The sequence below is a fragment of the Triticum aestivum genome, chromosome 2D, assembly GCF_018294505.1.
Source record: "Triticum aestivum cultivar Chinese Spring chromosome 2D, IWGSC CS RefSeq v2.1, whole genome shotgun sequence".
In the NCBI taxonomy this organism is placed as follows: domain Eukaryota; kingdom Viridiplantae; phylum Streptophyta; class Magnoliopsida; order Poales; family Poaceae; genus Triticum; species Triticum aestivum.
In genome coordinates, this window is record NC_057799.1 from 492,249,690 (window position 1) to 492,321,778 (window position 72,089).

General features: G+C 43.1%; 2 protein-coding genes and 1 pseudogene across 9 annotated transcripts; 2 read left to right on the forward strand and 1 right to left on the reverse strand.

The window, feature by feature from the left end:
• Nucleotides 1–45,032: 45,032 nt before the first annotated feature.
• On the forward strand, nucleotides 45,033–47,742 carry LOC123049691 (homeobox-leucine zipper protein HOX14). 2 transcript variants are annotated; one of them, XM_044472581.1, is made up of 3 exons: nucleotides 45,033–45,473; nucleotides 45,637–45,992; nucleotides 46,071–47,741. In XM_044472581.1, the coding sequence occupies exons 1-3, from the start codon at nucleotides 45,413–45,415 to the stop codon at nucleotides 46,317–46,319; spliced, it is 666 nt and encodes a 221-aa protein (XP_044328516.1). In that variant the 5' UTR covers nucleotides 45,033–45,412; the 3' UTR covers nucleotides 46,320–47,741. The 2 variants fall into 2 exon arrangements, with proteins under 2 accessions (XP_044328516.1, XP_044328515.1); XM_044472580.1 differs by having other exon boundaries at nucleotides 45,637–47,742.
• Nucleotides 47,743–49,294: 1,552 nt separating this feature from the next.
• On the forward strand, nucleotides 49,295–51,789 carry LOC123055868 (NAD(P)H-quinone oxidoreductase subunit M, chloroplastic-like; annotated as a pseudogene).
• A 437-nt stretch (nucleotides 51,790–52,226) lies between these two features.
• LOC123054044 (ABC transporter F family member 4) lies at nucleotides 52,227–59,854 on the reverse strand. Of its 7 annotated transcripts, none has more exons than XR_006426035.1 (8): nucleotides 58,982–59,854; nucleotides 58,748–58,891; nucleotides 58,504–58,650; nucleotides 58,250–58,411; nucleotides 54,855–55,086; nucleotides 53,397–53,543; nucleotides 53,192–53,274; nucleotides 52,227–52,582 (listed from the first exon to the last, which is right to left on the reverse strand). XR_006426035.1 is itself a non-coding variant. In XM_044477693.1 (8 exons), exons 1-8 carry the CDS (start codon nucleotides 59,768–59,770, stop codon nucleotides 52,505–52,507), a joined length of 1,419 nt encoding a protein of 472 aa, XP_044333628.1. In that variant the 5' UTR covers nucleotides 59,771–59,848; the 3' UTR covers nucleotides 52,227–52,504. The 7 variants fall into 7 exon arrangements, 4 of the variants coding, with proteins under 4 accessions (XP_044333628.1, XP_044333626.1, XP_044333625.1 ...); XR_006426038.1 differs by having other exon boundaries at nucleotides 52,227–52,556; nucleotides 53,371–53,543; XR_006426037.1 differs by having other exon boundaries at nucleotides 53,371–53,543.
• Nucleotides 59,855–72,089: the final 12,235 nt, after the last annotated feature.

Consider the following 72,089-nt stretch of genomic DNA (forward strand, 5'->3'; position numbering starts at 1 on the left):
CTTTTCGTACAGAAATGAGCTCCACCGTGTACCCGTGCGGGTGTGGTTGGGAAAGAAACGGGAGTATGAGCGTCGTGCGTGCACCTCTTCTCTTCGTGCATGTTCCCCACCTACGTGGGTGTGTGTGAGAGAGATACAAATCTAAACAGATGGCGTGTGCATTCGTGAGAGTTTTTTATTTGGGGGGAGGGTGTGATTTCTTGAATGTATCTGTGGGAATATGTGTCGATGACATCTCAAACTAAATTTTGACACATGCAATGTGTGTGAAATAGATGCCTATCCATATCATATATAGAGGGGGCGATCCACGAGAAGAGAGGGAGGGGTCATAGATATCGATATAGTCGAAGAGAGGATCAAGTGGGTGGGTGCGAGATCGATGAAGAGAGCCATCAAAAGTGTGTCTGTGAAGTCAAAGATATAGGGCGACTGACCTACCGAATGTCAGAGGGCACATGGCAAGTTTGTGTGTGTCAGGGAGACATGACTAGAGCGCTCGATGTATCGGTGTGTGTGTGGGGGGGGGTGGGGGGGAGGCAGAGGCCTAACTAGATAGGTAGAATGACTCGTATATGTGTTGAGAAGGAGAGACCCGGCTATGTCAGGGAGATCAGTCGACATCCATACGTAACTGAAGGACGGGAAATAGGTTGGGACAGAGAGAGAGAGAGAGAGAGAGAGAGAGAGAGAGAGAGAGGAGAGAGAGAGGGAGGGAGAGGGGTAGGGTGCTGGATGGGTGATGGAGTTGCTTCTCGAAGATGGTGGCAGAGGCCTACTAGAGAAACTGAGGGTAGAACTGCAATATTATCAATAAGAGTGGGGATGTGTTTCTGTGTGTGCCTGTGCGTGATAGATCTGTCGGGACACATGCATGGATGATGAAGGGGAACCATGTGTTTGGTAAGCAAACCTAACTAGATCGGTAGATCAATTGTTGTTTGTCGGAGGAAGGGAGAGACATAACTAATAAGGTAGAACGATCGACGCGTGGGGAAAAACGAGTTATAAGGACCTAGCTAGCTATATGTATAGCAGGAGATCGGTCGGTGTACATCCATTTGTTAGAGGCAAATAAAGCCCAGCGAGACGGATAGACAGAGAGAATGGAGCTAGGAGGTGGTGTGAGAGGCCAGCTACTAGCTAGATATGGGGAGGAGTGTGCGGTTGTGAGATCGATGATAAGAGGGGCGAGAGTTTACACGTGTGTGGGACCCTATGAGAGACACGAGGCATGGACATAGAAAGGAGGAGATGGAAGGTGCATGTGTATGTTGTAGGCATACATCGTTGGAGAGGTTTATCGATCGGTGTTGAAAGTGCAACTATCCCTGGGTGGTTTTTTTAATTCCTAACAACATATAGCTCATTGAACTAATACTACTTCAAGATGATTATTTCAGAAAGTTCAATGATTGGCATGGCATGGACTAGGAATGTGGACCCCTCAAAATGCTAAGGACACATATTGGCTCAAGCTCAAGACTCTACATTTTCATTTTAGTGATCCAAGATCACATTGAGTCCATAGGAAAAGCCAATACTATTAAAAGGGGATGAGGTGTTGCTTAATGGCTTGCTTGCTCAAAATGCTTAGTGATATGCTCCAAAATCCCTCCACTTTCTCATATCCACATATGTCCCAAACCAAAAGTCAAACTTGGCCCCACCGATTTGATCCATCTGGCGCCACCGAGTTCATTTGACATAGCCACTGCCAGAAACCCTAGTCACTTCGGTCTCACCAATAGGGATCTCGGTCTCACCAAGATGGGATTGCAATTTCTCTGTTTCCCTTCGTAACATTTCCGTCATACCGAGATGAGTGATTGGTCCCACTGAGTTCGCAATGCAAATTCTCTGTTTCCCCTTCGTAATGTTTCGGTCTCACCGAAATGAGCGATTCGGTCCCACCGAGTTTGCCTGACCAACTCTCTGGTTAGCTAATTAGCAAAATCGGTCCCACCGAGTTTTTGTAATCGGTCTCACTGAGATTACGTTATGCCCTAACCCTAATGAAATTGGCCCCACCGAGTTGACATGTCGGTCCCACTGAAAAGCCTAACGTTCACATTTTGAACTAAATCGGCATGACCGAGTTTTATGATTCGGTTCCACTGAGTTTGGTAAATTGTGTGTAACGGTTAGATTTTGTGTGGAGGCTATGAATACCCCTCCACCCACTCTTCATTCATGGAGAGAGCCATCAGAACGTACCTACAATTCCAGCATACATTTTCTGAGAGAGAACCACCTACGCCTGTGTTGAGACCAAGATATTCCATTTCAACCACATGAATCTTGATATCTAGCCTTCTCCAAGTTGCTTTCCACTCAAATCATCTTTCCACCAAATCCAAATCTATGAGAGAGAGTTGAGTGTTGGGGAGACTATCATTTGAAGCATAAGAGCAAGGAGTTCATCATCAACACACCATCTATTACCTTTTGGAGAGTGGTGTCTCCTAGATTGGTTAGGTGTCACTTGGGAGCCTCCGTAAAGATTGTGGAGTTGGACCAAGGAGTTTGTACGGGCAAGGAGATCGCCTACTTCGTGAAGATCTACCCTAGTGAGGCAAGTCCTTCGTGGGTGATGTCCATGGTGGGATAGACAAGGTTGCTTCTTCATGGACCCCTCGTGGGTGGAGCCCTCCGTGGACTCGCGCAACCGTTACCCTTCGTGGGTTGAAGTCTCCATCAACGTGGATGTACGATAGCACCACCTATCGGAACCACGCCAAAAATCTCCGTGTCTACATTGCGTTTGCTCCTTCCAAACTCCTCCCTTTACCTTCATATGCAAATGTTTTACATTCCGCTGCTATACTCTTAGACTTGCATGTGTAGGTTGATTGCTTGACTTGTGCTAAGTTGCTAAAATCTGCCAAGACTTCAAATTGGGAAAAGGATAGATTTTTATTAAGTCAAGTAATCTAATCCCCCCCTCTAGACATACTTTCGATCCTACAAGTGGTATGAGAGCTTTGGTCTCCATTTGCCTTGATTTCCATAGCTTTTGGTGATCATAGCCTTGCTTTCACAACCTAGGAGAGTATGGCGTCTAGCGAGGGAAATTACCATCGTAGAGGTCCTTACTTTGATGGTACTAATTTTGCTAGTTGGAAGCATAAGATGAAAATGCATATTCTTGGACATAACCCCGCCGTTTGGGTTATTGTGTGTATTGGTTTGCAAGGTGCATTCTTTGATGGGAGAGAACCGAGCCGTGAACCTACCGTGGAAGAGTTGAAGATGCTGCAATACAATGCTCAAGCTTGCGATATCCTCTTCAACGGATTGTGCCCTGAATAATTCAACAAAATCAGCCGTCTTGAGAATGCAAAGGAAATTTTGGGTACTCTGATTGATATGCACGAGGGTACCGACTCCGTCAAGGAATCCAAATTGGATGTGCTTCAAATTCAACTTGACAAGTTCAAACTGAAGGATGGTGAAGGTGTCGTTGAAATGTACTCTAGGCTTGCTCTCATCACAAATGAGATTGCCGGCTTAGGAAGTGAAGAGTTGACCGATGGATTCGTCAACAAGAAGATCCTAAGAGCCTTGGATGGAAAATATGATACCGTGTGCATATTGATCCAAATAATGCCCGATTACAAAGATCTCAAGCCAACGGAAGTCATTGGAAGAATTGTTGCTCATGATATGTCACTCAAGGATAAGGAAGAGCTTCACAACAAGTTAAGTGGTGCTTACAAAGCCTCATGTGAGAATCCTACATCATCAAGTGAGAAACAAACCTTCAATGAGGAATTGAGCCTAATGGTGAAGAACTTCAATAAGTTCTACAAGAGTAGAAGCAAGGAAAGAAGTTCCAAGTCAAGGTCCTACAATGACAAAAGATCTTCAAGCCGTGAACGTAATTGCTACAATTGTGGAAGACCCGGACACTACTCCAATTAGTGTATGCCCCCTACAAAAGAAGAGAAGATTCACCCAAAAGGAGAAGTAGAATAGAAGAATCACCATCAAGAGAGAGGAGGAGTAGAGATGATCGTTATGAATGAAGAACCTCTCGGATAAGCAAGGATTTGGAAAGGAAGGAAAAATCATCAAAGAGCTAAACAAAACGAAGACATCAAGCTCACATTGGTGAATGGGTATCTGGCTCCGACTCCGACCATCACTCCGAGAGAAGTTATCACTCCGACTCCGAATATACTCAAGATGAAGGTGTTGCCGGTCTAGCACTTGTGTCAACCAACTCCAACGACATATTTGACTCACCAAATGAAGGAATTGTAAGATGCCTCATGGCTAAAGGCCCAAAGGTATCACACCCCGAGTATGTTGATTTCAATAGTGATGAAGATGATTTGCTAGGTGATGATGATTAACTTGTTGACACATCTAGTGGTGAAAACTATGATGAACTTGCTATTAATCATGTTAATCAAGATAAAACGAATGACGATGATAAGAAGGAGATTGAGCATCTAACTAACGAACTAAACACTCTTAAGTTAGCTCATGAAACTACCTTAGAAGATCATCGAGAACTTTTAAAGACTCATGAGAAGTTACGCTTTGAAAAGCTCAACCTTGAGCAAGAGCATGGGTTCTGAAAAGCAATCAATGATGATCTTCATAAGAAAAGTTCTTCTTACATTGCCAAGCATTTACTCTTGTCTACTTACATTCCACAAGTAAAATCTAGCAACAAGAGTAAGAAAGATTCTTCTTCTAGTGGCAACAATAATCCTACCAAATCCAATGTTGTTGCTTCTAGTAATTCTCTTGATTCCACTAATGATTCTCTTAGCCAAGTTACACTTGAGCAAGAAAATAGCTTATTGAAGGAAATTATAGAGAAAGGTGTTTACAAGAGCCTTGCTAGAAGTAGGCAATTTGAGGAAATTGTACGCAAGCAAGGAAGGCACCGGAAGAATCAAGGAATTGGTTTTGAACGAAAGTTCAATGCCAATGGAGTTGAGTGGGAAGAAGATCAATACCCCAAGACAAAGTTTGTTCCTCAAAAAGAGAAGTATGATCCTACTTTCTTCCAAGGGACACAAGCTGAAGATGATCTTCCACCACAACACCACAGGAAAAAGGGCTAGGACATGCTTCAAGAGGAGATTGATGCATTTGAAGAAGCTCCTAAGGCCTTGGTCAAGTAGGTTCCCAGGACTACATCAAGTTCTACTTCATCAAGTACGACTACAACTCCAAGGATTCCCATCAAGATGATGTGGATCCCGAAGAAGAAGAACTAGATAGTTCTTGAGGGTGACTACGGCAACGTACTTCACTCATATCTTCTTGGCGAGGACAAGTGCAAACAACTTGCACTAGTTCAAGGAGTCACAAACCCTCTTGTTGGTAAGACAAGGGCCAAGGTAACCTAATGCTTTCATGGACATAATCTTGTGTGAACATCACTCTATGTCTATGGATATCCTTGTGTGTTCCTTGTGGGACTAAGCCGTGTAGGTATTGAAAGTGCAACTCACTCCAATGGATTGCTCCAAATGATCTACATCAACATTGAGCATCCACATCTTCAACATCTACATGAAGTCATCATCGACAAAACCCAAGGTTAGTTCATCCCTCTTAGGGGGGATATCACATCTAGGGGGAGCTTTACTCTAATCAATTGAGCTAAAGCAACTCTAATGGAGTGAACACAACAATGCTTTATGTAAAAGTGGTAACCCCACTTGTGCTTAAACGATGAGTATGACCTATGATCAGATGTTCTCATTTGACTCCTAAGTCAATATACTCATATATAGATGACCTAGTCATCGCCAATTGCTTGATAGATGCTAGAGTGTTTGTGCATGCTTTGTCACATATTTCATTTACTATTTTATTGTGTGAGCATGTTGATTGCATATTTTACTCATTCGAGGACATCCATTTGTTGCTTTGATTGTTTGGCTTTTTCTCTCTTGCCAAATGGATGGACAAGAATGCCTAAGAACTTCCTCTAGCTATCTATGCTTTTCTCGTCTCAAACTCTATTCATGCTACATCACAAAGTTTGATCAAGTCAGATTCGAACCACTCTGTGTGAGGAGCACTCAGAGTCCCCGATTCGTCATAGACTTAAACTTCCAAAACCTCTCTGTGCATTTCGGTCTGACCGATTCATCCATTTCGGTCACACCGAATTCGAGTGGATCTAGGTTTTTAATCTCGGTGCAACCGATTTGAACTTTTCGGTCACACCGAGTTGCAGTAACCGCTTGCGATTCTGCATCTCGGTGCCACCGAGTTGTTCCACTCAGTCACACCGATAGGGTCAGGATATATATACAGACGGGTGAGATTTTGGAAATTTCTTCAAAACCCTCCACCCCGCGCGTGTCCTGCTCTGCCGCCTCGGGTCTCTGGATCGTCTTCTCGTCGCCAGTGACCTCCCGCCGCTGGTCTCCTTCGCCGTGAACGGATTTCTTCCCTGTTGTTGCCGTCGTAGCGAACTCACCACCGAATTAGGGTATGAGTTCGATCTTTTGTGCTAATTCCTTACTCCGATTCTTAGCACAATGTAATGCCATGTTCTTTACCACGTATGAGATCAATCTATCCAGAGAAAACATCCCTTAGATTAGGTTTGATTCAAAAATTTAGGGTTAGGTTTCCGCCGAACTCATCTCGGATCGACCGAGTTGTGGAAATCGGTCTCACCGATTTGGCTTAGGCCATTGCACTTGCACTTTTCGGTCTGACTGAAAGATGCAAATCGATGCGACCGAGTTCAACTCTCAGTGAAACCCTAGAACCTTGGAGCCACCGACCTTTGACTCGGTCTGACCGAGTTCACTAGTTTAGACTCCAAAAGTTGCTTCGGTGTCATCGAGTTTAACAAATCGGTAGCTCCGAAATGCTTTCTGTGGAGAACTAAAACTAAGTTTTTGACTCATCTGTTTTGCAAAAATTCTGCACTTTGTGGTGCTCATCCACTCTATCTCATCTATATCTATTCACAGGGTCTGTTGTCAGTTTGCTTTGCCAGAATATCTGACCAAAGTTATAGCCAGAACAAATCAGAAGAGCAAGTGCACATGAGTGAGGGCACTAGTCCCTCTAGCAGCTATGATGATGGCAGCAGGAGCACTCCAAGCAATTTGCCCAAGGCAGCCACTAGAACAAGGAAGAAGAGAACCTTAGACTCTGAGGATGAGGACTATGTGGCTACTGAGGAGGAAGTGAGCTCCAAGAAGAAAGTCCTGAAGAAGGAATATGGTACTGCTGCTGCAACAAAGCCTGGTTTGCACAAGAAGGCACCTGCCAAGAGAGTCCCAATGTCTAAGGCCAGAGCCTCTACTTAGGAACCTTCCAAACCAACTGGAGGAGAGGCTACTGGTGAGGGAAAGAAGAAGGAAAGAAAGAGAGGAAGATGGTGCAAGAAGGTGGATCCCATGGCAGAATTTGAAAAGCACTCATCTGAAGAAGAAGAGGAAGAGGAAGAGGATGTTCCACCAGCACCCAAGTCCCAAAAGCTAATGGGGGATGCTATTAAGTCTGGGGCTGCCCCTTCAAAGCCCAAGACTGCCCCCAAAGCTGCTGCTCAAGCTCAAAAGTCTTCAAAGCCCAAGAGGAGCACTAGGAACATTCCAGCTGCAGAGAAGAACAAGGCCCCAGTGCCTGAGATGGAGGAAGAAGATGCTGAAGCCCAAGTGCTAAGGAAACTAAAACCAAAGATTCCAGATCATGATGACAGCCATCCAGTGGCAGAGGATATGAGCATCAGGAAGGATGCGGGTCTGAGACTTTGGAGACAGAGTGACCCCTATGCTGTGAGGAGGAAGACTGCAGTGGACTACAGGTTCCACACCAAAGAACAGCAAGATTACTATGAAACTATTCTGCTTGACAAGAAGCCCATAGTTTGTGACATGAAGTGGGCTGACTCAAAGTACATTGATGAGAATAATGATCACTTTCTAGGTGTACATGAGAGCTTCAGAGCTTGTGGAGTTGAAAAGTTTGTGGGTCAGAAGTTGACAAAATGGAATGATGAACTCATCATGCAATTCTATTCCACTGCTCATTTTTATCCAGATCGTAGAATTGTATGGATGTCTGAAGGTACAAGGTACCAGTCAACTGTTGATGAGTGGGCTAAGTTGATAAATGCTCCTGAAGAGCATGAAGATGACTCGGATGTCTATGCCAAGAAAAAGAAAGACCACAACTCTATGGCAAATATGTACAAAGAGATCCCAGACAAAGCTTTCGATGCACATAGATTTGGATCAGTTCATTTCCTGTTGTCTGGTCTTGCTACAATCAACACTATACCGAGGCATACTTTGTTGCCCAAGTCTGGAGACCAGAAGATGATCAGAGGCCATTCAATCAACTTGCTGCAGATATTTGATGTGCCTCAGAAATTCAAGGTCATGAGTCTGATTGTTGAAACAATCAAGAGGACAGCTGCAGATCAGAAGAGATCTTGTGGGTATGCTCCACATATTCAGGTGCTCACCAATTCCAAGATGGGCACATGCACTTATTTGTTGGACAAGGAGCATTTACATTTGAGACCAGAATTTGAGGATAACACTGTTGTGATGAATGAAGAGGATCCCACATCTGTGCAAGCACAAGAGAAGAGTGAAAAGGCAAAGGTAGAGAAAGCTGCAAAGATGCCAAGTGTTGAAGAGGCATCTCAGGTATTTCTGAATAGCAAACAAGATCAGCTTGCATATCTAATTCAATCAACTTTGAGGATTGAGAAGGGCTTGGCCACCCTGACTCAAAATCAGGAGAGCTTGGAGAGGATCATTGAGACCAAATTCTATGATCTAGATCTTAAAGTGACTGAGATGCAGACAGCCGTTGAGCAGCTCCAGGAGGAAGCAGAGGAGAAGAAAGGGAAGGCTACCACAGATGCCTTTCAGAGAGTGCCTAGAGGTCAGAGGTCAGCTGCAGTGCCCATGGCTGACACTAGAGCAAATAATTCAGCACCGGCAGCAACAGCTTCAGTGCCACCTCTAGTGGCCACTCCACCAGCTCCAACAACATCTACAGATGCCTTCGTCCTTGTAGTCCTCTCAAGACGACCTCCCAAAGACCAAGCCTAGAGAGACGCATAGCACTATGCATTTTCAAAAAAATTGGTAACTTGTTGCCAAAGGGGGAGAAATGTATAGATCATAGGCATCGAGAGAGAGTGTTTTGCTTCTTTGTCTCTCTTGCTATTTGCTTGATACTTTTGTGTGTGCTCGTTTAATAATCTTTATGTCTGTGTGTGAGGTACTTGTATGTATGATCATGTGTTTGATCATATCCCACTTTAATGCTTGCTTGGTTGATATTATCTTTTATATGCCATATATGATCATTCACTTTGCTTGGTGATGAGTGCATATTTTTTTAATTTCTACATTTTGAGCGCTCCACCAAGATGTATGTGACATGGAAGAGTAACCCATGATCCTAATTGATTGTGCATTTGCATTCAAAAGCAACTTTTAAATAATGCACAAATTTAGGGGGAGCTCTTGCTTATCACATACTTCTCAAAGCGACGATGTTTTTAAATCTTATTATCATATGTCAAAGCTTTGATCTATATGTTGTCACCAATTACCAAAAAGGGGGAGATTGAAAGTGCAACTATCCCTGGGTGGTTTTGGTAATTCCTAACAACATATAGCTCATTGAACTAATACTACTTCAAGATGATTATTTCAGAAAGTTCAATGATTGGCCTGGCATGGACTAGGAATGTGGACCCCTCAAAACGCTAAGGACACATATTGGCTCAAGCTCAGGAGACTACATTTTCATTTTAGTGATCCAAGATCACATTGAGTCCATAGGAAAAGCCAATACTATTAAAAGGGGATGAGGTGTTTCTTAATGGCTTGCTTGCTCAAAATGCTTAGTGATATGCTCCAAAAGCCCTCAACCACTTTCTCATATCCACATATGTCCCAAACAAAAAGTCAAACTCGGCCCCACCGATTTGATCCATCCGGCGCCACCGAGTTCATTTGACATAGCCACTGCCAGAAATCCTAGTCACTTCGGTCTCACCGAGTTGGGATTGCAAACTCTCTGTTTCCCTTCGTAACATTTCGGTCATATCGAGATGAATGATCGGTGTCACCGAGTTCGCAATGCAAACTCTATGTTTCCCTTTCGTAACGTTTCGGTCTCACCGAAATGAGCGATTCGGTCCCACCGAGTTTGCCTGCCCAACTCTCTGGTTAGCTTATTACCAAAATCGGTCCCACCGAGTTTGTGTAATCGGTCTCACCGATATTACGTTATGCCCTAACCCAAATGAAATCGGTCCCACCGAGTTGACATGTCTATCCCACGGAAAAGCCTAACGTTCACATTTTGAACTAAATTGGTCTGACCGAGTTTTGTAAATTGTGTGTAACGGTTAGATTTTGTGTGGAGGCTATAAATACCCCTCCACCCACTCTTCATTCATGGAGAGATCCATCACAAATTACCTACACTTCCAGCATACATTTTCTGAGAGAGAACCACCTACACATGTGTTGAGACCAAGATATTCCATTCCGACCACATGAATATTGATCTCTAGCCTTCTCCAAGTTGCTTTCCACTCAAATCATCTTTTCACCAAATCCAAATCTGTGAGAGAGAGTAGAGTGTTGGGGAGACTATCATTTGAAGCACAAGAGCAAGGAGTTCATCATCAACACACCATCTATTACCTTTTGGAGAGTGGTGTCTCCTAGATTGGTTAGGTGTTACTTGGAAGCCTCCGTAAAGATTGTGGAGTTGAACCAAGGAGTTTGTACGGGCAAGGAGATCGCCTACTTCGTGAAGATCTACCCTAGTGAGGCAAGTCCTTCGTGGGCGATGGCCCTGGTGGGATAGACAAGGTTGCTTCTTCGTGGACCCTTCGTGGGTGGAGCCCGTCGTGGACTCGCGCAACCATTACCCGTCGTGGGTTGAAGTCTCCATCAACGTGGATGTACAATAGCACCACCTATCGGAACCACGCCAAAAATCTCCGTGTCTACATGGCGTTTGCTCCTTCCAAACTCTTCCCTTTACCTTCATATGCAAATGTTTTACATTCCGCTGCTATACTCTTAGACTTGCATGTGTAGGTTGATTGCTTGACTTGTGCTAAGTTGCTAAAATCTGCCAAGACTTAAAATTGGGAAAAGGATAGATTTTTATTAAGTCAAGTAGTCTAATCCCCCCCTCCAGACATACTTTCGATCCTATAGGTGTGTGTTGGAAAGGAGTTGTGGAGACCGTGGGAGAACAACCTAAAGAAAAAAATGAATGTGTGCGATGGATAGAATGCTGATGGAGGGGGAGGGCGAGGAGGGCGTGTGCATGCACGAGAGGAAGTTAGTGCTAGCTACAAAGGTTAGAGGATTGTGTGGGTGTAAGAGACTAATAAAGATCATAATTTGATATGAAAGAGGATTCATATATTTGAATAGGAGATCATAGTGTTATAAACATATGCATGCATGAATATAGCGGTGATACGCGTGCTGTGGTTTTGCACATGTTATACCATAATGTGATAATGCTTGGCGTTTGCAACTCACAGCTAAATGTCGAACAATCTAAACCATAATATACATCGAACAATCTCACATTTTATTTGAATTTGTGATAATGTGTGGCATTTGCAGCTTACAACTAAATATCGAACAATCTAAAAAATACTATATATCGAACAATCTCACATTTTATTTGAATTTGTGCTAATGTGTGGTGTTTGCAACTCACATCTAAATACTTGTAGGCGTAGGGGGCGGGGCACCATACATTATGTGATAAACACATTATACATATGAGACATGGTTTAGATTATGAAGATCTAGCTAGAGCTTGAAATGTACTGTGATTTGAAATCAACATAAAGTAGATTCAAAAAATCGAGTTCGAGTTCATATAGTACACATAGTTCCTATCTAACTCGAGAGTAATCATGTGGTGTGATGTGAAGATAATACACAAACGGTGGTTTAACTTGACAATAATGATGATTGTAGATCTTATTAAAATAGAGAAACGAATTCAAATGGTTTGACTTCACAACAATCATTATTGTAGATCTTATTCAAATAGAGAAACACATTCAAATTTAGTTCATTTTGAAGCGGTAGTATATACGTTTGGAATGCACTAAAACGTTCATTTGAGTAGCAGGTTGCATGCATTATACACATAGAGAAATATTTTAATTGAACATAACATGAATTCAAAGTTTTGAATGACATTTGTAGTGCGAATTGATTTGGTACAGTACACGGGACTAGACTCTCTTGTGTGTTGCGAATTGATTTCTTTTTGTTTTTTGATCGGCGGAAGTGCGAATTGATTTGGTACAGTACATGTTAGGCTTGTCCGGAAATTTCAACCCGCGCCTTGTTACCCCGAAATATTTCAGATATATCTTTGTCTCGTTGTGCTCCGACAACTCCCTCCATCTCAACCCGCGCCTTGCTATTCCAAAATTACAACGCACGCGAAAACTCCCACCTCTTGTGAAATCCCGACACGCGAAATGCTCGTGATACCCCTGAACCGAAAGAACTGCCTAGCTCAAATCGGTGGGGGTACTTTCGTAACTTACCCCACATTTCGGACAAGCGCGTCCCTAAGCCATGGTTCCCACTCCCGTCCCATCCGCCCACCCATTCGTACACCAAGGCCGTGAAAACCCGCGAAGCCCCACACCCTCCTCCATCCGCCACCCAGCGGGAGCCTCTTCCCCGACGACGTCATCCACAGGAACACCTCGACGTCCCTCATCCACCATACCAGATGAGGATCCGTCGTCGATCTCGTCGTCCCGCCGGTTCAGCCACCCCCTCCTCCACCTCCAAGGAGCTGCCCGACGTTCCCCTCGCCTTTCGCGCCACCTCCATTCCCACACCACCGTCTTCACCTGCACCACCGGAAGAGCATCATCATCACCGTTTCCTCGGATGAAGCTGAGGCCTAATTGGCGCCACCAAAGAGGTTGTACACTAATCGCCACATTTTCTTCTTGATTCGATCTCACGGTGCTGCCGGCGCTCGATCCCGATCCGACACGGTGCGACTCCATCCACGGCGGCGTCGCCGGCCACTTCCTCCACGGCGTCGCTCCCTCGGCGGCGAGTCCACATCAGTAGGAGCTGCTGCTGCTTTAGCTCTCGCTCGCGCTGCTGCTCTGCTCTTGCTCTCGGTCCCCTGCTTGGTCTGCTCTGGCTATTGCTCGCGCTACTGCTCTCGCTCTTGCTCTTGCTTGCGATGTTGCTCTGATTTAGCTACACTTCAGTCGACTGAATCGACTTTTGGGTCAGTCGATTTTCAGGGGGTGGGGGGTTCACCGGAGTTAAGGAAGAACCAGCCGCAGCGGGGAGGGGGCTCGCAGGAGAGGTACCCCACTATCTATCTTAGGGTTCAGGGTGGGGGTCTGTGGTCGCCGCCGGTGGTGGGGCGGTGGCGTGGGGATCGCCGGAGAAAAAGCTCGGCACGGGGGGGGGGGCCTAGAGGGATGGCCGGGGCGGCGGCGGACCGGCGGTGGGGAGTGGTTTCGGGGCGGGCGGGGCGGCGCACCACCGGCCGCGGGTGGCGGCGGTTTGGCCGGTGGTGGCTGGCAGCTTAGGGGGTGGAGGTTGAAGATGAATTGCAGGCCCTTGATTTCGTATCCAACGGCTGGAAAATTGACTGACCAGAGATGAAAAATTCAGTCGACTGACATGTAGCCTCACCTGATGCTACTACATGACCAGCTGTCCCGGCTCTCACACGCGTTGCTGCTGCTACTACTGCTTTTCTGCTACTAGTGCGTTCAGTTTCGACAGTAAAATTCAGTTTTGACAGCAAAATTCAGTTTCGACAGTTAAGTTCAGTTTCGACAGTCAAATTCAGTTTTGACAGTTAAGTTTAGAGATGAGTGGCTTATGTATTTTACATCTAGCACTTTGTGATTATGTATTTTACGTCATCTATTGGAGATGTTATTAGAATTCCACTCAGGTTAACATTGTCTCTCCTGTCCTACTTCAGCCTCGGCGTCGTACAACTCACCGGAGCTGCTCCAATGACGAAACCCTCCATCACAGCGGAGCACTACCCCGGGCTCCATCTCAAGATGCTTAAGATCTTCTTCCCCTCCTCCGACAGCCAAGTCAGACGGATCATCCTCACCGACCAACCCAATCACGCTGAGATCGACATGGCTTCGCCAAAGAGGTTGTACACTTGTTGCATCTCTTGTTTACTCTACATGTTATATATATTGTCCACTGAGCACACGTAGTAACGTGAAATACGATTAGTTTCTCCTACTATATGACAAGCAATGAGGTACCAGGCAACTTAGCTATCCATGATGGACTCTCTTGAACGCCATCGTTATTTATCTCTGCGCGTTTGGGCTGTGCATTTGTCGATGGGCCTGGGAGTTGAGCTAGTAGGGCAGTGACTTGGGTCCAAAGTAGTAGAAGTAGCAAAAAAACATTTTTTGAGTGTAGGCTTTTCCTTGCTCAAGCCCGCCTACTAGAATCACCAGTGCTTGAAAGGAAAAGTGAAGGAAAAACATAGGAATTGGAAAGTTTCCTATGGTACTACTATTCATGTATTTGGTTCAAAGGAATGGAGCAAAGGAAAACTATAGGATTTGTTCCTTTAGTGTCGCCTTGAAAAAAACGTAGGAATTTTAATATCCACTTGTCCTCCTTTTCAAATTCCTATTAATGAAGCACAAGACTAAGAGATAGTAGCATAATAGCATTATAACCGTACATTTTCTTGTGGTTTGACTTAATCTCACCATGCTTCTTTGCATCATGTGATCTTCCAATTCTTGTGAACCAAACACCCACAGAAATCATGTGTTTTTAAATTCTCTGTTTTGCATCTGCATTCCTATCCTATTATTGTGTAATTTCTATCCATGCGTTGTTAGAATCCTCCAATTCAAACGAGCCCTTACAAAATTACTTCTCTTACAGATAGTTGTCAAAGAAAACCTTGTGTGGTTTGTCCCGCTCCTGCTGCGCCCACCCCAGCCCAGCTGCTCCAACGACAGAAGGGTCCAGCACAGCAGGGATCCGGCCTCCAGACTGTCTTACGTCGCCTCAGATCTTCTTCCCCGCCGCTGGCAGCCATTACAACTGCATTACCATCATCGACCGAGCAGATGACCTTGAGGACTACACGGGTCCGCAAGAGAGGTCGCACTCTTGTGTCTGCTTACGTTATGCATCGCTTAATATTACATGCTACTTTATCATCCTGTTCACCGATTAGACTCTGAGTCAGCTCCAAACTAATGGTCAAACTTGAGTTTTTAAATGGTTGTGGGGTACATATCGAGGCCGCAATCAATAGTATCTATCTACTATCTGGTTAATCTCTGGTGTCTACTATGAGTTTCATGTTGGGTGGGAAACAAACAGTAAAGAAGCCATTATCTGTATTTTTTAACTGAAGCCATTATCTGCCTGCTATCATTGGTTTTGGGTCTATCCATAGGTTGCTACCATCACTCTGGATTTCTGCATGCACTCCTTACATAATCTCACTATGTTTTATTCCTATGCATGTCAGTTATTGTACAAATGGAACTGAACATATAGAGCAAAAGAGACGATCCTTGCGTGGCAATAAAATTTCGTGCAGACGTCGCTCCATGGTAGGCGCAAAGGCAGCCCCCCTCCACCCATTTCGGATTGTAATCGAGAGGAAGATATCTGTTCTGAGGGGGATTCAGAAGGAGAAGACCACTCCTATTTACCCCCTGAGGTCTTCGCTCTAACTTGGCATGCTGATGTTGGTTATATCATGCATATGGTGCCTTGCATTGCTTACTTTATACATCAAATATGTCATCTGCTTAGTTTAGACATGCTTTGTATGAATGCCATCTGTTTAGCTTATTCATCGTTTAAGTGAATTATGCACCGCCATCTTGTTTAGCCAGGCATCATATATGTGAATTTTATAATGCCATCCTGCTTAGCCAGTCATCTTATATGTGAATTATATCAGTTCATCCTTTTTTCGTTACGTATTACATTTGTCAACAATGTTAGTACATTCAACAACTCTTCGTGTGCATCAGCCATTTGACACGGTGATGGAAAGCTCTGGAGTGAAAACAAGGTCTTCAGAGCAGACTATGCTATCTGACGAAGCGCATATCTCGCTGGTTACGAATAGCTCCTCAAAGGAGGATTCAGAGACAGAGGACCAGTCCTATTTCTCCCCCCCCCCCGAGGTGTATGCTCTAACTTGGCAGGGTCTCATATCATGCATATGGTGTCTTGCATTGCTATGACATTTGATTAGTTTAGACATGCTTTGTGTGAATGCCACCTGTTTAGTGTCTAATTACCATATATGTGAATTATGCATTGCCATCCTATTGCAAGACATTATATATGTGAATTATGCAATGCTATCTTGTTGCAAAGGCATTATATATTTGAATTATGCAATGCCATGTTGTTTAGCCAATCATCATGTATGTGAATTATATCATGCTATCATTTTTTTGTATTACGTGTTCCATTTGTCGACAACGTTTGTATATTCAACTACTCTTCCTGTGCTTCAGCCATTTGAAGCGGTGATGGAAGTATCTGGAGTGAAAACAAGGTATTCAGAGCAGACAATGCTACCTGCTGAAGCAGACATCTTGCTGGTTACAGAGAGCTCCTCAGAGGAGGATTCAGAGACTGATGACCAGTCCTATTTCCCCCTGAGGTCTATGCTCAAACTTGGCAGGGTTATATTACCCATGTCATGCATGTTGTCTTGCATTGCTTAGTTTTTACATCATATATGGATTGCCATCTGCTTACTTGCTTACTATATAAATCATATATTTGAATTATATCATGCCATCATGTTTACATACACAACATCTATCTGAATTATGGCATGGCAACCCATTTAATAAAGACATCATATAGTTATATCATCTCATCCTGTTTAGTGTTTACAGTCATCATATTTTGAATTATGTCATTCTATCCATGAATTATATCATGCTATCATGTTTCCATAGGCGGCATGTATGTGAATTATGGCATGCCAACCTATTTAATAAACACATTATATAGTTATATCATGTCATCCTGTTTACATAGTCATCATATTTTGAACTATGTCTTTCCATCTTTTTTAGTTAGCCATCATAATGTGAAATTGTGTCATGCTATCCTGTTTAGTTAGCCATCATATATGTGAAATTGTGTCATGCTATCCTGTTTGGTTAGACAACATAAATGTGAATTATTTCATGCCCTCTTTTATTCCCCACTATCCATTGCACCTGTCTATCATACAATGTCTGTACATTCAATTACTTTTCTTGTTTATTAGCCATTTGAATTGGAGAGGGTGATGGCAGTATCTAAGGGAGTAACAACACGGTCTTTAGAAAAGATAGTGCTACCAGTTGATGCAGATAGAACCAAGGTTGTACTTGCCGAAGAACCAGCCCCACCACACATAACACAGACTCTCGCAGATTGTACCCCTACCCAGTTGGACAGAGAACCAGCTACACCCCTTCTAACCCCAACCCCAGCAGATAGTAACCCTGTTCCAGTTGACACAGCACCGTCTCCACCACAGAGCACCCAAACACGAGCAGTTAGTAAGGGAACTGCAGTGCCCAAAGCACGAGACCACCACTCTGAATCCCAACTCAACGCTTAAAGGAGAAGAAGAATTGTTCTCAGGTCAGGTTCTGTAGCTATGGTTCATACTCCTTTGCTCTTGCATCACTGTATTTACTCATACCAACTATTTTCAAATTTGAAGGATGGAATTGAAACTCCAATGGTGCAACAGGTATGTTTTAAACCTGTTTCTTTAACTGGTTTGCTGTTGTAACTTGCTCTATGTTGATTTCAGTTTCAATTGAATAAACAGTTATGTTCTCATGTCATGCACATTACAAGTGTTGTTATTGCTCTATAGTTTCGCACACTTATATTCTGTCTATTCTGCTTTGTCTTGAACAAATATTATTTGAACTGTGTCTCTATCTTGATTTGGCAACAAAAACTAGAATGATATAGACCATAAAGTGACCATGGTACATAGATATATGTTTGTTTCATGTTGTTATCCTGTCCACTTTACTACTGAACTAATTTACCAAAATGAGTTTCATATACAACATGGTAAACCTGTGATGTGTCTGCTTGTTTCTCTTTTGGAATGCGGACAAAATATTGGAGAACAGTACCCGTTATGCAATGGTAAAGGAAGTAGTGCAGATAAGGTTCAAGATAGTGAGACAACCCTGTTGGTCTCCAAGAAAGCTGATAAAAACTATCTTGACGACAGTGAGAGAACCCAAAAGTCATGTCTTGATGTAGTGTTTGAGTTACTGGCCACTACTGCTGGCACAAGCTCTTGGAACTCGCTGCCTGAATCAGTACGTCTTCTTGAGTCTCAACTTCAAGTTGAAAGACATCGATCAGATGTCCTGCGACAGGAAGCTGAAGGACTGAGGAAGTCCCTACATTATTCAGATGCATACTTTCTGGTGCAACAGCAAGCGCTTGAGGATTTAAGCGCTAAACAAGAGAAAGTTAATAAGCTTGCTAAGCATCTTGCCAGCATTATGGGTACCCATGATATTGTTTCTTGAGATCTTCTGAAGTGGTTTCAGTTCTGGACTTGTTTTGTTGCGGCGTTTATTTGCACTGGTCGCCAACTTTGCCAACCAGTGTATATGATATGCTGCTTTGTTCCCTATATTTGCAGTGGTGGTGAACTTTGATGCCCAGTGGATGTAATATATGTAATAGCCATGATAGCCTAGCGTAAGTTGCTTGCTTATTTATTTCCTTGTTGTCTTGTTTATTTGTTTGCTTGTAGTCAGTGCAGTTCTTTTTCCGCGGTTTGGCTGCAATAACCTATTTTTTTAAACTAGGCCACAATAACCATGGGCTACATATTTACTGTAGTTACCATGGGCCTCCTACGGGCCGTAGAAACAATGGGCCTTCTAAGAGCCGTAGAAACAATGGGCCTTCTACAGGCCGTATCATCAATGGGCCTTCTACGGGCCGTATGATCGATCGGCCAAACTTGGGCCAATAACAGACCGCGTTATGGGCCGTAAACGGGGTAGATTTGGAATCGTCCGTTCATGGGCCGACAATAACGGGCCATCATTAATCGGTCGTATTTGATGACGCTATGAAAATGGCTCAACGGATTAACGGGCCGCAAACGGGCCGATTGTAACCACGGGCTGAATTTGGCCCACAAGCAGAAAAGGCCAGTAACGGGCCGATTGAATAATGGGCCGTTAATGGGTATGAAGCGATACACTATTCATTGCGGGCCAGATTCACCACGGGCCGTTAATGGGCCAAGAGTTACAAATGGCCTCGTATGGGCTGAAAGACATCATGGGCCATACATGGGCCGGAAGTTACAACGGGCTGGAATCATATTGGACGGCCCAGATGAAGCTACTAGGCTTAATTCCGATAGGCTGTAATGGCTGTGAGTTAGCGAGCCGTAAATGGGCTATATACGAACAGGCTTTCCGTGGGCCGACCCGTTACCTTTTGACCAAGTCAAACGGGCCGGCCTTTTCACCGGAATGGGCCTCTGTTGGGCCGTGCCATGTGTCGACCTATCATAGGTGCCTCCTGTCCAATGAATGGATGACATCTGTCCCAACAGTGAGCCAACACGTGTCCTCCGGCCAATGACAATTTTACACATGGAAAATCCTCATTGGTCCGGGCTGTTAACGGGTTATTGGATCCAAAACCGGACCCGATAGCTTAGCGGCGAGCCATTACGGTGGATGCCACGTGTCGATCACCCTTGACGAAAGCACTTCCATGACACACGATTTATCGTCATGGAAGTGGACACTTCCGTGATGATAATTTTGGTAATGTCATGGAACACTTCTACGACAGCACAGGTATGACTATCTTGATTCTCTCATAAAATCGTCATGGATGTACATGGATGACAGAAAACGTGACCTACTGTGACAAACACATATCATCACGGAAGTGTATTTTTTTTGTAGTGTTCCCACCTTGGAATTGATCAATGCCTGGATGTGTGGGGCATATCCATAGGACCTCTTCTGGTCGGTTGTTGTCCTCTTCACTGTCTCAACATCAAACAAATGAAGCAAATTGATGGAGTGACCACGTATCATCCTATGATCTCCGGACTTGGGCAACAAAGTGTGCCTCAAGATAGTGTTCATCGTGGTCAATCCAGCAAGCAGATAATAAATAGATCCAAGCTTGTGTGTCTTCAAAGCTGCATCTGGAATGGGCTTGTACATGTTATCCATGGAGTTGTGATCCTTCCTAGGCTTGCCATACACATCAAGATCATTTTCTTCTACCTTGGGGGCATTGATCAGCTTGGCCCACTCAGAGATCGTTGACTGATATCTGGTTCCCTCAGTCATCCACACTATCTTACCATCAGGGTAGAAGTGGGTTGTGGCGTAGAACTGCATGATCATCTCATCGTTCCACTTTGTCAACTTCTGACCAACAAACTTGTCAACACCATTCATCCTGAAGCTCTCATGCACATGGGGAAAATAATCTTCATTGCCATTAATGTAATCCCAATCAGACTATGGGCTTCTTGTGCAACAAGACAGTCTCAGAGAAGTCCTGTTGTTCTCTGGTATGAAAACGATAGTCCACAACAGTCCTTCTCCTTGTGGCATAAGGATCATTCTGCCTCCACAGTCTCAAACCATGATCCTTTCTCAACTTCATATTCTCTGCCATAGGATGATCATTATGATCTGGGATCTTGGGCTTCAGTTTCCTATGCACTAGTGGCTCATCATCTTCCTGAACTTCAGGCACTCGGGCCTTATTCTTCTGTGCAGCTGAGATATTCCTTGTTGATCTCTTTGGAGCTGTTGACTTGGGTGCTTGAGCTGGGCTGAGGGATTGGGGGCAGACTTGGGCTTTGAAGGAGTAGCCTCAGTCTTGGTAGCATCTGCCATCAGCTTCTGTGTCTTGGCAGGAGATGCAGCAGGCTCTTCCTCCTCCTATTCTTCTTCTTCCTCATCCTTCATCATGGATGGCCTTCCAATCACTCTAGAAATGGCCTTTCTGACGCTTTCATTCCTCTTCTTTCCACCAGTAGCAGCTTCTTCATCCTCTCTTGTAGCGACCCGACCTGAATGGATCAAGTCTCTGTGCTTAAGTGTCATCCCTGGATCGGTATGCTGACACACACAGTACTCGAGGATTTATAACAGAGGTAAATCACATGTATAAAGTAACGTAAATACTATTACCGCAATCCAAATAGCGTAAGTAACAAGGTTGTGGATTCCAATCAACACCAACGGCAAAGTTGAGTGTAGAAATCGTAACCCTAACATATCACTTACTCGTCGTAAGATATCCTGCAACATGAAACGTTGCAGCCCGAAAATGGGTCACCACATGGAATATGCTAGCAAATTCACACCATAGAGAAATGATGAACAAAGGCTATCACTACATGCATATATGGCTGGTGGAAAAGCTCTATGGTTATAATGTTTTTGCGAAAAGCCAATTTTTCCCTACTGCAAAGGAATAAATTTTATTTAACTATCATGGTGGTTGTTAAACATTGAGATGGTTTACAGCATCTCAATCCCAATTAAGAACGTGATTAAACCCAAATCAAATTTAAATTAAGTAACATGATGAGATACACATGATAATCCAGGAACTAGATACTCAAGATGTCCATAACTGGGGACACGGCTAATCATGATTAGTTTGTACACTCTGCAGAGGTTTGCGCACTTTTCCCCACAAGACTCGATCTCCTCCGTTGGATTTCTCGCACTACTTGGTGTTTGAGAAACGGATGATCGAGACACAGTCTTTCAGAAGCATTTACTCTCTACTCTGGGCACACCGTTACACCTACAATCCCCCTACATCTGCTAGTCCACCTCTTCAAGAGCTCACACAACTTACTCAACTATGCTAGAGCCCATAATGGCTTGTGGCTGCACACGGAAGTTTCTAGCATGAATAATCTTATGATCCCTTTGAGTCTGGGTGGCGGTCCATAGGATGATCACACGGGTACTCCGGGATATCCAAAAATACAGGCAACACTGGGTTCTCCAGGTGCCTCAATCCACCTAGATGTAAATTAAAGTAGCCACCTTAAGTTGAACCATTAATTAACAATCTCACATCTGTCATGGAAAACTCTCAAACCCAATCCACGTCTACGAGCATAGCATGGCAATATAAGCATAACGTAATAGTAACTCCCAAGGTTTGAATGCAGGGCAATAGGTTCCTACCTCATCAACTACTTCCCGATACCCACATGTTATCAATTCCTAACCATGCAATGTTTGAGGGTGAAACTAATGCATAAAAACTGGGTATGAAAGGGATATGATCAAAGTGTGAACTTGCCTGCAATGTTGATGAAGATGATTCGCACTCATAACTCTGATAGTTCTACTCATCACACTCCGTTCAATCTATCGTGAGCAAGCAATAGTAACCACACATAAGCAATCACTCAAAAGATCAGAAAGAACGAAGAAGATACTTCGGAAAACATCAAAACCAAGAAAATAACTCTTGCAACATAAAACAATTTATAACAGTATCAAAATTATGTGAATTTGGCCTTATCAGAAAGTTTAGGTCAAGAGCTTTAATTTGCAAAAAGAATCAACTAAATCGGAGTTACGAAACTCAAGTTACGATCAAAAGATGATTCAAATTCAAATCTGATCTAATTCAAATTTTAAAATTTCAAAAACATGTTTGAGTTGGATTACTGGATAGAGGAGATCATAACGAAGAAGTGGGCGTTGGTTTCGTTGGATTTGGATAAACGAGTAAAAAGTTGTGACCGAGTGAAGATCAGGGACTAATCTATGAATAAATTTTTCACAAACGGGTCCCTAGCCGAAAAATAAAAGAAAAAGAAAAACTCTACAGAAAGAACGTTCGCTGTCGAACGCTAATTGACGAAAACCGTTCGCTGCAAAGACTAAAGCAACGAACGTTCACTACTTAAGGAAAAACGGTTTGCAATAAAAAAACTAGCAGATCTAATCTACAACGTTGAAACTAGATCGGACGGTCGAGGCTTACCCCGGCGGTTGACGGCGCCGGCGGGGTGGAAGACGGCGGCGGAGGTTTCGACCTCGGACGGGGCCGGTTGCTCCGGGGTCGGCGGCGACGGGCGAAGGCACGGGGAGGCGCGGCGCGATGCGACGGTGACGGCGGTGGTGGCGGCAGCGGTCGGGGTGACGGAGTGGAGCGGGGTGACGGAGTGGAGCGGGGTGACGGCGTGGATCTCCGGCGGTGGCGGCTAACTCCGGCGATGGAGTGCGGCCGCTAGGGAGGAGGAGAGAAAAGGGGGTCGGGGTCGGGGCCCGCCTTTTTAAAGGCCACGGGAGGGGCGCTGGCTTGCGGCAGGGGTCGGAGGAGGCGGCGGCGCGGCGGACTCTGGCGACATGCGGGATGCGGTCTCCCGCACTCGGGGAAGGCGGCGGCGGCGAGTTGGGCGTGGCCTAGCTCGGCTGAGCCGGCCCGAAGAAAGTTTTTTTTAACATTTTCTCACACAAACAAAAATAATAAAAACAAAATAAATAAAAATATTATATAGGCATATAATATATCAAAAATTTCATAAAAAGATTTTCTTCAACGTGGACATTTTTGTCAAGTCAAATAAAATCGGAAAAAATTCAAATAATTCAATGAGTGCTACTACCCTACTAAAATCCAATAAAAAATCCTTTTAAAAATACCATAATGATTTCAAATTTATTTCTCTCCAATTTTCTGTTGTAGGGAATCATGTTACCCTAATTTCCATATATTTTATTTTTGGAGAAAAATAATTTGAATAAAACCCAAATAATTCCAAATTGAAAAAAAATCAAAAGGATTTTAATTTGATCCTTTTAAACTTCCAACTCATATTTCATCTGTTTTGAAGAAGTCATTTTATCTTCTCTCATGAAAATCATTGTGTTGCATGAAGTTTATGAATTGAAATATTTCCAAATGAAATTCAAATATTTTCAAATACCCTTTCATTTAATTAAATGGAAGAAGTCATATCATCTTCGCTCAAGGGTTTTGTATTTGAAAAGAATTTGAATTCATGGAGATCAGCAAGCAAAGATGAAAGTTTGGGAAAGTCCTTTTATTCCCTCTCATTTAACTTTCAGAAAGTTTCGAATTTCACTCAGTTCCACACAATCAATCAAATCTATCTATTTATTATGACATTCCAAAATTTAGAATTTTGGGATGTTACAAACCTACCACCCTTAAAATGAATCTCGTCCTCGAGATTCGGAGAGGCTAGAAAGAAAAAGGTTAGGTTTGGGGTCTTCTCAAAATCCATCGATCATCACAGGGGGTCTGGGGTGCTACCACCCTTAGAAACATTGTCATGGTCCCATCAGTACTCATATACTCCATCCTTATTCTTGACGGGGCCGGTCTTCTCAAATTTTCAGGAAAATTCCTTCTTTGGCTCTTTGGGTAGCGGCATAACCTTTTCCTCAATTCTTCTGTCCTTTCATCTTGGTACAGTTCTTCTGTGACCGGGTCGTCTTAGCTGACGGGTCTGGCGCCAATACTAAACAACTATCGATATCTCTTGGGGGTCATCAATTTATGGTTTCTCCTGCAGGAAATTGGTCGGGGTTGAACCTCACCGTACAACCTACGGTTGGCAACAACTGCCTTGTACAAGGGAAAAATACTTATACCATTCTAAGGTTTAAACAGGGTTTAATATCGTCGTCTCTCTACTATAGGTAAGTCACTCAGATTTACAATCCCACATAGCAAGGCGAATAATAAGAGTAAGTCGGTATGGTGATCAATCCATCCCGCACCCAAATCATTACCCTGTATACGGTTTAGTGAATCTCGCATTCTAACACTCGGTCATCCTCACAAGCATTGCAGAATTTCTCTTGTCGACGAACCAAGTTCGGAAAAATCCATTGATTCTGCAAGCCAAACAAACATCTATCGTTTCTTCACAACTCTCAGGTTTTGCGTTACTCCTATAAAATCGTCTGTTGACAAAATCGTAACTTCTTCCAGGGTTTTTCCTTCAGCAAAAATGTGCTTGCTTCTTGGCAGGTCATGGGGCCTGTGGGTTATGGCCCATCTCATCACTTGCAAACCTTGAACTCATCCTTGGGGCAACTGATCTTTAATCCAACATCCAACTTCCAGCTTCCTAGCATACTTAAAATACATCCAATTGTATTGTCTCTCTTCCTTCTATTAGCACCAAACTAAGACGTGATTACTCGGAATCATCCTGGAGTTACAATTGTTCCATATTACCAACATCATATCTCCTTTATATCCCATAGTACTTCATCTCTTCATCCTCGTGGGATATCCCATATACCGAGATAAAAACTTATACTTATGAAGTCCATACTTCACTTCGTGGAACATCATTATCTTATCCATGGGTCAGATCTCCTCACAGAGTAATATTGGCCATCTCTGCATGGCACTTCTTCAACTAGGAAACATGAAACACATCATGAACTCCTGACAGTCCTTCGGGTGACTCCAACTTGTTGGCCACTTCTCCCATACGCTCCAAAACTCAGTATGGTCCTACAAATCTTGGGGCTAACTTTCCCTTAACTCCAAATCGTTTAACTCCTCGCAGAGGGGACACACGAAGACATGCTCTGTCTCCAATTTCATAGACTACCTCCTTGCGTTTTTGAGTCTGCATAACTCTTCTGCCTGGACTGAGCTACCTTCAGTCTATCTTGAATCAACTTAACATTCTCTTCTGACTCCTTGATCACATTTGGTCCAAACAAATGACGGTCTCCAACTTCATCCCACATCAACGGTGTCTGGCTCCTTCTCCCATACAAAGCTTCAAAAGGGGCCATCTTCAAACTGGCTTGGTAACTGTTGTTGTATGGGAACTCCGCGTAAGGTAGATTATCATCCCTACTAGATCCATAATCTAGCGCACACGCTCTCAACATGTCCTCCAGAATCTGATTGACTCTCTCGGTCTATCCATCTGTCTGCGGATGAAAGGCTGTATTGAACTCTAGCCTAGTACCCAAAGTCTGGTGCAGCTGATTCCAAAACTTTGAGGTAAACTGTGTTCCTCTATCTGATACGATGGTCCTCGGAACTCCATGCAGACATACGATCCTGGTCATATATATCTTGGCCAACTTCGCACTTGTATAGGTGGTTTTTACTGGGATAAAGTGAGCCACTTTGGTCAAGCGAATCAACTACTACCCAGATAGAATCATATCCCGATCGGGTTCTGGGAAATCCGGTAATGAAATCCATGCCAAGCTTATCCCACTTCCATTCGGGTATCGGCATAGGCTGTAGTAATCCGGCTGGCTTCTGATGCTCTGCCTTTACTCTCTGGCATACATCACCTACGACTACATACTCCGCAATATCCTTCTCCATACCAGTCCACCATAAACGCTCCTTCAAATCCAAATACATCTTGGTGTTTCCAGGGCGAATCGAGTATGGTGAGTCATGAGCCTCCTGAAGTATTAACTTCCTGATCTTTGCATTATTGGGCACATATACACGGTCCTCGAACCATAAGGTGTCGTGCTCATCCTTACGAAAATCCTTGGCCTTTCCTTTGCTCATTCTCACTTTTATCTCAGCAATCTCTTTGTCATCCTTCTGAGCTTCACGGATCTTTCCCAACAATGTAGACTGAACTTCCATTGCTGCAACAAAACCTTTGGGAACAATCTCCAACCGAAGTTCCCTGAGATCCTCGGCTAACTCCTTTGGCAATCCTCCGCTTATGAGGGTATTCGTCCTTGTTTTCTTTATGGTTGTGTCCTATTTCTCCACAAAGCTTGTATGCACAAGGTTTCTTCATATCCTTTCCATAAGGCCTCAATTTCTGGGACACAAGCCAAGACTTTGGCAAAGTCCACTTAAATTCTTCCAAGTGGTTACTCCTTGCCATCCATTGATGCTTTGGTACATCCTCTACCAGGTAGTGGCACCTCTTTCAAAGCACTCAAGAGCATGCTGGGTCATATCCTTTCCGGCTATAGGGTTATTCTCCATGTGATCCACCATGTTCTGAATCCATCGGTCCGTCTCCAATTGAGTCATTGGTCCAGAAAATATAAGCTCATCTCCATTCATCCTCTATTGGGTCCATGGGTTTGGGGTGGGATAAGAGAGATAGAGAGGGATGCACACAATATAAACAATAGTTTTGAAAAGACAGGTTTTATTTGTGGCTGTCGGAAAAACAACAAACAAATGACAGCTCACAATCGTCGCATCTAACACAGGTATATAATAGGGGTTTGGGCTTCTAAAGGTCAACAAATCTTCAACGTCGCCAAACTCTTCAAGTCTTGTTCATGTGTCCGATGGCTTCTTCCCATCGTGCTTGTCCTTCTCAAGTTATTTTGCCAGATCATCTCTGTTGTCGCAAAGTCTATCGTGACGTCCTTGAATATTCTGGAGTTGCATTCCAAACTTCTGGGTTTCATCAACCTCGACATGGACCATGATCCTACTGTCCTTCAGTTCATGACGAATCTTTGATGTCTCGAGGTTTTGCTCCTCCATCATGGCTACTTTCAGCTTCTGGGTCATGAGTCCTTCACGAAATGCTTTCTTGTCAAATACTACTTCCTGAAGGTTCATCTTTAAACTTCCTGATGTAATGCTCCAGATCTTGGTGATACACCAGCTAAGGTTAAAACTTCGTCTTGCTGGTAGGTGCTCCATCAGCCTTCTACCATCCAATCCTTCCCTGCATATGCATGCTTAACTCAACACGGTGACAATAGCATAAGCGGGCGATAACATCATGGATAGCCATGTTTCTGCTCTTGTCATTTCCATGAGCTATCTCTCCATAGTTGATATCTCCTGCCTTAGGGTTTTCCTTGACAGAACTTTGAGTTTATAACTCTCCATGCTCCGGTCTTTCTCTGATACAACTTGATCTCGGGTATTGACATCTTCCATAGTCTGCCAAGTTCCATAAGGGTAGCCTTCCTAGGTCATAAAAATCTGGGAATTCTTCAGAGTCTCCAATTCTCCTAGTCTTCAGAGTCTTCAACAGTTGTAGTTTCCATTATCATAATGTACGGTAAAATCCTCTTCATTCCGAAATGGTCTTAGTTGTCCGATATCTTGTACTTCTTGGAGTGGTCTCATCAGTCGAATCTTCGAGTGGTCCAAAGGGGAAAGGGGTATGGTCTCACTTAAAGGGAATGTTTGAATAAGCTCAGAAGAGAAGAGAGGTAAAAGATCCTTTTGAAAAAGAAAGTTTTAGAGAAAATCCTTCCTATGGGCTTGCCAGTTTCTAGGGTCACGTCCTACAGTCAACATGTGCTCTGATACCATCTTGTAGCGACCCGACCCGAATGGATCAAGTCTCTGTGCTTAAGTGTCATCCCTGGATCGGTATGCTGACACACACAGTACTCGAGGACTTATAACAGAGGTAAATCACATGTATAAAGTAACGTAAATACTATTACCTCAATCCAAATAGCGGAAGTAACAAGGTTGTGGATTCCCATCAACACCAACGGCAAAGTTGAGTGTAGAAATCGTAACCCTAACGTATCACTTACTCGTCGTAAGATATCCTGCAACATGAGACGTTGCAGCCCGAAAACGGGTCAGCACATGAATATGCTGGCAAATTCACACCATAGAGAAATGATGAACAAAGGCTATCACTACATGCATATATGGCTGGTGGAAAAGCTCTATGGTTATAATGTTTTTGCGAAAAGCCAATTTTTCCCTACTGCAAAGGAATAAATTTTATTTAACTATCATGGTGGTTGTGAAACATTGAGATGGTTGACAGCATCTCAATCCCAATTAAGAACGTGATTAAACCCAATCAAATTTAAATTAAGTAACATGATGAGATACACATGATAATCCAGGAACTAGATACTCAAGATGTCCATAACCGGGGACACGGCTAATCATGATTAGTTTGTACACTCTGCAGAGGTTTGCGCACTTTTCCCCACAAGACTCGATCTCCTCCGTTGGATTTCTCGCACTACTTGGTGTTTGAGAAACGGATGATCGAGACACAGTCTTTCAGAAGCATTTACTCTCTACTCCGGGCAGACCGTTACACCTACAATCCCCCTACATCTGCTAGTCCACCTCTTCAAGAGCTCACACAACTTACTCAACTATGCCAGAGCCCATAATGGCTTGTGGCTGCACACGGAAGTTTCTAGCATGAATAATCTTATGATCCCTTTGAGTCTGGGTGGCGGTCCATAGGATGATCACACAGGTACTCCGGGATATCCAAAAATACAGGCAACACTGGGTTCTCCAGGTGCCTCAATCCACCTAGATGTAAATTAAAGTAGCCACCTTAAGTTGAACCATTAATTAACAATCTCACATCTGTCATGGAAAACTCTCAAACCCAATCCACGTCTACGAGCATAGCATGGCAATATAAGCATAACGTAATAGTAACTCTCAAGGTTTGAATGCAGGGCAATAGGTTCCTACCTCATCAACTACTTCCCGATACCCACATGTTATCAATTCCTAACCATGCAATGTTTGAGGGTGAAACTAATGCATAAAAACTGGGTATGAAAGGGATATGATCAAAGTGTGAACTTGCCTGCAATGTTGATGAAGATGATTCGCACTCATAACTCTGATAGTTCCACTCGTCATACTCCGTTCAATCTATCGTGAGCAAGCAATAGTAACCACACATAAGCAATCACTCAAAAGATCAGAAAGAACGAAGAAGATACTTCGGAAAACATCAAAACCAAGAAAATAACTCTTGCAACTAAAACAATTTCTAACAGTACCAAAATTATGTGAATTTGGCCTTATCAGAAAGTTTAGGTCAAGAGATTTAATTTGCAAAAGGAATCAACTAAATCGGAGTTACGAAACTCAAGTTACAATCAAAAGAAGATTCAAATTCAAATCTGATCTAATTCAAATTTTAAAATTTCAAAAACATGTTTGAGTTGGATTACTGGATAGAGGAGATCATAACGAAGAAGTGGGCACTGGTTTCGTTGGATTTGGATAAACGAGTAAAAAGTTGTGACCGATTGAAGATCAGGGACTAATCTGTGAATAATTTTTTCACAAACGGGTCCCTGGCCGAAAAATAAAAGAAAAGAAAAGCTCTACAGAAAGAACGTTCGCTGCCGAACGCTAATTGACGAAAACCGTTCGCTGCAAAGACTAAAGCAACGAACGTTCACTACTTAAGGAAAAACGGTTTGCAATAAAAAAAACTAGCAGATCTAATCTACGGCGTTGAAACTAGATCGGACGGTCGAGGCTTACCCCGGCGGTTGACGGCACCGGCGGGGAGGAAGACGGCGGCGGCGGCTTCGGCCTCGGACGGGGCCGGCTGCTCCGGGGTCGGCGGCGACGGGCGAAGGCACGGAGAGGCGCGGCGCGATGCGACGGAGACGGCGGTGGTGGCGGCAGCGGTCGGGGCGACGGAGTGGAGCAGGGCGACGGCGTGGATCTCCGGCGGCGGCGGCTAACTCCGGCGATGGAGTGCGGCGGCTAGGGATGAGGAGAGAAAAGGGGGTCAAGGCCCGCCTTTTTAAAGGCCACGGGAGGGGCGCTGGCTTGCGGCAGGGGTCGGAGGAGGCGGCGGCGCGGTGGACTCCGGTGACGTGCGGGATGCGGTCTCCCGCACTAGCGGAAGGCGGCGGCGGCAAGTTGGGCCGTGGCCTAGCTCGGCTGGGCCGGCCCGAAGAAAGTTTTTTTTCACATTTTCTCAGACAAACAAAAATAATAAAAACGAAATAAATAAAAATATTTTATAGGCATATAATATATCAAAATTTTCAGAAAAAGATTTTCTTCAACGTGGACATTTTTGTCAAGTCAAATAAAAGCGAAAAAAATTCAAATAATTCAAAGAGTGCTACTGCCCTACTAAAATCCAATAAAAATCATTTAAAAAATACCATAATGATTTCAAATTTATTTCTCTCCAATTTTCTGTTGTAGGGAATCATGTTACCCTAATTTCCATATATTTTATTTGTGGAGAAAAGTAATTTGAATAAAACCCAAATAATTCCAAATTGAAAAAAAAATCAAAAGGATTTTAATTTGATCCTTTTAAACTTCCAACTCATATTTCATCTGTTTTGAAGAAGTCATTTTATCTTCTCTCATGAATATCATTAAGTTGCATGAAGTTTATGAATTCAAATATTTTCAAATACCCTTTCATTTAATTAAATGGAAGAAGTCATATCATCTTCGCTCAAGGGTTTTGTATTTGAAAAGAATTTGAATTCATGGAGATCAGCAAGCAAAGATGAAAGTTTGGGAAAGTCCTTTTATTCCCTCTCATTTAACTTTCAGAAAGTTTCGAATTTCACTCAGTTCCACACAATCAGTCAAACAATCAATCAAATCTATCTATTTATTATAACATTCCAAAATTTTGTATTTTGGGATGTTACATCTCTAGGCTCAAGTGTAAACTGCATTGTCTCTTGAGTTGAAGCTACGGCTTTGGACATTGGAGTCCTCTTTGCAGGACCCTTCTTGGAAAGGCCTGGCTTGGTGGTAGCAGCAACAGCATACTCTTTCTTGAGTACCTTTTTCTTGGAGGTCACTTCCTCCTCAATCACAAAGTCTTCATCTTCACTCTCAGAAGTTCTTTTCTTCCTTTGCCTAGTAGTTGCCTTAGGCAAGTTCCTAGGAGTGCTTCTGCTTCCCTCATCATAGCTACTGGAGGGACTAGTGCCCTGACTGAGATTGACATGCTCTTCAAACTTATTCTGACTGTCACTAGCTTCTAACATTGCTGCAACTGACCCTGTGAATAGATGGGTGTGGGTAGAGTAGACCAGCGTCACAAAATACAGCTTGTTTTGCAAAAAATTGAGACAAAAACTTAACTTTAGTTTTCTGCAGAAAGCATTTCGAAGCTACCTATTTGACAAACTGGGTGACACGGAAGAACTAACAGAGTCTAAACATGCAGTTTCGGTCATACCGAGATGCAGTTCGGTGACTACGCAAGATGCTAGGGTTTCACAAAGAAAGTGATTTCGGTCTCACGGATTAGTACACTTCGGTCAGACCGAGTTGTACTTAGTGCAATGGCCAGGGCCAATCGGTGTGATCGAAATCCTCAGATCGGTCGGTCCAAGATATGTTCTGCGGAAACCTAGCCCTAAGTTTTTGCATCCAATCTATTCTAAAGGATTTCTTTGCCGGATAGATTGATCTCATACGTGGGAAGAATAAAGGCAATATACTTTGTGCAAGAATCGGAGTAAAGGATAGCACAAAGGGTCAAATCCATACCCTAACTTGGTGACGGATCGCAACGGCGGCAACGGCGATGAAGATACCCGTTGACGGCGGCGGAGGCTCACTGGCAAAGACGGCGTTGATCCGGAGACCTAGGAGCGGCAGTGCTGGGGAGGCGCGGGCGAGAGTGTGTTTGAAGAAATTTCCAAACTACGAGTCGTGGTATATATACCCAGACTCTGTCGGTGGCGCCGAGTGGAACGTCTCGGTGGCACCGAGATGCAAAACTGCTGGTAGTTTCTGCAACTCGGTGAGACTGAATCATTCTAATCGGTGGCACCGAGATGAAAACCTAGATCAACTTACTGATTTCGATGAGACCGAATTGGATGAGTTGGTCTGACCGAAAATTATTAAGAGGTTTTGGAAGTTAGCCCTTGACGGATCGGTGGCTCCGAGTGCTCCTCACCCGGAGGGTCCGAAAGTGACTTGTGCAAATTTTGTGATGTAGAATGAAGAGAGTTCGAGATGAGAAAAGGCATAGAAAGCTAGAGGGAGTACTTAGGCATTCTTGTCCATCCATTTGGCAAAAGAAAAAACAAACAACCAAAACAACAAATGGATGTCCTCGAATGGAGAAAATGATGCAACCAACATGCTCACACAATAAGATAGCAAATAGAACATGTGGCAAAGCATGCACATACACTCTAGCATCTATCAAGCAATTGGCGATGACTACGTCATCTATATATGATTATATTGACTGAGGAGTCAAATGAGAACATTTGATCGTAGGTCATACTCATCGTTTAAGCACAAGTGGGGTTACCACTTTTACATAAAGCATTGTTGTGTTCACAACATTAGAGTTGCTTTTGCTCAATTTTTATAGCAAAGCTCCCCCTAGATGTGATATCCCCCCTAAGAGGGATGAATTAACCTTGGGTTTTCTCGATGATGACTTCATGTAGATATTGAAGATGTGGATGCTCAATGCTGATGTAGATCATTTGGAGCAATCCATTAGAGTGTTCTACATTTTCAATACCTACATGGGTTATTCCCACAAGGAACATACAAGGATATCCATAGATATGGAGTGAAATACACTTATGATGATGTCAATGAAAGCATTAGGTTACCTTGTCCCTTGTCTTATCAACAAGAGGGTTCGTGACTCCTTGAACTAATGCAAGATATGAAAGTTGATTGCATAAGTTCTCGCCAAAATGAATGTGAGTGAAGTATGTTGGTGGAGTCACCCTCAAGAACACTCTAGTTTCTTCTTCTTTGGGATCCACATCAACTTGATGGGAATTTGGAGTTGTAGTCATACTTGATGAGGTAGAACTTGATGTGGTCTTGGGAACCCACTTGACCATGGCCTTAGGAGCTTCTTCAAATGAATCAATCTCTTCTTGAAGCTTGTCCTTGCCTTTTAGCTTGTAGTCTTGTGGTGGAAGATCATCTTGAGCTTGTGTTCCCTTGAAAGAAGTGGGGTCATACTTCTCTTGTTGAGGAAAAAACTTCGTCTTGCAGTATTGTTCTTCTTTCCACTCAACTCCACTGGCATTGAACTTTTGTTCAAAACCAACACATTGATTCTTCCGGTGCCTTCCTTGCTTGCGTATAATTTCCTTAAATTGCTTACTTCCGGTAAGGCTCTTGTAAACACCTTTCTCTATAATTCCCTTCAATAAGCTATTTTCTTGCTCAAGGGTAACTTGGCTAAGAGAATCATTAGTGGAATCAAGAGAACTACTAGAAGCAACAATGTTGGACTTAACATGGTTATTGTTACTACTAGAGGAAGAATATTTCTTGTTCTTATTGCTACATTTTACTTGTGGCATATAAGTAGACAAGAGGAGACGTTTGGCGAGATAAGAAGAACTCTTCTTTCGAAGATCATCATTGATAGCTTTTAGGAACCCATGCTCTTGCTCAAAATTTAGCTTCTCGAAGCGTAGAATCTCATGAGTCTTTATAGGAGCTCTCTATGACCTTCTAGGGTTGTTTCGTGAGCTAACTTAAGAGTGTTTAGTTCTTTAGTTAGGCGCTCAATCTCCTTCTTATCATTGTCATTCGTTTCATCTTGATTAGCATGAATACTAGCAATTTCATCATAGTTTTCATCACTAGTGTTGTCAACAAGTAAATCATCATCACCTAGAAAATCATCTTCATCACTATTGAAATCAACATACTCGGGGTGCGATACCTTATGGCCTTTAGCCATGAAGCATCTTCCAATTCCTTCATTTGGTGAGTCAAATATGTCATAGGAGTTGGATGACACAAGTGCAAGACCAGCAACACCTTCATCTTGAGTATATTCGGAGTCGGAGTGATAGCTTCTCTCGGAGTAGTTGTCGGAGTCGGAACCGGACACCCATTCACCAACGTGAGCCTGATGTCTTCGTCTTGTGTAGATCTTTGATGACTTGTCCTTCCTTTCTGAATCCTTGCTTCTACGAGAGGGTCTTCATTCATAACGATCATCTCTACTCCTTCTCTCTCTTGGTGGTGATTCATATCTTTTACTTTTCCTTTTTGGTGAATCTTCTCTTTTCTTGTAGGGAGTCGTACACTCATTGGAGTAGTGCCCGGGTCTTCCACAATTGTAGCAATTACGATCACGATTAGAAGATATTTTTTCATTGTAGGATCTTGACTTGGAGCTTCTCTCTTTGCTTCTATTTCTGTAAAACTTGTTGAAGTTCTTCACCATTAAGCTCAATTCTTCATTGGAAACTTGTTTCCCACTTGATGTTGTAGGAGCATCGATTGAAGCTTTGTAATCACCACTAGACTTGTTGTGGAGCTCTTCCTTATCCTTGAGTGAAATCTCATGAGCAACAATTCTACCAATGACTTCCGTGGGCTTGAGATCTTTGTAATTGGGCATCATTTGGATCAAGGTGCACACAGTATTATATTTTCCATCCAAGGCTCTTTCATCTCTTCGCTTCCTAAGACGGCAATCTCATTTGTGATGAGAACAAGCCTAGAATACATCTCAGTGACTCCTTCACCATCCTTCATCTTGAACTTGTCAAGTTGACTTTGAAGCACATACAATTTGGATTCCTTGATGGACTCGGTACCTTCATGCATATCAACCAAAGTATCCCAAATTTCCTGGCAATTGTTACCAATGTAACATCTACCATCATACACAACATGCGCATTTGTGAAAAAAGAGAATCAGATACGTACGCCAAGGAAATCCAGAGTCTCCAAAATTAATTGGTATAGAGTGCGTCAGCAACGAGCAGATAAGGGAACGGGCGAGCGAGGAAGTGAGCATGAGTGCAACAGTAAGAGCATCTCTCCGCCCCCCTCAACAGGCCCCCAAGGCACCTTTTTTATCGCCGGCGCAAAAAAAGCGCCCAGTCGCGCCCCCAGGAGCCCAAATTTCGCCAGTTTGGGCCGAAATTGGCACCTGCTGCCTGATACGTCTCCAACGTATCTATAATTTTTGATTGTTCCATGCTATTATATTATCTGTTTTGGATGTTTTCAGGCTTTATTAAACACTTTTATATTATTTTTGGGACTAACCTATTGACCCAGAGCCCAGTGCCAGTTCCTGTTTTTTCCCTTGTTTCTGTGTTTCGAAGAAAAGGAATATCAAACGGAGTCGAAACGGAATGAAATCTTCTGGAGAAGTTATTTTTGGAAGGAAAGCAACCAGGGAGACTTGGAGTCCACGTCAACAAAGCAACGAGGGAGGCACGAGGCAGGGGGGCGCGCCCACCCCCCTGGGCGCGCCCTCCACCCTCGTGGGCCCCTCGTGGCTCCCCTGGCGTACTTCTTCCTCCTATATATATACCCATATACCCTAAAACGATCGGCGAACAGAATAGATCTGGAGTTCCGCCGCCGCAAGCCTCTGTAGCCACCAAAAACCTCTCGGGAGCCCATTCCGGCACCCTGCCGGAGGGGGGAACCCTCACCGGTGGCCATCTTCATCATCCCGGCGCTCTCCATGACGAGGAGGGAGTAGTTCACCCTCGGGGCTGAGGGTATGTACCAGTAGCTATGTGTTTGATCTCTCTCTCTCGCGCGTTCTTGATTTGGCACGATCTTGATGTATCGCGAGCTTTGCTATTATAGTTGGATCTTATGTTGCTTCTCCCCCTCTACTCTCTTGTAATGGATTGAGTTTTCCTTTTGAAGTTATCTTATCGGATTGAGTCTTTAAAGATTTGAGAACACTTGATGTATGTCTTCCCGTGCGTATCTGTGGTGACAATGGGATATCACGTGATTCACTTGATGTATGTTTTGGTGATCAACCTGCGGGTTCCGCCCATGAACTTATGCATAGGGGTTGGCACATGTTTTCGTCTTGATTCTCCAGTAGAAACTTTGGGGCACTCTTTGAGGTTCTATGTGTTGGTTGAATAGATGAATCTGAGATTGTGTGATGCATATCGTATAATCATACCCACGGATACTTGAGGTGACATTGGAGTATCTAGGTGACATTAGGGTTTTGGTTGATTTGTGTCTTAAGGTGTTATTCTAGTACGAACTCTAGGGCTGTTTGTGACACTTATAGGAATAGCCCAACGGATTGATTGGAAAGAATAACTTTGAGGTGGTTTCGTACCCTACCATAATCTCTTCGTTTGTTCTCCGCTATTAGTTACTTTGGAGTGACTCTTTGTTGTATGTTGAGGGATAGTTATGTGATCCAATTATGTTATTATTGTTGAGAGAACTTGAACTAGTGAAAGTATGAACCCTAGGCCTTGTTTCCTAGCACTGCAATACCGTTTACACTCACTTTTACTACTTGTTACCTTGCTGTTTTTATATTTTCATATTACAAAAACCTATATCTACCATCCATACTACACTTGTATCACCATCTCTTCGCCGAACTAGTGCACCTATACAATTTACCATTGTATTGGGTGTGTTGGGGACACAAGAGACTCTTTGTTATTTGGTTGCAGGGTTGTTTGAGAGAGACCATCTTCATCCTACGCCTCCCACGGATTGATAAACCTTAGGTCATCCACTTGAGGGAAATTTGCTACTGTCCTACAAACCTCTGCACTTGGAGGCCCAACAACTTCTACAAGAAGAAGGTTGCGTAGTAGACATCAAGCTCTTTTCTGGCACCGTTGCCGGGGAGGTGAGTGCTTGAAGGTATATTTTTAGATCTTGCAATCGAATCTTTTAGTTTCTTGTTTTATCACTAGTTTAGTTTATAAAAGAAAACTACAAAAAAATGGAATTGACGGTACCTCATATGCTTCATCTTTTTAATATCTTTCATGAAAATAAGGATTCCGATAATTGTGCCAAAATGTTAGAAGAAGAATGCATTAGAATGTTTGGCACTAAATCTCTAAATGATGAGCATGATTGCAATGTTGTTAGTATGAACTCTTTGAATATCCATAGTACTAATGATGGTTGCACTAGTCATGATGAGAATATCTCTTATAAGCATGTCAATTTTTGTGGAGTGCATAGAGTTTGCAAGTACACACCAAATAGGGAAGATAGATTTTGCAAGAGGCATAAGTATTTAGAAACCAAATGGTTGCAAGAAAGGCTAGATGATTGTGCTGAAAGATTCAATATTTATCGCCATCCTTGTGAACTTTGCAATTAACATGGTCATTTAAAGCTCCAATGCTATTTGTTTCATGATCAAATCGTGTCCAAAAATTGTGATAACTTGATTACCCTTGAGCATCATAAGGAGCTTAGTCTTCTTTTGGGTTATGAAGAAATGAAACGTATAACTGAGGGTATTCCAAAATTTAATCTTGATAGATTTCTTGATTTTGATCTAGAGGAAATTTATATGTATTGTGCGGTGAATTGATTGAAAATCCTTATATTGCCAATTACATAAGAAAAGAAAACAAATAGAAGATGAAGAGAATACTAATGAAAGGGAAGAGACTTCCCAATATCCTCCTATTATTTCTTATGATGAATCAGGTAACGAGGAGGAGCCTTCTATTCAACCAATCTCATTAATAAGGAGCTCCAAAAAGAGGATTGAACCCACACATGATGTGGTGAAGAAGAAGAAAAGAAAAAGGAAGAGAGGTAAAAAGATACCTCTCCCAAATAAAGTTGCTCCTATTATTGTTGTGCCTCATGAAAATGAATCAAAAATAATTGTGGAAGATGATGCACTTGATGATGATCTCGTTATGCCTATTGCTTGTTATGATTATTATGATTGGGAAGATAATGATACTTCTTATGATCTTGAAAAAAAAATTGGCACTTGCTTGGAAGAATATGATAATTGCTATACTATTGGTGTTATCCATACTATTAATGATGAGAGTGATTATGCTGATGATATGAAAAGGCCCAAGCTTGGGGATGCTATGTTTGATGAAGATGATGTTTTTGAGAATATATTTGCTGCAATTAATGTTTGTCCCAAGCTTGGGGATGCTACGTTTAATGAAGATGATATTTTTAGTCTCCCAAGTTTTGATATGCATAGTTGTTATGATAATAGCATGCCTCCTACTTATGATGATTATATTGATGAAAGTGCGTTTGGAAGAGTGTCAACTTTAGGAAGTAATGATCCCACTATTTTGGAGGATGTTGAATCTTATAATATTTATGAAAGTGGATTTGGAGAGGTCATGACTTTATTTAGTGATGTATCCACTATTTCGGAAGAGGTTTCAATTGATTATGATGAGAACAAAGTTGCTACTTATGATGATTATTGTGATGACACTTATGCTATAGAAAGTAGTGATGATTATATTTATAAAACTTGTCATGATTATGATTCCCCTTTTTCTGAACATTACTCTTTTAATGTGGAAACAATTTATAGTATTCAAGTCTCTTATGATACTCCCACTATTCCGAATGAGAAGAATTTTGCTTGTGTGGAGAGTAGTAAAAATTCTATGCTTGTAGATCATGAAAAGAATGCTTTAGGTGCTGGTTATATTGTTGAATTGATTCATGATGCTACTGAAAATTATTATGAGGGTGGAACATATGCTTGTAGGAATTGCAATAATATCAAGTTTCATCTCTATGTGCTTAAAGTTTTGAAGTTATGCTTGTTTTGCCTTCCTATGCTAGTTGATTATTGTTCCCATAAGTTGTTTGCTCACAAAATCCCTATGGATAGGAAGTGGGTTAGACTTAAATGTGCTAGTCATATTCTTCATGATGCTCTCTTTATGTTTCAATTCTTATCTTTTATGTGAGCATCATTGAAAACATCTTGCCTAGCTAGGGGCGTTAAACGTTAGCGCTTGTTAGGAGGCAACCCAATTTTATTTTAGTTTCTTACTTTTTGGTTCTGTTTAGTAATAAATAATCCATCTAGCTTCTTTTTATATGTGGTTTTGTGTTTTAATTAGTGTTTGTGCCAAGTAGAACCTTTGGGAAGACTTGGGTGAAGTCTTTATGATCATGCTGTAAAAAATAGAAACTTTAGCGCTCACGAGATTAGCTTCAACTTTTTACTGGAGAGTGCTATTTAGTTGATTATTTTTGCAGATGATTACTAGACAAATTCCTCAGGTCCACAAATTTATTTTGGAATTTTTGGAGTTCCATAAGTTTGCGTTAGTTACAGATTACCACAGACTATTCTGTTTTTGACAGATTCTGTTTTTCGTGTGTTGTTTGCTTATTTTGATGAATCTATGGCTAGTAAAATAGTTTACAAACCATAGAGAAGTTGGAATACAGTAGGTTTAACACCAATATAAATAAATAATGAGTTCATTACAGTACCTTGAAGTGGTGTTTTGTTTTCTTTCGCTAACGGAGCTTACGAGTTTTCTGTTAAGTTTTGTGTTGTGAAGTTTTCAAGTTTTGGGTAAAGATTCGATGGACTATGGAATAAGGAGTGGCAAGAGCCTAAGCTTGGGGATGCCCAAGGAACCCCAAGGTAATATTCAAGGACAACCAAGAGCCTAAGCTTGGGGATGCCCCGGATGGCATCCCCTCTTTCGTCTTCGTTCATCGATAACTTTACTTGGAGCTATATTTTTATTCACCACATGATATGTGTTTTCCTTGGAGTGACGTTTTATTTTCTTTAGCTTTGCTTGCTGTTTGAATAAAATACCAAGATCTGAAATTCTTAAATGTTAGAGAGTCTTCACATAGTTACATAATTATTCAACTACTCATTGATCTTCACTTATATCTTTCGGAGAGTTTGTCGTTTGCTCTAGTGCTTCACTTATATCTTTTTAGAGCACAATGGTGGTTTTATTTTGAAGAAATAGATGAACTCTCGTGCTTCACTTATATTATTTTGAGAGTCTTTAGAACAGCATGGTAATTTGCTTTGGTTATGAATTTAGTCCTAATATGATGGGCATCCAAGAGGGATATAATAAAAACTTTCATATAAAGTGCATTGAATACTATGAGAAGTTTGATTCCTTATAATTGTTTTGAGATATGAAGATGGTGATATTAGAGTCATGCTAGTTGAGTAGTTGTGAATTTGAGAAATACTTGTTCTAAAGTTTGTGATTCCCGTAGCATGCACGTATGGTGAACCGTTATGTGATGAAGTCGGAGCATGATTTATTTATTGATTGTCCTCCTTATGAGTGGCGGTCGGGGACGAGCGATGATCTTTTCCTACCAATCTATCCCCCAAGGAGCATGCGCGTAATACTTTGCTTTGATAACTTTTAGATTTTTGCAACAAGTATATGAGTTCTTTATGACTAATGTTGAGTCCATGGATTATACGCACTCTTCTTCCTTCCACCATTGCTAGCCTCTCTAATACCGCGCACTTTTCGCCGGTATCATACACCCACCATATACTTTCCTCAAAACAGCCACCATACCTACCTATTATGGCATTTCCATAGCCATTTCGAGATATATTGCCATGCAACTTACCACCGTTCCGTTTATTATGACACTCCTCATCATTGTCATATCTCTTTGCATGATCATGTAGTTGACATTGTATTTGTGGCAAAGCCACCGTTCATAATTCTTTCATACATGTCACTCTTGATTCATTGCATATCCCGGTACACCGCCGGAGGCATTCATATAGAGTCATATTTTGTTCTAAGTATCGAGTTGTAATTGTTGAGTTGTAAGAAAATAAAAGTGTGATGATCTTCATTTTTAGAGCATTGTCCCAAGTGAGGAAAAGGATGATGGAGACTATGATTCCCCCACAAGTCGGGATGAGACTCCGGACAAAAAAAGAAAAAAAAAGAAAAAAAAAAGAGAAAAAGGCCCAAACAAAAAAATAAAAAAATGAGAGAAAAAGAGAGAAGGGGCAATGCTACTATCCTTTTACCACACTTGTGCTTCAAAGTAACACCATGATCTTCATAATAGAGAGTCTCCTATGTTGTCACTTTCATATACTAGTGGGAATTTTACATTATAGAACTTGGCTTGTATATTCCAATGATGGGCTTCCTCAAAATGCCCTAGGTCTTCGTGAGCAAGCGAGTTTGATGCACACCCACTTAGTTTCTTTTGTTGAGCTTTCATACACTTATAGCTCTAGTGCATCCGTTGCATGGCAATCCCTACTCACTCACATTGATATCTATTGATGGGCATCTCCATAGCCCGTTGATACGCCTAGTTGATGTGAGACTATCTTCTCTTTTTTGTCTTCTCCACAACCACCCTTCTATTCCACCTATAGTGCTATGTCCATGGCTCACGCTCATGTATTGCGTGAAGATTGAAAAAGTTTGAGAACATCAAAAGTATGAAACAATTGCTTGGCTTGTCATCGGGGTTGTGCATAATTTAAATATTTTGTGTGATGAAGATAGAGTATAGCCAGACTATATGATTTTGTAGGGATAGCTTGCTTTGGCCATGTTATTTTGAGAAGACATAATTGCTTAGTTAGTATGCTTGAAGTATTATTATTTTTATGTCAATATTAAACTTTTGTCTTGAATCTTATGGATCTGAACATTCATGCCACAATAAAGAGAATTACATGGATAAGTATGCCAAGGAGCATTCCACATCAAAAATTTTGTTTTTATTATTTACCTACTCGAGGACGAGCAGGAATTAAGCTTGGGGATGCTGATACGTCTCCAACGTATCTATAATTTTTGATTGTTCCATGCTATTATATTATCTGTTTTGGATTTTTTAGGCTTTATTAAACACTTTTATATTATTTTTGGGACTAACCTATTGACCCAGAGCCCAGTGTCAGTTCCTGTTTTTTCCCTTGTTTCAGTGTTTCAAAGAAAAGGAATATCAAACGGAGTCGAAACGGAATGAAATCTTCTAGAGAAGTTATTTTTGGAAGGAAAGCAACCAGGGAGACTTGGAGTCCACGTCAAGAAAACAATGAGGGAGGCACGAGGCAGGGGCGCGCCCTCCACCCTCGTGGGCCCCTCATGGCTCCCCTGACGTACTTCTTCCTCCTATATATACCCATATACCCTAAAACGATCGGGGAACAGAATAGATCTAGAGTTCCGCCGCCGCAAGCCTCTGTAGCCACCAAAAACCTCTCGGGAGCCCGTTCCGGCACCCTGCCGGAGGGGGGGGGGAACCCTCACCGGTGGCCATCTTCATCATCCCGACGCTCTCCATGAGGAGGAGGGAGTAGTTCACCCTCGGGGCTGAGGGTATGTACCAGTAGCTATTTGTTTGATCTCTCTCTCTGGCGCGTTCTTGATTTGGCACGATCTTGATGTATCGCGAGCTTTGCTATTATAGTTGGATCTTATGTTGCTTCTCCCCCTCTACTCTCTTGTAATGGATTGAGTTTTCCCTTTGAATTTATCTTATCGGATTGAGTCTTTAAAGATTTGAGAACACTTGATGTATGTCTTGCCGTGCGTATCTGTGGTGACAATGGGTATCACGTGATTCACTTGATGTATGTTTTGGTGATCAACTTGCGGGTTCCGCCCATGAACTTATGCATAGGGGTTGGCACACGTTTTCGTCTTGATTCTCCGGTAGAAACTTTGGGGCACTCTTTGAGGTTCTATGTGTTGGTTGAATAGATGAATCTGAGATTGTGTGATGCATATCGTATAATCATACCGACGGATACTTGAGGTGACATTGGAGTATCTAGGTGACATTAGGGTTTTGGTTGATTTATGTCTTAAGGTGTTATTCTAGTACGAACTCTAGGGCTGTTTGTGACACTTATAGGAATAGCCCAACGGATTGATTGGAAAGAATAACTTTGAGGTGGTTTCGTACCCTATCATAATCTCTTCGTTTGTTCTCCGCTATTAGTTACTTTGGAGTGACTCTTTGTTGCATGTTGAGGGATAGTTATGTGATCCAATTATGTTATTATTGTTGAGAGAACTTGCACTAGTGAAAGTATGAACCCTAGGCCTTGTTTCCTAGCATTGCAATACTGTTTACACTCACTTTTACTACTTGTTACCTTGCTGTTTTTATATTTTCATATTACAAAAACCTATATCTACCATCCATACTTCACTTGTATCACCATCTCTTCGCCGAACTAGTGCACCTATACAATTTATCATTGTATTGGGTGTGTTGGGGACACAAGAGACTCTTTATTATTTGGTTGCAGGGTTGTTTGAGAGAGACCATCTTCATCCTACGCCTCCCACGGATTGATAAACCTTAGGTCATCCACTTGAGGGAAATTTGCTACTGTCCTACAAACCTCTGCACTTGGAGGCCCAACAACTTCTACAAGAAGAGGGTTGCGTAGTAGACATCACTGCCGGAGGCAAATTACCCGACGCTGCCCAACATGTGCGTGTCGGGTGCATGGCGGCTGAGCGCAGGCTAGAGTACCCGGCGTCGTCCTTCTCTCGCCGCTGCAAAAGCTCCTAGATGTCGAGGCGCATGGACACGCTGTCCTCGTCGTCCTCTGGTTCCCGTTCCTCCGGGTCGGCGCCGGTGGAACTCCTCCCCGTCAAGCCCGAGCCGCAGGAGACACCGCTCCGCCAGCGCAGCCGCAGCGGCAACCTCGTCATAAACGAGGGCGTCCTCGTCCCTTCCCCTCCCCGCAGCCACATCCGCCTGGTCAAGCCGAAGAAGGAGCCGGCGGCGACCGTGTTGAAGCGGGAGCACGAGGACATGGTTTCCGACATCGAGAGCGGCCTCGCCTGGTCATGCGTGGACTACGTGGCGCAGGAGATGGAGCGCTAGCGCCGTGCGCTGGAAGAAATTGCCGAGCGGCCCTGCGGGCACGACGAGGGCGGCGTCATCGTGCTATCCGACAACAACGACGAGGTCATTGCATCGAGCCAGCCGGTCCGCAGCGGCGATCCAGGGCAGGGCTGCAACTAGGCCACCCTGAAGGACGGGCCGCCGAGCGACGGCGATGGCGAGGAACTAGGAGTAGTTTTACGTTTTTATCTATGTAAATTTGCCTAAATATCAATGAAGTTGCCTATATTTCGTCCAAATTAACTGAACTTTATCGACCGTGCGCTTTTTAATTTTTTTGCCCGATGCCGTTGCGGTCGCGGCTGGGAATCTATTCCCCCCAAGACGAAATTATTGTCGGCAATCCTCTAAGAGGCGCGATTTTTCGCCTAAAAGCGCCTTTGGGGGGCGAACAGCTGGAGATGCTCTAAGTACTTGGCTAGATCATATGTTTGCCCCGATCACCCTCGCATGTCCCCGGCCAGACGGCCTGGCTCGGAAAGCACCTAGCCGGCCGGAGCCCCACCGGCGCTTGCCGCTGGGCACCTCTGCCACCTATTTATATCACGTACGCCTAGGTCTCTCTCCCTCCAGACCCGCACTTTCGCCTCCTCTTCAACTAGCGCTTTGCGGCCGGTGGTCCTCCCCTCGATCCAGTTCCTCACCACACCAAGAGCGCAACCCACCGTGTCTCCCCTTCCTCTAATCTTCCAATTCCAACCATCCCTTCTCTCCCCTCCTCAGCTCCGAACGCCAGGCATGGACAACCAGCAGCTCTTTGGTTCCTCCTACGTGGACACGTCTTTCTTCGCGGCCAATGGTACGTACGACGCCGCCCTTCAACTAGCGCTTTGCGGCCGGTGGTCCTCCCCTCGATCCAGTTCCTCACCACACCAAGAGCGCAACCCACCGTGTCTCCCCTTCCTCTAATCTTCCAATTCCAACCATCCCTTCTCTCCCCTCCTCAGCTCCGAACGCCAGGCATGGACAACCAGCAGCTCTTTGGTTCCTCCTACGTGGACACGTCTTTCTTCGCGGCCAATGGTACGTACGACGCCGCCCCCCCCCCCCCCCCCCCCCCCCCCCCCCCCCCCCCCCCCCCGGTGTTTGCGCATGCGATGATGCAGCTGCAGTAGCTTCATTTTCACCGGCCAGGACACGCATGTGATGCCCTTTTTTTTTCCATGTCGTGGTTGTATGTGTGCAGGCACGGCGCAGCGGGAGAGTCAGCCGAAGGCTCGGCGCAGGCGGCGGAGGGCCGCGAGATGCGGCGGAGGGGATGGTAACGGCGGGGAGATGGACGAAGGAGGGGACCCCAAGAAGCGGCGGCTCACCGATGAGCAGGCGGAGATGCTGGAGCTGAGCTTCCGGGAGGAGCGCAAGCTGGAGACTGGCCGGAAGGTGTATCTGGCCGCCGAGCTCGGGCTCGACCCCAAGCAGGTCGCCGTGTGGTTCCAGAACCGCCGGGCGCGCCACAAGAGCAAGACGCTCGAGCAGGAGTTCGCCAGGCTCAAGCACGCCCACGACGCAGACATCCTCCACAAATGCCACCTCGAGAACGAGGTAAGCTTGCTCGCACACACACACACGGGCGTACATATCAATTCCTCTTCGTTCTTGCACAAGCTGACTGACACCCAGCTGCTGAGGCTGAAGGAGAAGCTGAGAGCGACTGAGGAGGAGGTGCAGCGCCTCAGGTCGGCAGCTGGGTGCCACGGGGCATCCGCCGATGGCGGAGACTCAGCTGGCGCCGTTAGCGTGTGCGGCGGGAGCCCGGGCTCGTTCTTCTCGACGGGAACCTGCCAGCAGCATCCGGGTTTCAGCGGGGCAGACGTGCTGAGGCCGGACGATGACCTGATGATGTGCGTCCCCGAGTGGTTTTTCGCATGAATTACCTAGAGTTTATGGTGGCTACGCCGATAGCAGCGTGTTCGAGTGTTTTTTATCATGAAATAAAATCTCCCACAAAATAGGCGCTATAACTGCTCGGAAGCCTCGCCGCTATGCTATGGCTGCATGCCGCCGCCAAATCCTCCACAAATCCCTTCAAAGGCCTGCTATGCGGTCGCTATAGCTGCTGGAAAAGGCCGCCGCTAAATCGTTTCTCCCACGATTTTAATCTTTGGTTTTTAGCCTGTATATATGGGGTGATTTGAAATTGACACGAGCTGGACATCAACTACATGCTGATCGATTACTGTTCTAGTTAGCCATAGTTTTAATTAATAAGTTGGGGACGATCTCTATGCGTGCGTGTTGTTTAATTATGTATCGAGAGTGTTGATTAATGGCAAAAGCTTGCAAGCTAGCAAGTGTAGTACTGGTCACTCTCTTGAAGATCAGAGATGATGTGTGTTATCATTTGATATATATTTTACTTAAGCCGTAAATTGTCTTCTTAGTGAAGCACTGTGTATGTACAAGTTGGTAATCATCTTTGCAAATGAAGGTCTAAATATTGATGATGATGTTGGTGGTGACTGGTTAGTACGATATACAATTTCAATCTGTCCAGTAATAACATATTAAAATTATGATTATCCGTTGGTTTTGGTAAAAATGAATGTAAAATCAAAAGGATGACATTTTTCACGGCCAATGATGATTATATGCTCTAATATACAAAGTTTTGTATGTTAATTAGCCCTTGTGTTCTAATATAACTTTGTAAAACATGAAATTTATTTATATCAGTTCATTTCCCCATACTACTGGCTACATGGTGCTTTCGCTCCTATGTACGTACTTATATACTGCTCCAACTCTTTGGTACAGTTAAGTGCGAGACTGCAGAGCGTACATGGATTAACTTCAACAAATTCAAGTGTAACTAAGAACTGGTCGCAAAATATATGAAACTCAGATTGTTATGACTTTAACCCTAGCTAGACCGAGAATATTAGACAACAGCTGTCATAAAATACTCTTCTAACCCAAGACCGAATGAGTAATTAAGTTGCATTTTGCTGAATTTGAAAAGTTTGTGCATCAAATTTTAGTAATAACTGATGCGATCTAATTTCGATATTAATTTCAGAGAGTTTATGGTGATGTGAAGCTTGAGATGGGGAGGGGATTTGTGGCAATGCAGGGACGGGGGCACGCAGATTGTGGGCCGCCGATCTACGCCAAGATTGGGAAATCTGTTTGTGTATATAGCGTTTTTGTCTAGTATATAAGATTTGATATATGTGTGTAATGCCATTGTATATCGAAGCCGTATACCTGTCCTTGTGGGGTTGTGTAACTGTTCGTGTGGGGTAGTCTAATATACAATAAGTGAATCTAACATAGACAAATAACAGCGAAAGCAAAACCATTCATTCGGACCATTCAGCCTGCTGTTCTTGTTACTTCATGTCTGTCCTTCTAGCACTCTCATCCTACAAGAAATACCACCCTGGAGCAAGATTTGTTATTCTTCGCATCTACTGAAGTACACTCAAGGGTATCAACAACACGGGTGGACTTCTATCCGAAGATTTTGCTAAAAAAGCTTTGTTCTGCTTGTATATTACCTGTCCATAACTGCTTGCTCTTGTACAACAATTTCAAGCCTATAATACTGGTTGAATATTGTCTTTTGGGTATGTATGACTCAACCCGCTTGTTTAGTTTGTAGTACATATATGTTGGATACATTAATTCGCTGCATTAGTAAAAAAAGGCCTATTTGTCCCGGTTCCAGAGGCCCATTTGTGAAGTACTGCGATATTGTAGTGCGCTATGAAGTATTGCGATATTGTATCTTGCAAGGGGAATAATACTGCTATGCATATTATTATGTATCTAAAAACAAATTGTGGTAAGTTACAGAGAGTGAAACATAGTATTTGGAGAAATACCATCCATTTCGTCTTGGTGAAACTTAATCTGTTCAAATTTTAGTTAGTTTATTGGTTTGAATTCATGACTACTAAGATTACAGTGTACTCGCTTGTTTAGTTTGTAGTATCTATCTGTTCGACATATTAATTCTCTCTACTATGAAATATTACAATCTTGAAACTTACAACGACAATAAAACTGGTAGACCTATAGTTATGTATGTAAATCAAAGTTGTATTACCGAAAAAGGCCTTCACCCCGTTTTATATATAAAGCAATAACCATCACCAAGCCGATACAAACACACGCCACCCCAACACACGCACACACTCAAGGCTAGATACATAGGCACTGAGCACAGCTACACCACCCCTATCGCTACAAGAGCTACCAGGGTCCTCAACCGTGAACACCACCGTGAAGAGACGAAGCCGCATACGACGAACCGTGAGCTCCAAGGCGGCGCTTTCAGGAAGGTCTTGGCACCAGAGCTCCGCCACCGCCTGATCCGCAGATCAAGGTTTCCCCTGGAGCAACACGAAGGACAATGAGGACTGCGACGACGCCTTCAAGAAGGGAACGAACTCGCCGCCGCCGGCCTGCCCGAAGACTGAACAGGTTTTCACTCCGGCCAACACACCGCCCCTCGCAAGGTACGAACGTCGCACCACCGCCACCGATCGACGCACCCCAGCGACCATGCCGCCCACACGGCCATGGCCACCGGCCAGCACCTAAACCATGGGCTCCGCCCACGAGCACCGTGCTCCCACCTCCAAAGCCGCCGCTCCGGAATCCAATAGCACCCCAACACCTTCAACCAGAGCCACCGACACCGCAGTCGATAAAAGCACACCCTTTTGGCAAAGAACGGGGCCCAGCCGGCCGGAGCAGGGCAGGGGAAGCCATCGGAGGCTGCCGGCCGCGCCGCACCCACCACACCATTTCACGACCCGGGGCCAGGTCTCTGTCGCCACTCCCGGCAACAGCAAGACCCGGAGGCGCCCCTGCCAACTCCCCGGAGCGCCCCTGCCACCATGGCCAGCCACAGACGAAGTCGAGCCGCCGTGCTCCACCTGCCGAGCGCACCCCCATCCGCAGCTCCGAGCACCCCAAGAATCAGGGGAAGGTGGGTCGAACCGCCGCTACTGCGCCGCCATCCCAACTAGCCAGAGTGGCCTCGGTCGGGGCAGCCGCCCGCAGCCCAAGCCACCCGTAGCCCGCGTCGTGCCGAGGCCAGATCTGGCCGAGCCGCCGCGCCGCCATCGCGTCCGCCGTCCCTGACCTCCAGCACACGCACAACCACCCACCTCCACCAGCCCGGAAGGTCATGGCAGAGGGGGCCGTCCGCTGGCCGCGCCGTCCTCGGCCCGCGCCACCGCAGGGCCAGATCCGGCCGACGCAGCCACATCAGACCCCGTGCGCGCCCGCCACCACGCAGCCCACCGCGCCCGTAGCAGATCCTCGCACAGTCGCCCGCAGAGCCGCCGCCGCGCCGCCACGTCCCGCATTCCGCGGCGCCCCGGCTCGACAGCGCCGGCCCGCGCCAGCCCCAGCCTAGCGAGGGGGTGAGAAGGCCCGCCGCCGCCGCCGCCGGCCGGGCTTCGCCCGGACGCGCCCTTCGGCGACGGCAGGAGGAGGCGGAATAGGGGAGAGGAGGTGAGGCGGCCGGTGGCTAGGATTCCTCCCCTGCCGCCCGCGGGAGCGCCAGAGGAGGAGGAGGCTCGGTCTTTTTCATGCAAGTTCAGATTCTCAAAGTTGTATTAACTTACAGAGGGTGACACTTAAATTTTTAGTCTAAAGTTACTAGTTCGTATCAATGAAACTTAAGAAACTTTTAGTTAATTTATTCGTCTGACTCCATGACAAATAATATTTTAAAGATGCTGCCGTGGAATTACCTATTGGAATAAAATTGATTGGACTAATCCACAAATGTAAACATCATTGTCTTAACTTGAAACTTAGTGTTATGTCCGTGTATTAATAAATTTACTTCCATCACATGATACATATAAATATTTATTTATTAAGTGTAGTTTGTATCACATTGTTATGATCAATTTAATAATTGTTCTAAAAAATTAGGAGAAATATCAGTATTAATTACCTATTTTGAGTTCTCTTTAACAACTTAATAGAACAATTTATGATTTTGGTTACTTTTTGTTAGCTTGTTCACACAACATGTCATTAGGATACAGGTCAGTCAAACTAAAGTTTCCATTCCAAATAATAAAGATCAGGAGTGTATTTGAAAATCTACATTAGATGTTGATCATGTACGAGCTGTTTTGGATGGGTGTTCAGAGTACAAAAGTCGATGCTTACAGATATCAACTTTGATGGATTGTTGAAGTTGCCTGACAGATGTTGACCTTAAGTACATTAAATATCTTCAATGTGACTGATATAAGGGAACAATGTTTCAATTTGTCGGAAGATAGGAAAGTCAATCTTTATGGTAATGATTTGCAAAAAGTGTTTGGCATCCCTTGTGAACAAAGATAGATCAATGTAGATGATGATTAGACATATGTCTATTCTTTCGAGGATAATATCAGTATGATTGGAAATTATAGTCATAGTCTTGAATAAGTTGAGAATTTTTTGGGAATGGAGTTAACAATAAAATCGAGTCAAGCTAAAAAGACATTGTTAAAGGCAACAAGTGTTATATTTATTACGAGACACTTGATAACCCCATCATCAGAACCGTCTACACAACTGTTGACTACTGGTCAGCTCTTTATAGGAGTGAATACATAGCTGATCATAATTGGTGTGGGTGTGCAATGAACTTTCGTGTTGGTGCTATTAGCGACCCAAAGCAACAAATGAGGTCAAACAGTCATGTTATTTTTTTTTCATGGTTGTCATCAGTTTTTGCAAGTAAGTTATCTTGTGATTCATAATATTTGAAATGACATATTGCTAGTATAAGTTTATCTTTGTGCCAATCTTTTTCATTGACAATCAAGTTCTTACTGGTCGGAGGACATATAATGAACTTCCAAGAATTACAAATTATGATAATCCGCGGACAAAAGATATAATTTGTAGTTCAAAAGAGACACCTAATAGTGTAACAAAAAAGACACCCAAGCGCCAAAACTGCACCACATAGCGTCCGGTTCCCCCCGGTGCGAGCCCAGCAGGAGGTGAAAGAGGAGGAGCCCGCGGCGACGGTGCGGCCGCTGCAGGAGCAGGCGGCGGCAGCGGCGGGGAAGGGCCCCGCGTAGTCGCTGCCGCGGCAGCCGCTGGCGGAGAGCAAGAACATGGGGCGGCCAGTGGCTGAGCTGCACGACGAGGCAGGTGCGCATCTACGCGTACATCGACCCGGAGACCAACGCCTTCGACAAGACGCAGACGGACAAAGCTCACGCTCATGCTCGGCCCCACCGAGGAGTTCGTCTGGACCGACGAGACCTGCCAGATGGTCTACAACGAGTTCCAGGACCTCGTCGACCACGAGGTAAACAAACTAACCATACCACCATTCGTGCACTACGTAGCAAAATGAACATTTCCATGTTCATCTACTTCTGATACATTAAAACTACCAAAAATTTGGAAACCAGATTCATGTAGCAGAATTTTCTAGCATGGTAGCAAAAAATGCTGGAGTATATACTAGTCATGCCATGTTGATTTTTTTTTCTAAAAAAGATAGTGGGAGTGTCGGACTGTACTGAGTTGAATTCTGCTGTTGTTACACTGCTGGGAGCTCCACTGTCGGAGTACACGCTTCGTCTGATCGGCTCTGATCTTGAGCACTACATCCGCAAGCTGCTCTACGACGGGCAGGTCAAGTAGAACATGAGGTACAGGGTGCTCAATTTCAGCATGGGCAAACCCCACGTCAAATTTAACAGCAGCCAGATCCCAGATGTAAAAAAGATACATACAACTATGCTAGCTGACGAGTTGTATCTACGCACTTGCTGTTCCATAAGAAAGAAGCATTACTAGAGCATTCCAAAGTTATGACTGCAGTTGCACATATACAAAAACAATACATTGTCTGTCGACAACGTCTTGTCCATAAACCTTCTACCTGAAAGAGAGGCTGAGCAAACTAGGGTCTAAAGATAATTCATTTGGGGGGTCGTGAGTACCAAGATAGGCTACTAGTTTCTCTTAGAATCACTAGAACGAGTTGTGCTGACAAATAACAATACCACGGGAAAACCCCTCAGTTTCTCTAGTTGAGAAAGGAGAGGTCTTCTGTAATTCTGTAGATAATCTCATTCCATGGAAGGAATAATCTTGTAAAGTTTGAAATCATCACTCCATGGCCTGAATTGGTCCTCATTCGTAATATTCCACAGAGGAAGAGAGTAAATTGTTAGGGAGTCGGATATTTCATAGGGAAGTCCATCTATATAAGAAGAAAAAGACGCTGCCACATGCTGTTAAAAGGTAAGAAATATGAAGGAATCAATTTTGTGTCTCCCCAAAGTTCTTCCTTCCAGCACATCGTTTCCTAATCCTCCTAAGTCCTCATTCACAATGTCGTGCTGTCCTGGCCATCCTCATCACGCTAGTTACACTGTTGTGAACTAGGTTTGTACCATAACATTTCAAAATTAGCAACAAGAAAAACCCATACTGATGCACCGTGGCTGCTAGTACTTTGCAACTCCATGCCAGTAAGAAGATACGACAGATTAATGCTGCAAATAAAATCATTAACAATGATTTGTACCATACTGGCGTGATATTTAACAGGTCAATATTGGGCTGTATCCATTAACAAAGAACCTAAGCACAAAATAAATAGATTTGCTCTAACTGGGAACAGGTAAAAGATACTACTACTACAATTCAGTTCTTTAACAACAGGTGGAGCCATTATTGTTAGAGGCTTGATACTAGCATGCAAAAAGGGTTATACGAAAAAAATCAAAGAAATGGGGTATGAATGAGGTTACCTCCATCCAGAAGAAAAATCCACGCAACAGAGCTAGCTGATTGGGTTTGCTGGTGCTTTCTACACGTACTTGTTTCGCAAGATCTGGAGTTAAATATTAAACAACGTGTTAATTAATACTACAACATGTAATCCATCACGTTAGAGAACATAAGCAGTGTTTATTAAACAGCCACATACCACATTACTTCAAACCAGGTACGTACCAATATGATTTGCTACTACTTTCTCGTCTTATTGGGAAAGACAACTTCTCAAGCAAAACAGCCATTTATTATACTGTACCAAATATAATGAATCTGTTGGGAATTTATCTTTGCACTCCCATCGTGACATGGACCTTTGGACGTGTGCTGAAAGTTCATTAAGTTACTCAATTGTTAAGTCCACACAGCACATTCGTTATCAGTATATATTACTCCACAACAAACTATTTCAGGCATTTGTTTTTTTAATCAGCCCTGAAGGATCTCGATTCATTAAAAAAGAAGAACCGAGTTGTCCGATTAACATAGGGAGAACTGAGCTAAAAACGTCACAACAGCCAACACAGGAAACATTGGCCCGCCGACCTGACCACCTACACAAAGACACACACGGCACTGAGAAGAAAAACATTGTCGAGGTTGTCACCGAGTGCCGTCTGTCATCACTCCTCCACGAGCCATTTGTTATGAATGCACCACATTACTCACATATCTTAGGCATAAACGAATCAGAGGACACTCGGCGTTGAAATGCTAACATTACAGGATAACGGTTGGTGGCTTGCTCCTGACACCTTCAGTGGCCACTGGTCAGCAGAGATTTCGTCGACTGCCCGAAGAAAATGGTCACTAGGACACCTTCACTTCAGCAGAAGGGGGTCTCCTTGCAGATCCAGCTTGCCCCATGACGAGCCCAGAAGCAACGGAATGTGTGCACGATCCAGGGATAGAGGCCAGAAATCAGGCATCTTTTCTCAACCATCGTGTCTAAGGCAAGGTCATAGGTGTCTGCCAGGGCAGCGGCAGCTGGACTTCTGATGATTTTTTTTTTTGAAAAGGAGGATCACCCCGGCCTCTGCATCAGAATGATGCATGCAGCCATTGTGCATAATGTAATTGTGTTGCTAAGCTGTGGCCTCTCTAAGGCTAGTACACGCACTTCTCTTCTATAAATTCATCGAGATGCAAGCTTTGCATTTTCTCAAAGAAGAAAATAAGCATTACATGACAATTTGTGCAACAAAATTATGAAAATGCCACAGCACTTTTTGTTTTGAAGTCCTGCTAAGCTAAGCTTACAGGGGTTTAAAGTGTATCTATAGAAAGTGTATGTCCACCATAGATTCAAGCAAAACGTCAGTAAGCTATTCTGGGCATAGATTTAACAACCGTATAAACCAAATCACGGAAAAAGCACAATTTTACAAGGTTCAAAAGGAAAATGACAATTGCAAGCAAAGACAACTACAAGTGTGTGACAAATAACAAGACAGACAGACTGTTCGGTAAGCATGGAAAAGCAATTCTGATCCTATGCAATGCATAAAGATACTTCAGCCAGGTGATTCAAATAATTGTCAGAAAATACATCAACAATGAAAACAAGAAGGAAAATATACGTAACAAAAATCCAAAGAACCAAAAAAAAGTATGGACATAGTATGAAAGCAAGCATACCTGGGTGACAATCAAAATATGATTGTACCCTTTCATGTGTTGAGTCGTAGTACTTCACACCGCTGCGCGTCTGCCTTTTCTTTGTTGCCGGAAGGCGAATTCTAGCATTGCCAAGCAACATATCGTATTCTCCCTGGCTAAATGGTTTGCGGAGAACACACATCAACCTTTCCTTGAATTCTGAATCTGGCCTCTCCATTATGTGTGTAGGCCATACAACACCATCTAAGCCCTGTGAAACAATGAACTTATCATGATTCACGAGTATGTAGAATATGAGAAATATAGTTTAAAAAACTTTCATAATAAGAAAAAATCTAACAAAATATTTGAATGATCAGTTCAAACCTAAAGATTTTTAACTGGATCATATAGGCTTTCTGAGCAAACCAGCCATGCATAATATGGTATGTGGATAATTTTCCTTTATTCTGTCAATCTTAATGTTACTGTGCTCATCTTTACCATCGTCATAACTTCTTTGCTTTTAGCTATCCCCAAATTTACCTGGGCTAGCCTACCCAAACTTGAGCTGAAGCCTAACATGAGAGAAATGTTACGGATATCTGGTGGCGGTATGTGTCCAGATTTCCGTATGCAACGGATAACTGTCCTGTCTATAATATGTATATCCGCTCATAAATAGATGCATCGCCAAACATTGTGTCATAATGTATCCGATGATATGTTCATTATTAATGTATGGTTATGCCTGCATGTCAGAATGTTTTGCAGTTTTGGATTAAGAAACATACTCATAATCGTGTAGCAAGGCTGCTTTGGAAGTACAACAAGAGACTTCCTTCTGTGAAGGGATTGTTGCAAGTTGCTATGGTTGTGTAGTTTAGGCCTACTATGCCATATTTAAAGTAGATGCAGTTGGTAAAATCTTGCCAACGAATAATATCATATGGTTCTTACACAATGAAATCAGATACTTTACACTAGTGATGGTTGTTGGTGGGCCAGGGGCCTCTTTGATACAAAGGGATTCCACAGGAACTTTCGAGGATGCTATTCCACTTCGGAATTTTTCCTATAGAGCTTCTGGGATTTGTAGGACTGGAAAAAGCAGTGATTTTCCTATGAGGAATGACATGACATCCAATTTCTACATTTAATCTGCTCCTGCGTTCTTGGTATCATGCAAACCATAGAGGGCCTAGATGTGAGGGAGGCCACTTGCGATGCTTTGGGTTTCCCTATGAGGATTAAAGATACAATTTATACAGATTTGAAATGTTACCATGATTTTACTAATAGTTTATATGCTCTGAGTGCAACCTCCTTTTTACAAAATATAGCCACAGTTTTCAATAGGGTAATCCACATGGGGAGGATTATCACCACTTCAAAGAAAAAACTTAAAATGCAACCACTTAAAACACTGGGTTGTGTTGCACGAAATTGATCATATTGGAATCCTACACAGAATCACTTTCTTACCTAATGTGACTTTGTAACTATTAATAGAAGTACAAGATAGCAACAGGTTCACACAAACATACATTGTATTAAACTGGCGAACATGATTATAGCCCATCTACATGATGGCATTGGCAATTCAATACCAAAATGGCAACACATACAACTAGCATATGCAATAGACTACTAGATAGTTTGACTAGGAGATTGTAAAATTAGAGAACCAGCATATCCTTGGTATGCATCCGAAGAATTCGAAACACAAAACAAAGCAATATATTCTGAATAAAGCAATCTGTTTCTGTTCTCCCAAAGCAGACGTTACTCTAGTCTATTTATGATCATTTTCAGGCGAACAGGGCATAAGTCGAGCAGATCTCCGAAGTTGTGGCTTTCTGTTGTCAGGCAAGAAGTGCGACAGAAAACAGGGCCACATATTAATTCATTACTTGAAACTTTGAGAGAGGGAAAAGGAAACCACACACGCAATTATGTTATAAAAATGCAGCTTGGTCAGAAACAGGCATGCAGTATGTTTTAAAGAATTCCATAAGAAGATTTTCAAAAAAAAAGAATTCCATAAGATGCAAAGCACCATGAAGTCATAAGGTGAAAAAATTCTACTTGCCGTATTTGTGTAGTCAAACCGTGCTGAAAAAAGCAAAGCGCCATGAAGTCAATATGTTCACTTGGATACTAGAGAGATCCCCTGTTCAGAAAAAGGTGATGAAACCAAGCGTGCTATTTCTGGCTTGATGAAACCATATCTGTGCTATTTTGCTCCATCCAAATTAGCACAGATGTGGTTGCATGATATTTATTCGAGGCAGATCAAAGCATGGTATGGCCCATGCCAGCCCTCCTTCCCTAGGCCACTTGCTTGAGGTATACAACTGTCCATAATTGCACCAAAGGCAGCAAGCGAAAACATTATTGAACAGGTCATTGATGCCAATTTCTTTACTTTTACGCGTCAAAACCATTCTTTACTTTTTTAATATTAGGAGAGGGTTGCAATGTGCGTATAATATGCAAGATAAAAATATACAAGTGGAGCCAAAGGAGAAAAACAAAAATAGTTAAATTCTATTTAGCAAAAAAAGAACTTCTACTTTTAGTTTGAAATGCATCTCTCTTCTTCAGTACAGTCATAAACCTTGACTCGAGTACTTATTGAGATACGTGGACCACATAGGTGTCTATATTTTTAGGAATTGGTACCAGTAACCACCAGATTAATTGCTAATACTCCATGCTCCTAAATATTACTCCATTTTTAGGAATTGGTACTTTACTCTAAAATAAGTGTGCTCTGAATCTGAAAGAGAGGTGTGCATTAAATAGTCTATTATGTTAATCAGGAAGTGCCATGCATTGACTATCGGAAAATGACACCATTTCGTACCACTTTGACTATAAGAAAGTAAACAAATAAACATAACTCTGTTGGAGGAACTACAGCATATCCGCTCAAATTGAATGGTGACAGATGTAATCTGTGGATATTCTGTAAGAGGGAAAAAATTAACAAAAATAGTAACTTAATTCTATTTAGCCAAAAAAATCTTTTAGTTTTAGTTTGAATTACATCTCTTCTTTAGTACTCCCTTCCTTCCAATGAATAAGGCCCGCACGCAATCCAAAATTCAACTTTGACCATGAATGCCCCTCCATATTTAACAAATACACAGCAAATTCATTTATTCAGAACTAATGTGATTTAAAAAAGCAGTATTGTAGTTTTCAGTCATGCCGTAGGAAAGCATCAACATCAACGAGGCATATTGGTACAAGACATAATACTATTCTAGCATGTCGATAGACTCTTATGTCGTATATCTGCTGACGACCACAAGTATAAACCACAGAAAATTCATTCCTCACTGCTGAAAACACATATTTGCTCGTTGTACTATACTAACCAACAGTGCGTGCTGGGGGCAAATATAAAAGGCATGGGAAATCCTCACCGGATCATGTCTGTGAGGCTCGGCATCATGTCTTGAATTCTTTTCTCTGTTCACAGTATTCAGTGTTTTCACAGACAGCTCCCTCGAAGGCTTCTCTTCATCATCATCCTCCAACTTGATCTTCTTAGCACCATTTTTCACTCCCTTCTTCTCCTTCTGACCCTGTTCGCACAGGTGTGCCATGCGCTTACTCTGCTTTAGGCAGTAGGCAGTATTTAACTGGAGAGGGGAAATGGAGACGGTTTTTTCTTTACCTGTTGCCAAAGCGCAGGGGAATCGCGAACACGAGCCTTCAGCGGAGGCCTACCCGTGCTAATCACTGGCACCTTCTCCTCTTCCTCCTCCTCCTCCTCCTTGATCTTCTCAGCACCATTTTCTCCTCCGTCCTTCTCTCCCTGACTCTGTTCCACAGTTAGCACAAGTGTAACATGAGCTTACTCTGCTTTAGGCACGCGGCAGCACCATTTAACCGGAGAGGGGAAATGCAGACGATTTTACCTTCTGCCGATGCGCAGGGGAATCGCGCACACGATACTTGGTCTTCTTAGCACGATTTTTAGCTCCTCCGCCTTTATCTTCCTTTTCCTCCTCAAGCTGGATCTTCTTACCACCATTTTTTGCTCCTTTCTTCTTCTTCCGACCCTGTTCGCACAGGTGTATGCAACATGCGCTTACTCTGCTTTAGGCAGGCGGCAGCATTTAACTGGAGGGGGGAAATGGAAACGATTTTACCTTTTGCCAATGCGGAGGGGAATCGCGCGCAGGAGCCTTCAGCGCAGGCCTGCCCACCTTCCACTTCTCCTTCCTAACGCCGCCAACGTTGTCCCCTGAAGCAGCCCGAGCAGCCGCTTCCTCCCCATCCTTCTTGTCTGTCCCAGCAGCCCTGTCCACCTGTCCGTAGCTGAGAACCTCGCCGTCCATCTCGAACACCAGCATGTCGTCAACCACCCGCGTGTGCCTCCAGAATGTGCTGTAGTGCTCATCCATGTCCGCGGTTTCGTCCCCAGGGATCTCCGCGGGGGGTTTCTTCTCCTCCACCGGGCGGTCGCCTCCTTCCGGGGCTGGGTAGGGGAGAGGGGCGCTTCGGGCTTCGCCATCCTCGGGCTGCTCGCACTTGATGGCGTGGGGAGGGGTGCCGGGACGGCCGCGGGCAGGGCGCTCGAGGGCGGAGGAATGGCCGCCGGGGTGGAGGTGCTGGAGGTGGCTGAGGTAGTCGGGGTCGACCTGATAGGCGCTGATTCCTTGGGCGGCGAGCTTGGCGGCGACCAAGTCGGCGGAGGAATCGCCGTCGGGGTGGAGGTGCTGGAGGTGGCTGAGGTAGTCGGGGTCGACCTGATGGGCGCTGATTCCTTGGGCGGCGAGTTTGGCGGCGACCAAGTCTGCGGAGGAATCGCCGTTGGGGTGGAGGTGCTGGAGGTGGCTGAGGTAGTCGGGGTCGACCTGATGGGCTCTGATTCCTTGGGCGGCGAGCTTGGCGGCGACCAAGTCGGCGGCGGAAGCCGGAGCGCGTGGCCGCGGCATGGTTGGGGTTTTTGGGACTGGGTTGGTACTCTATCCTCTAGGCCGTGAATGCGAAGAGACGCCTAAGCTAGTGGGAACGCAAGGCGATTAATTGGGGCCTCGCCCGTGACACAGTGGAGTACTCTGCGAAAGCGAAGAGACGCCGCAGGGACAGCTGGACAGGGGAGCGAAACATGCCGCTTTGGGAAACCATCCAACGGCGCCTGGTTGGTTGATGAACAATGCTGGAGCGCACACTTACACTTCAGTTGGGTTTGGAGCAACTCATAATTTTTCCAAACAGTGTTGCTAAGCCTCAGTGGAGTGAGACTTAATGTCTCGGTGGATCCTATACACGTGAGATCTTGTGTGAAGGCTCGTGCGAAATTTTCTTTTTAGCATTTTTATTTCATATATATCATGTCACTTGAGTGAGATTTGGTTAAGTCGCGGTCGATTGAGACCTAGCCAAACATTTTTCAAAAACTCTGGCCTCCAATACGCGTATGAAACACATTTCATGAAATCTTGGAGGTTATCGATTATTCACACACCAAAACACATAATGTAATGAGATATTAGTCTCGGTCGAATGTACCATACGAAAGAAACAGGTAATGACAATACTATTTACATGATAATAATAGCAAAGTGATATATGGTCATTGTATATTTTGTTCATGCTTAGAACATTGATAAAAAGTGCATGTATCTCCCAGTGGAACTATAACCAAATAAACCGGTGAAGTCATGTTCCTGACAATAAAAAGATTATGACTCGACCACTAGCAATTTCATCAAACGAAGAATCCATTCTCTTTTTTTGCATGGTTAAAAGGGATTTCATTGCTCAACAAATGACAAGTTCGTTCCTACAAAGTAGAGAAACATCTGCGGGTCCAGAGCGCAACCACGCTGCGTCCAGCCTTCCATACAACCGAAAGCAACAAGAGTATGACTAACAACATTCTGGTTCCTACTTGCATGAACAATAGAAACGTCCCTTTTACCAAAGAGCCTCTTAACTTCCTTGTGACGGTGTCATACATGGGGGTGGCTGTCCGAGGGTAGCCCGACAGAATACCTGCCAGAGGGCCCACAAGTCCTAGCAATAGAGGGGAGCCCGAAGAGGAGGATAAGCTCCTAGCGACCAACTTAACCTCCAGCTGTGCCAGCGGCTACCCTAGATCGCATCTCCCCCTCTATAAAACCCCAGCCTCTACCGTGTATATAAGGGAGGCTAGGGACCTCTCATTCCCATCTACTCTGGTAGGAACAACTTTTGGTAGAAATCTCATATATGCCCTTGTAACCCCTCGCACGAGGTATCCCTCAACCATAAATAACAAACACGAGCAGGATATAGGGTATTACTCTTCGGAGGCCAAACCTGTGTAAATTCCCCGTGCGACCTCCGTTCCGAGACTTCCAGCTATGCTAGGACCCCTACCGAAGGATCTAACAGTTTTTTGCACTGTCAGTTGGCGTGTCAGGCATGGGCTGCGTCAGTTGGAGACCAATCTTAGATCGTATCTTCCCCAGCCTCCGGCGGGCTCCCACTAGGGGAGAGCCTCACCTTTGGATTCCTCACCTTTATCGTCGATGGGGCGGGTCGGGTCAACATCAACCTACCGGCGCACCCTGTTCGCACGCTCTACGTCAGCGTCAGGGGCTTCATCATCAATGACGACGACAATCCCGCATGTGCCTCCTGATCGCACTAGCACATTCATCATCAACCATGGCATCTTCGCCACCAACTTGCAGACTGTCGCACTCGCCCGGTCCCCGGGAAGCCACATACCAGCAGACCTCACCGAGCGCCTGCATGACCAGATCGACCAGGAAACCGATGGTTGGTCGTACGCATCAGGCTATATGACAACCTCACTACCGATCTCTAACTACAAGGACAACGGGACACAAACAGCCCTGGTGATACGTCTCCAACGTATATATAATTTTTTATTGTTTCATACTATTATATTACCAATCTTAGATACTTTATATGCAATTTTATATTATTTTTTGGGACTAACCTATTCACTCAGTGCCCAGTGCGAGTTGTTGTTTTTTGCTTGTTTTTGGCTTTTCAGAAAATCAGAATCAAACGAAGTCCAACACGATGAAAATTTATAGTGATTTTTTATGGACCAGAAGGGACACTAGAACGTTCAGCAGGAGGCCAGAAGATCTACGGGAGAGCAACGAGCTCACCCGGCGTTCCCTAGGGGGGGGGCACGCCCCCTGAGCTCGTGGGTCCCATACAACTCCGTTTAACCTAATTCTAACTCCATAAATTCTCAAATATTTCCAAACCAATAGAGAGCCAACTAATACGTCTCCAACGTATTTATAGTTTTTATTCTTCCATGCTATTATATTATCAATCTAGGATGTTTTATATGCATTATTATGCTATTTTACATCATTTTTGGGACTAACCTATTAACCTAGTGCCCATTGCCAGTTGCTGTTTTTCCTTGTTTTTGCCTTTACAGAAAATCAATACCAAACGGAGTCCAAACGGAACGAAACTTTTTGACGATTTTTCTTGGACCAAAAACACCCTTGAACCTTCGGCAGGAGGCCAGAAGGGCCACAGGATGGCCACAATCTCACAGGGCACGCCCTATGGGGGGTCTGCAAGCTTGTGGGTCCCCCGTGTGATGTCTACTACATAACTTGTTCTTGTAGACTCGTGTTGGGCCTCGAAGTGTAGAGTTTTGTAGGACAGTAACAAATTTCCCTCAAATAGATGACCTAAGGTTTATCAATCCGTGGGAGGTGTAGGATGAAGATGGTCTCTCTCAAACAACCCTGCAACCAAATAATAAAAAGTCTCTTGTGTCCCCAACAGACCAAATACAATGTTAAATTGTATAAGTGCACTAGTTCGGCGAAGAGATGGTGATACAAGTGTAGTAATGATAGTGGATATTGATTTTTGTAATGGGAACAATAAAAGACAGCAAGGTAGCAATTGATAAAACAGAGAACAAACGGTATTGCAATGCTTGAAAATGAGGCCTAAGATCCGTACTCTTCGCTAATGAAAGCTCTCAACAATGCTAATATAATTGGATCATATAACCATCCCTCAACGTGCGATGAAGAATCACTCTAAAGTTCTTATCTAGCAAAGAACATAAGACGAAATTGTTTATAGGGTACGAAGCCACCTCAAAGTTATCATTTTCGATCGATCTATCCAAGAGTTCGTACTAAAATAACACCAAGTTATCCTTTCCGATTGATCTATCTAAGAGTCCGTACTAAAATAATACCATATGATACACATCAACCAACTCTAATGTCACCTAGATACTGATACTTCCATTTTGCATCATCTTTTCCTACTGTTATTTATGGTGTTTTTATCCATAATAATGCTTTTTGGAGTAATTCTAATGCCTTTTCTCTCATAATATGCAAGGTATACACAAAAGAGGGAGAATTCTGGCAGCTGGAAATCTGGACCTGGAAAAGCTACATCAGGCTACCTATCCTGCACAACTCCAAACAAGGTGAAACTTCATGGAGAATTTTTATGGAATATACGAAGAATATTGGAGCAAATAAGTACCAGAGGGGGCCCACCAGGTGGGCACAACCCACCTGGGCGCGACAGGGAGCCCAGGCGCGCCCTGGTGGGTTGTGCTCACCCAGGCCCACCTCCGGTGCCCATCTTATGGTATATAAGTCATTTTGACCTAGAAAAAATAAGGAGAGGACTTTCGGGACAGAGCACTACCGTCTCGAGGCGGAGCTTGGGCAGGAGAACTTTTGCCCTCCAGCGGAGCGATTCCGCCGGGGGAACTACCCTCCCGGAGGGGGAAATCATCGTCCTCATCATCACCAACAACTCTCCCATCTTGGGGAGGGCAATCTCCATCAACATCTTCAACATCACCATCTCATGTGTTCAATCTTGTTACCGGAACTACAGATTGGTGCTTGTGGGTGACTAGTAGTGTTGATTACATCTTGTAGTTGATTACTATATGGTTTATTTGGTGGAAGATTATATGTTCAGATCGAATATGCTATTTTAATACCCCTCTGATCTTGAGAATGATTATCATTTGTGAGTAGTTACTTTTGTTCTTGAGGTCACGGGAGAAATCATGTTGCAAGTAATCATGTGAACTTGATATGTGTTCGATATTTTGATAGTATGTATGTTGTGATTCCCTTAGTGGTGTCATGTGAACATTGACTACATGACACTTCACCATATTTGGGCCTAAGGGAATGCATTGTGGAGTAGCAATTAGATGATGAGTTGCGAGAGTGACAGAAGCTTAAACCCCAGTTTATGCGCTATTCCGTAAGGGACCGATTGGATCCAAAAGTTTAATGCTATGGTTAGAATTTATTCTTAATACTTTTATGCTAGTTGCGGATGCTTGCGCGGGGGGGGGGGGGGGGGGTTAATCATAAGTAGGAGGTTTGTTCAAGTAAGAACAACACCTAAGCACCGGTCCACCCACATATCAAATTATCAAAGTACCGAACACGAATCAAACCAACATGGTGAAAGTGACTAGATGAAATTCCCGTGTACCCTCAAGAACGCTTTTCTTATCATAAGAGACCGTTTTGGCCTGTCCTTTGGCTCAAAAGGATTGGGCTACCTTGCTGCACTTTTGCTAATATTATCGTTACTTGCTCGTTACAAATTATCTTACTATCAAACTACTTTGTAACTTACAATTTCAGCACTTGCAGACATTACCTTGTTGAAAACCACTTGTCATTTCCTTCTGCTCCTCCTTGGGTTCGACACTCTTACTTATCGAAAAGAGCTACAATTGATCCCCTATACTTGTGGGTCATCAGATACTCCAATGTCACCACGAGTATCAGTGAGTAGATTATGCGATATGCATCAAACAATTTTAGATTCATAATACTCAATCCAACACAAAGAACTTCAAAGAGTGCCCCAAGATTTCTACTGGAGAAACAAGGACGAGAACGTGCATCAACCCCTATGCATAGATTACCCCAATGTCACCTCGCAAATCCGCGAGTTGAGTGCCAAAACACATATCAAGTGCATCAATATGATACCCCATTGTCACCACGGGTATTAATAGCAAGACGTACATCAAGTGCTCTCAAATCCATAAAAGTATTCAATCCTATAAAAACAAAATCTCAAAGGGAAAACTCAATTCATCACAACAAGATAGAGAGGGGAAAACACCATATGATCCAACTATATTAACAAAGCCCGTGATACATCAAGACCGTGCCAAATCAAGAACACGAGAGAGAGAGATTAAACACATAGCTACTTGTACAAACCCTCAGCCCCGAGGGTGGAACAGTCCCTCCTCATCATGGTGGCCGCCGGGATGATGAAGATGGCCACTGGTGATGATCTCCCCATTCAGCAGGGTGCCAGAATAGGGTCTGGATTGGTTTTTCATGGCTATAGAGGCTTGCGGTGGCGGAACTTCGGATCTAGGGTTATTTCTGGGGGTTTCTGTATTTATAGGATTTTTTGTTGGGAACGTAGCATGCAATTTCAAAAAAATTCCTACGCTCACACAAGATCTATCTAGGAGATGCATAGCAACGAGAGGGGGAGAGTGTGTCTATGTACCCACATAGACCGAAAGCGGAAGCGTTTGACAACGCGGTTAATGTAGTCGAACTTCTTCTCGTTTCGACCGATCAAGCACCGAACGTACGACACCTCCGAGTTCTGCACACGTTCAGCTCCATGACGTCCCTCGAACTCTTGATCTAGCAAAGTGTCGAGGAAGTAGATGAGTTCCGTCAGCATGACGACATGGTGACGGTGATGGTGAAGTGATTCGTGCAGGGCTTCATGTAAGCACTACGAGAATATGACCGCGGGTGTAATCTGTGGAGGGAGGCGCCGCACACGGCTAACAGATGTTGTTGTGTGTTCTAGGTGCCTCCCCCCTCATATATATAGGTGGGAGGGAGAGGGAGCAGCCAAGGAGCTCCCCAAGTAGGAGGAATCCTATTTGGGGGCTTTGTCCAATTCGCCCCCCCTTACCATATTCAGCAGAGGGGAAGGAAAGAGGAGGGAGGAGGGAAGGAAGGGGAGGCTGAATCCCTCCCCTTCCTTCTCTTTTCCCCCCTTTGGGGCCCATATGGGGGGCATAGCAGCCCCAGCTGGCTGCAACGTTTCCCCTCTTGGCCCATTAGGCCCATACCTTTGTCGGGGGGGGGGGGGGGTGCCCGGAACCCCTTCCGGTGACCCAATATGTACCTGTAACCCCCAGAACACTCGGTGTCCTAATACTATCGTCCTATATATCAATCTTTACCTCTCGACCATTTCAAGACTCCTCGTCATGTCCGTGATCTCATTCGGGACTCCCAACAACATTCGGTCACCAAATCACATAACTCATATAATACAAAATCGTCATCGAACGTTAAGCGTGCGGACCCTACGGGTTCGAGAACTATGTAGACATGACCGAGACACCTCTCTGGTCATAGCGGAAACTAGATGCTCATATTGGTTCCTACATATTCTACGAAGATCTTTATCAGTCAAACCGTAATGACAACATACGTTATTCCCTTTGTCATCGGTATGTTACTTGCCCGAGATTCAGTCGTCGGTATCTTCATACCTAGTTCAATCTTGTTACTGGCAAGTCTCTTTACTCGTTCCGTAATACATCATCCCGCAACTAACTCATTAGTCACATTGCTTGCAAGGCTTCTTATGATGTGCATTACCGAGAGGGCCCAGAGATACCTCTCCGATACTCGGAGTGACAAATCCTAATCTCGATCTATGCCAACCCAACAAACACCTTCGGAGATACCTGTAGAGCATCTTTATAATCACCCAGTTACGTTGTGACATTTGATAGCACACAAAGTATTCCTCCGGTATCTGGGAGTTGCATAATCTCATAGTCGAAGGAATATGTATTTGACATGAAGAAAACAATAATAATAAAACTAAACGATCAATATGCTAAGCTAACGGATGGGTCTTGTCCATTACATCATTCTCCTAATGATGTGATCATGTTCATCAAATGACAACACATGTCTATGGTTAGGAAACTTAACCATCTCTGATTAACGAGCTAGTCTAGTAGAGGCTTACTAGGGACACGGTGTTTTGTCTATGTATCCACACATGTATCAAGTTTCCGGTTAATACAATTCTAGCATGAATAATAAAAATTTATCATGATATAAGGAAATATAAAATAACAACTTTACTATTGCCTCTATGGCATATTTCCTTCATTTTTTGCCGTCAGTTTTACGTGAAGATGGGCCACGAGGGGCCCACAAGACACCAGGGCACGCCGGATGGGGCTGGCGCGTCCTGGTGGGTTGTGGCCATATCATGTCTCTTCTGGCCCTCCACGAAGCTTCTAGTGCTTCTTTTGTTCCAAAAAAAATCATCAAAAAGTTTTGTTGCATTAGGAGAACTTTCATTTCTGCACAAAAAACAACACCACGGTAGTTCTGCAGAAAACAACGTTAGTCCGGGTTAGTTCCATGCAAATCATACCAAAACCATATAAAATTGTTGTAAACATGGCATGAATACTTCATAAATTATAGATAAGTTGGAGACGTATCAGCATCCCCAAGCTTAATTCCTACTCGTCCTTGAGTAGGTATATGATAAAAAAATAATTTATGACATGTGAATGCTAGCATAGTGCATAAGTTTGATCAAGGATAATTTCAATCACTTTTCCTAACATCATAACAATAACTCTTTCTCATAAAACTCATCATTATAAAGTAGCAATTGAAAACAGATTTTTTTTGTGGAATTCTACCTATCATATTCATCATATATTCTTTTCTTTTGTAGCATGGACATTTGGACTTGAATGATTCAAAGCAATAGTCTATAATTTGACATGAAGACATCAATACTCAAGCATACTAACAAGCAACCATGCCTTTCAAAATATCAACGCTAAAGAAAGCTATCCCTAGCCCATTATGTTCAATCATTGATCCATTCATGAAACACACTCGAATATTAACTATGCCCAATGCACAAGTATGACAAATAGTGTTTTCTAGTTGGTGCTTTATAAGAGAAGATGGAGACTCAATAAAAATAAAAATTGCATAAAGTAAATAGATAGGCCCTTCGGAGAGGGAAGAAGAGATTTGTAGAGGTGCCAGAGCTCAAAGCTTAAATCGAGATATAAATTGTTTTGAGAGGCATGCTTTTCCTGTCAATGAAAACGACCGAGAATTCCCAATACTTTCCATGCTGGATACATCATAGGCGGTTCCCAAACATAATATAAAGTTTATTCCTTTTTCCACCATTCTTTCACAATCCATGGCTAGCCGTATCCACGGGTGCCTTCCATACCAACACTTTCTAAGGAATTTATTATTTCACAACATAAAGTAAATTTATTTTTCATTTCGGGACTGGGCATCCCTATTACCACCACACTCTCGTGTAATGATAAGTGAATAAACACTTATCTTGAGAATAACACAACTAGCATGGAAAAATATTGGCCACCCCCTGCCACTTCATGAGCGGTACAAGCACACAAAAAGGAAAATCATTTCAAAAATTAGAGTTGGCACATACAAATTTACTTGGAACGGCACGGAAATACCGCATATAGGTAGGTATGGTGGACTCATATGGCACAACTTGGTTTAAGGAATTTGGATGCATAAGTAGTATTCCCACTTAGTACAAATGGAGGCTAGCAAATAGATTGAGCAGCGACCAACCAAGAAACGAAAACTATCATAAACGGGCATTAAACATAACTAACATCGAATAATGCACCACAAGTAGGATATAACTTCATTGCATAACTATTGACTTTTGTTCTTGCATAGGGAATCACAAACCTTAACACCAATATTCCTACTAAGGCACAGTTACTCACCAACATGACTCACATATTACTATCTCCATATCTCAAAACTATTGCAAGGAATCAAACTTATCATATCCAATGATCTATATGAAAGTTTTTATTATATCCTTCTTGGATATTCATTGCAAATTTTCATCACTATTATAAACTCTCAAAATAATATAAGTGAAGCATGAGAGTGCTCGACAAACTACTCCAAAAAGATATAAGTGAAGATCAAGTGAGTAGCTATTTGAGGACTCTCTCATTTAAAATTTTCAGATCTAATTATTTTATTAAAACAGAAAGCAAAACAAAATAAAATGACATTCAAAGTATATCACACATCATGTGAAGAAGCAAAAACTTAGGCTCAACCAATACTAACAGATAATTGTTGATGAAGAAAGGTGGGATGCCTACCGGGGCATCCCCAAGCTTAGATGCTTGAGACTTCTTGAAATATTATCTTGGGATGCCTTGGTCATCCCCAAGCTTGAGCTTTTGTGTCTCCTTAATTCCTTTTATATCACAGTTTCCCTAAATCTTAAAAACTTCATCCACACAAAACTCAACAAGAACTCGTGAGATAAGTTAGTATAAATCAATGCAATAAACTTATCATTCTCTACCATAGCAAATCACTAAAATTATTATTTAACATTGATACTAAATGGCTCTGCATATTTAATACTCCTATCCTCAAATAGAATGTTTAAACAAGCAAACATATGCAAGCAATGCAATCATAACAACAATCTATCTAAACACAACAGTCTATAAAGGATGTAAGAAGATTCATACTTCTTTAAATCCAAAAATTCTGAAAATTTACCACATTGTAGAAAATTTAGCATATCTTTCTGTGTAAAAATTTCAAGATTTTATCACGTTCTGACATTTTTCAAAAATTCAGACAATGACAAAAAACTTTCTGTTTTCAAAATAGTAACATATAGACTTGAAAATAAGCATGGTAAAGGCTATACTTGACATTTTTAATGAAGTAAAAGATACAAAACATTATTATAAATAGTAGCAAGCAACTAAAAATGAAAGAAAATTACGCTCCAAGCAAAACTCATATCATGTGACGAATAAAAATATAGCTCCAAGTGAGGTTACCGATAATGTTGAAGACGAAAGAGGGGATGCCTTCCGGGGCATCCCCAAGCTTAGTTGCTTGGATCTTCCTTGAATATTACCTTGGGGGTGCCTTGGGCATCCCCAAGCTTAGGGTCTTGTCACTCCTTATTCTCCTCATATCGATATCTCACCAAAAACTTGAAAACTTCAATCACACAAAACTTAACGAAACTTCGTGATATAGGTTAGTATGATAAAGAAAAATCATTCACTTTGGTACTGTCAAAGACAAGATTCATAATTGTTCTCACACAATTCCTACTGTAACTTATCATTTCCACAATTTATATAACTTAATATAAGCTATGGAAACTAGAAAACAAGCAAACTATGCATCGAAAACATAATCAATCAAAAACAGAATAGTCTGTAATGATCTTGACAATGACCATGCTTCTGTAAATACAAAAATTCTGAAAAATTAGGACAACGTAGGAAATTTTTATATCAATCATGTGTCAAAAATTCAGAATTTTATCACGTTCTAGTGCATTTACAAAATTCTGTTACTAGAAGCAAAAGTTTTTGTTTTTGCACAGAATCAAGTCAACTATCATCCACACTATCCCAAAGGCTTTACTTGCACTTTATTGAAACAAAAGCTATAAAACATGATTACTACAGTAGCTTAATCATGTGAAGACACAAAAACTGTGGGTAGAGACGTTGGATTGTCTCCCAACAAGCGCTTTTCTTTAAAGCCTTTTAAGCTAGGCATGATGATTTCAATGATTCTCACATAGAAGATAAGAATTAGAACATAAAGAGAGCATCATGAAGCATATGACTATCAATTTAAGCCCAACCCACTTCCTATGCATAGGGATTTTGTGAGCAAGCAGCTTATGGGAACAAGAATCAACTAGCATAGGAAGGCAAAACAAGCAAAACTTCAATATTTTCAACACATAGAGAGGAAACTTTATATTATTGAGATATGTAAAAGCATATATTCCTCTCTCATAATAATTTTCAGTATCATCATGAATGAGTTCAACAATATAGCTATCACATAAAGTATTCTTTTCATGATCCACAAGCATAGAAATTTTATTACTCTCAACATAAGCAAATTTATTTTCATGAATAGTGGTGGGAGCAAACTCAACAAAATAACTATCATGAGATACTTGATTTACAAAATCAACTTGAGCTTTAAAATCATGATGACAGGTTTTATGGATATCATTACTCCTTATAGCATACATATCATCACAATAATCATCATAGTTAGCAACTTTTTTTGTCATAGTCAATTGAAACATCATTAAATAAATTCATGACATCTCCAAATCCACTTTCATAATTATAATCATCATAAATAGAAGGCATGTTATCATCATAATAATATTCTCATCAAAACTTGGGGGACTAAAAATATCATCTTCATCAAACATAGCATCCCGAAGCTTGTAGCTTTGCATATCGTTAACATCATGGATATTCAAAGAATTAATACTAGCAACATTGAAATTGTTCTCCAAAGATTTTATGCCAAATATTTTATTGAATTCATCTTCTATCAATTCAGCACAATTTTCCTTTCCATCATTTTCAAGAAAGACATGATAAAGACGAAAAATATGAGGTCACCTCAATTCCATTTTGTTGTTGTTTTCTTTTATAAACCAAACTAGTGATAGACAAGAAACTAAAAGATTCAATTGCAGGATCTCAAGATATACCTTCAAGCACTCACCACCCCGGCAACGGCACCAAAAAAGAGCTTGATGTCTACTACACAACTTGTTCTTGTAGACTCGTGTTTGGCCTCCAAGCGCAGAGTTTTGTAGGACAGTAGCAAATTTCCCTCATGTGGATGACCTAAGGTTTATCAATCCGTGGGAGGTGTAGGATGAAGATGGTCTCTCTCAAACAACCCTACAACCAAATAATAAAAAGTCTCTTGTGTCCCCAACACACAAAATACAATGGTAAATTGTATAGGTGCACTAGTTCGGCGAAGAGATGGTGATACAAGTGTAGTAATGATAGTAGATATTGATTTTTGTAATGGGAACAATAATAAACAGCCACTACAGGAATCAGGCACTTTGTCGTCTGCCATGGCTGACGGCAAAGGCATGTCTGGCGGACGGCACCACGTCCGGCTGAACGAACTATGACAAAGGGCACTTTGCCGTTTGCTGGCAGACGGCAAAGATGCAAAGGCCTTTGCTATCAGCCAACAAATTCGAAAGAATCACGGTTATAAATATGCAAATGCATGCATATTTATAGATGTAACCCTTTTGAACGGGAGACGCATAGTGGTCACGCATACTGATGATTGAAGACACCTATAGCTAGCAAGTTTTATC

Coding starts and splice junctions, on each gene's coding strand:
- LOC123049691 (XM_044472580.1), top strand. CDS start 45,413: ATGGACAACCAGCAGCTCTTTGGTTCCTCCTACGTGGACACGTCTTTC. Junction 45,474..45,636: donor GTCTTTCTTCGCGGCCAATG/GTACGTACGACG, acceptor GTATGTGTGCAG/GCACGGCGCAGCGGGAGAGT.
- LOC123054044 (XM_044477690.1), bottom strand. CDS start 59,770: ATGCCGCGGCCACGCGCTCCGGCTTCCGCCGCCGACTTGGTCGCCGCC. Junction 58,892..58,981: donor CCCCTCCGCATTGGCAAAAG/GTAAAATCGTTT, acceptor CTGTGCGAACAG/GGTCGGAAGAAGAAGAAAGG. Junction 58,651..58,747: donor CCCCTGCGCATCGGCAGAAG/GTAAAATCGTCT, acceptor ACTGTGGAACAG/AGTCAGGGAGAGAAGGACGG.